Source organism: Nuphar pumila, chromosome 10, assembly GCF_984573655.1.
Source record: "Nuphar pumila chromosome 10, dmNupPumi1.hap1.1, whole genome shotgun sequence".
Lineage (NCBI taxonomy): Eukaryota > Viridiplantae > Streptophyta > Magnoliopsida > Nymphaeales > Nymphaeaceae > Nuphar > Nuphar pumila.
In genome coordinates, this window is record NC_143258.1 from 42216062 (window position 1) to 42288150 (window position 72089).

At 36.1% G+C, this 72089-nt stretch overlaps 1 protein-coding gene and 1 pseudogene across 2 annotated transcripts; both read left to right on the plus strand.

The window, feature by feature from the left end:
* Positions 1-7185: 7185 nt before the first annotated feature.
* Positions 7186-40181, plus strand: LOC149826744 (pectin acetylesterase 8-like; annotated as a pseudogene).
* A 12331-nt stretch (positions 40182-52512) lies between these two features.
* On the plus strand, positions 52513-59006 carry LOC149826745 (shaggy-related protein kinase alpha-like). 2 transcript variants are annotated; one of them, XM_090018957.1, is made up of 13 exons: positions 52513-52657; positions 54853-55042; positions 55148-55240; positions 55410-55469; positions 55607-55879; positions 56822-56896; positions 57422-57478; positions 57569-57709; positions 57835-57885; positions 58030-58125; positions 58210-58293; positions 58383-58485; positions 58581-59006. In XM_090018957.1, the coding sequence occupies exons 2-13, from the start codon at positions 54929-54931 to the stop codon at positions 58661-58663; spliced, it is 1230 nt and encodes a 409-aa protein (XP_089875083.1). In that variant the 5' UTR covers positions 52513-52657; positions 54853-54928; the 3' UTR covers positions 58664-59006. The 2 variants fall into 2 exon arrangements, with proteins under 2 accessions (XP_089875083.1, XP_089875084.1); XM_090018958.1 differs by lacking the exon at positions 52513-52657 and adding an exon at positions 53620-53742.
* The last annotated feature ends 13083 nt before the right edge of the window (positions 59007-72089 follow it).

A 72089-nucleotide genomic window follows, 5' to 3' on the forward strand; every position in this document is an offset into this window, starting at 1 on the left:
CCGAGTCCAGTGGGTTTACCGTGGGTTGGGTTATGATCAACTCAGTCTGAGTGGATACCTTTCGATGTTGCAGCATTAGTATAGTTCATGCAAATCTTATTTTATTTAGTTAGACGATTTCATATTCTACAGTAATTGATTTGGTCCATTGTGTTAAATTAGCTAGTCAGTATATTGTAAATCATAGTATTAGTTAGCTAGTTTATTTTGATCCTGTTATAGTTAGGTGTTGGTTCCATATCTCGTAGTCGATTAGCTTAGATGCACGTTTTCATTGTTTCAAAATACATTAGTTTGTTAATTAGTGAGTTATATGCTATTTTGCTTTAAGTTATTTCACGTGTTAGTTAGTGACTCATAAGTTCACATAATTTGGTTTTATTCAGCCATTAGTTAGTATAAAATTCATCATTAGAAAAGGTAGAATTATTTAGTAGCTTTAGTCTTCTTAATCATGTTGGTAGTTGTTTTTATGTAATCTAACGTCTTGCATAAGTGGGTTAGCTAGTTTGATCTAACTTGTTTCAAATTAGTTGCTTTGTTTCATAGGTAGCATTAGTTAATTAGAACCTATGTTAATTGTTGTAGTCACGTAGTTTAGACAGAATTTTTTTAGTTGCTTGATTGTTTAGAGTAGTTTATTAATTTACATTTTTGATGGTCTATAGTTGGTTAGTGAGTATAATCAAGTTTCGTGGTTGCTTACTCTGTTAATTAGTCGTTAAAGTGTAATTGCTTAATTCATATCATTAGGTAGCCAAATAGTTTATTTAGCTATTTATTTATTTAGTTAATTTGGATTGAAGATTTTTTTGTTTTTAGTGATGAGTTAGTCTCTTTCTTGTTTTAAAGTAGTTAAGTAGTTTCATAATTTGTTACATAGTTGTTAGTTAGTTTCACTATTTTATCTTTTAGTGTAGTGCATAGTTACATATAGTTAGTTTATTTCATGTTAGTTTAATTCATGTTTTTGTGATTTTTAGCTAAAACTAACATTGAATTTCTGTAACTTTTTGTATTGTCTTTTAATTTTTGCAGGAAAGCATTCAGACATGCGGTGATCCCTTAAAAATACACCTGAAAAGCCCTCTGAAGTCCCTAAAAGGTCCCTTCTAAAGGCCCTTCAGGCCCTCAAAGAGCCCCTCAGGAGGACCACAAAGTGATATGCAAATAAGAAAAGTAAAAGATCAAGAGGACTAATGACAATGCACTGAAGACTTTTCCTTATTTTTTTAGATTAGGTTTTTATTTTATTTCAATTCAATTCAATTCAATTCAATTCAATTTGGGTTTGTAATAAGGCACTTATAATTTTTATTTGTTTAAGCCCTCCGCAGAGGGCCGCACTCTCATTTATTTCATTAATTAATTTTTATTTTCATGGCAATAAAGAGTAGCTTAGTTTTCTGTGGAATACAAAGTATTTTTTTCCGTTCCCTGAGTTCGACTCGAACTTCACCACTAGTATGAACCGGTTTTTATTATTTGATGCATGGTTTGCACAAACATTTTTACTGAAAATATATTTTTAAAATACTTTATTGAAAAAGTTTCAACAGTAGAGGTATTAATTAGTGACCATTAGGCTCTTAAATAAGTTAGTCATTACCTGGCCATTGGCACTTAATTGAGATTGACAATTATCTTACAGTTGGCTACTAGCCACTATGATATGACTGTTATATATTTATTTGTGATTTTTGATTTTTTGTTCATAATCGTTAGACATTTATGCACCTAAGCCTATATATACTAGGAATCATTTGTGATATATATCCTCTTATTCTCTTCTCTTGTGTATCACCCCTCACTTTTTCTATCAAAAGCTACCCAAAGGTGATGGTCTCATGGTAGGCAGACTCCATAGTGCAAATTGGGGTCATATTTAATGTGAGAAGACATGGCTTGGTTGTATCTTGGAAGCAAAGTTGTAGTCAACCCCATTGCACAAAGAATTCAACCCTAGAGGGAAAACTGTTGCTTTAAAGAGAGAGCTCATTTGCGTGCCTCCAAACAATTATCCTTATTTGATTAAGTATATGTTTTCAGCTAATTTTCCAATAATTTTAAAGCAACACTTTGCTTAGAAAACCCGAACTCCAAAATATCTTGTTCCTCCTCTCCAATGCCTCTAAATACCCAGAAAGAGCAGTCATGCCGAGTCAGAGCCATGCAACCACCTAGTCAAGCATGCATCCCATGCCACATTCCATGAGCCCTCCTCTCTCACGCCTGATGATCGCCCGCTAGACATCCCCACAAAATATGGCAAGATGTGCCAAATTGAGGCATCACAGTCGACATCAGCGCTGAGTAGGCATGAGCTCGAGTGGTGGAGCCACCATTGGTCACCATTAGTGCTGAGGAATCCATCGAAGAAGGAGGGTTTTCTGGCGAGCATGTGGGCAGCATGAGGGAGGGAGGCAAGGAAGGTCTAGAAGAGGAGAGGTTTCGTGCAAGAATAGAGGATTCTAAGCATCAAAGTCATTGTATCCTTATCTCATTTTCAATATTAAGGATTTCACGATTGGAGCTCTTTGAGAAAATGGTAAAAAAAGGATGAAAGAGCAAAAAATTAGAGTTTTGCCACACGTGTGAAGGGAGAGAGAGAGAGAGGCGGGGCCAACACAATACAGTTATTAGATATATCTTTATAGACTCAGTTTAGATCAAGCCATACACAAAATTTTTGGATTCAGATAGTCTATATTGAGTTGTATCATACTTGAGTTGAGCTGGCTGGACCCAGTGGACACTTTTTGACACAATTGTACCATATGGGATAGAGTGGATTTGTACCAAAGCTACGAGTGGAACCTTTGAGCTGGTTTGCTTTCACATGCATAAGGTATGTCTTTAAATATTTTTTATTAGTTGGTTTGGATCTATCTAGAATCATATTCCATGCTTTGTAGGATAAATTCATGTGTTTTAAAGTTATTTTTTCTGGTTGCTCATGATAACTTGATATCAATTAGTACTTTGAGGTCTGATTGTAGAACCAGATTTGAGACAAAATTTATAGTATTTTTTTTGTTCAAGATGGTATCCAAATAGAAACTCCATCATGGTATATGTTGTTAAGATATCCTATCCCAAGCTATGGATAGGTGTTAATGATGAGTTTAGCTATTTGGCCATATTGTGTTGTGGATTGGATAGGCCAAATAATGAATTTATAGTTCTTATATATGATATTTAATTATAAGAGCCCAATTAAAAGAATCATAGAGATTAAATTCAAAATTATTTATCATTATGATATTTCATGAAGGATTGACTACACATTAATGATTGAAATAACATGCCACTTTTAGATGATATCATGTGAATTTCTTCTAAAGTATTGAACTTAGAAATTAAAAAAAAAACAGAACTTTGAATTGATATTTTTGAGTAGCATGATTGCAATATTCTTCAGTTAGAAAAATTTGAAGTGTTGATTATAATTGTCAAACTTGCACATAAGAATATTTATTCTTCAATTTGTTTAAGTGTTTCCATGTCATTCATTCTTAGAATTTTATAAAGTACCTATTAAGATTCTTCAGACATGACTATTTGATGAATAAATGCATCATGCTTTTCTACATGTCTAGATATCATTCATGTTTTATATATAATCACAAAAAGCTCATTTGATCATGGATCACCATTTAAGTGAGTAAGTCTTGATACTTGAAGGATCGTCTCTCTCAACATGTCTTCTACTATAATAATTTTAAATTATTTTTGAAAACTCATGATATGTATTTTTTGAAAAATATACCATGATCTTTCAAGGATAAAGAGGTAGATTTAGATTTTACTCTATAATAAAAAATTTACATTTTGTGTAATATGAAAATCTATTATTATTTAATGGTTGTTATATCCTCAAAGTTAAGGACATAGTGGGGGTATGCATTTAGTATTTTCATGATTATAAAATAGTGAGGTAAAATCTTATTAAAAAATATATTGTAAAAATTAAGTTATACATGATTTTTCTTGTATGATTAATTACCAATATTTGAATTGTTGGTGGTAAATTTCTTCTCATGGTCACTACAATTTATGCAATTACATGAATAAAATTATGAATAACCTTATACTTTTGTGCTTACCTTGGCTATAAAATTCATAGTATGAGTAGCCATTTATTGAACACTAACATGTTTGAGTGAAAGTGTAAATATATTCATATATTTGCATATGTGTGACATGTGGTAAGGTAAGTTACTATGTAATACTCATACTTTATTTAACTATATGGCTAGTGAATCCACTTAGATCTAAGTTGGGATCTAAATTGCTTATGCATGTGGATCTTAATCAAATTGACTCCAACTTGATATGTTTATGTTTTCTTTGAGAATTAGACATGTTTTCAATAGATTTAAATTGCTTAAGATTTTTGGTTCACTAGTTTTGACATAGTGAGATATTGTAGTTGGATTCAAATCCAAATCTATATCAAACTTGACTTAATTTTGACTATTTTGCTTAGAACCCTAATGTTTCTTTTATGCTTCATGTGAGTAGGCTGAGTATGACATATTTGAAGATATTACTTGATGTACTTCTATGATACAAGTGAATTCAATTTAATTTCTACAAGCAAGAGGGTATGCCAAATGACATGATAAGTATGAATACCCAAGGTTGGAATCTATCTACAACTTTGACAAAAATGATTATGAAAAAACACTTGTATGCATTGTCCAAGACAAAAGCGTGTTTCAAGTCTTGATGAAAAGTGATATTAAGAGAAGTCACTATTTTTAACAATGATGCAAATTGATGTAATATCCTATCAACACAGTATATAGTTGTTGATAGATGTTTGAAATTTATTTGACCATATATCTCAATGTTTTGAGAGAATGACATCAATATGGTCATTTAGAATTTGTGCCCCTTATAATTGTATATTCATACAACATAATGAGAAATATTTAGACAAATTTTTTGTCTAATGACAAAAATACTCGAAAAATACATTTCTAGAAAAATTGAATAATTAAATTTTTGCTTGTTAATGACACTTATTTAAAGGGCCCTTGAGAGATGATATATACATTAAAGGGAACGAAGCTAAAGCCTATTAAAAGCAATTACATGTGATGGAAACCCAACCACATGATATGGATCAAACCAAGTCTAATGATTCAATGAAAAGAACAAGTCACCAGAGTAATTGGATGATCATTTATATAAATATAAAGATAGAGAATATCTTAATCTCATTTCTGATGTCAAGTACTCAAAACCTGTGATTTTCTAGGATGAATTTATATCAAGCTTTTAATGAGATCCGTATGCTTTATAGCTAAGGTGTTTGAAAAAAGTTTATCACATTTGATAGACTCACCTATATAAGTGTAAAGGTAGGGTTGCCTTCTATGAGACTTAGTCTTGTCTTTAAAGCACTCATGAATCCGGGATACTACGTAAGACTTAATGATGCAACTTCATGTATGGTAGTCACATATATCACCTGAAGTGAATGATTGTGTTATGAAGTATAAAAAGCCAATTAAGATCTTTAGTTCAAAGCTAAGCTACTAATGATCCAGTCTTATAATGACAAAATAACACTAAGTGAAGGTTCAAACCCCAAAAAAACATTCATTTATGAGCATGAGCTTCATGATTAACTTTGTACCTTTCTTAATTTTGATTCAAGTGGGGGATTGTTGGAATTGTGTCTCAAAATTATGCATTTACCAAGCTTATACTCTTGATCATGTTTGACTTGTCTTTGACCTAGTTAGGCTAAGCTTATGGTCATGCTTGATTTGACTTTGACTTTTTAAATTAATTGGTAGAGGTATTGATTAGTGATTGTTAAGCTATCAAATGAGTTAGCCATTAATCATTGATACTTAATTGAGATTGGTTGTTATCTTACATTTAGCTACTAACCATTATGATATGACCATTATATACTTATTTGTGACCGTTGATACTTATTCATAACCATTAGACATTTATGCACCTAAGCCTATATATACTTAGTCATTATGATATGTACTAGGCATCCTTTATGACTCTCAATCTCTTCTCTTGTATCTCACCCTCACCTTTTCTCTCAAAAGCCACTCAAAGATGATGGCGTCATGGTAGGCAACCTCCATAGTGCAAATTGATGACGTGTTTAATGCGAGATGATATGTCTTTGTTGTATCCTGGAAGCAAAGTTACAAATTGCATGGAGGATTCGATCTTAGAGGGTAATTATTGCTTTAAAGAGAGCGCTCATTTGTGTGCCTCTGAGCAGTTTTTCCTATTTGATTGAATATATGTTTTCAAATAATTTTTTAACGCATCTCATTTCTTGAAGGGCATTTTCGTTAATTAGAGATGCACTTTTTGTGTGAAGAAACCCAATTTTTTGCATCATTTTAGTCAACTTATGATATGTAACCCTAATTTCTATGTACTTTTAGTCAACTTATGATACTTTGAACGGTATCATCTGCTTAATTTGCAACCAAAATGGTAAGCGCGTTCAGTTCATGCTTCCATCAGACGATCCTGTCCTTAATTAGCATGGGGTCAGTATGACGTTGATTAGCCACCATGCGGTGTGCTTTCCTATCCTGCACCCTTTATGTTTATCTGCATTTAATCTCTCTTTCCCTATTTTTTTCTATGTATCTCTTGCTCGCTCCCATTCCCACACCCATCAACTCCAGTTCTTAGAAATTACTCTGTTGCTTTCTCATCAAATTCCGATTCCATGGAGATAGAGAGGAACAACAACAATAGCAATGGCTAAAAGATCAAAGATGAGAAGACAAAAACTCAAACTGAAGAAGATATGAAAGGAGGAGGCTCGCCAGGTCTGCTTCATGTAGAGGCGGATTAGGGTTATAGAGAAAGCTGGTGAGCTGGACATCTTTACCGGCACTTAAACCAGGTCATGCTGAACATGAGCGTTTTTGCTCATGCCGACATCGTGGCCATCCGATTTGCATTTTAAAAAGCTCAAAAGTCAACAAAACCACGTGGCATTCATCTAAAATGCAAACAGACGGCCACTCGGCATGAGCAAAAATGCTCATGTTCAGTATGACCTGATCTGCCTCCCTCAGATCCTGATCATCATCTTCTCCCAAGTGGTTTCTAGGCCTGGCCTCTTACGTCCCTCTCCCGCCGGATGGCTGCCATGCTGCGATCATGGAGTAGCTCGTCCAATAGATGGAGGTGGAGGAGAATCACCACACCAACCTCAAGAAGAAGCTGCAGATTGAGAGGATGAGTAAGCTGGAGAGCTTGCAGGAGGCGGTTGGATAGTATGATGTACGGGCAACTGCTCGAGTTCATGGGCAGCGTGAGGAGGACCTCATGACAGGCATGGTCATCACGCACCACTGTTCACCACCATTGATCTTCTGCATCCTCTGGATCATCATCCTCCATGTAGGGTGGTTTTAGCAACCCCTTTCATCATAGTGACTGCCAACATAAGCAACAGTTCTACCGGAAGCTCTAATCTTCCCACTCTGGAGTGCCCTAGTGCTGATCATTATCTTAATGATAACAACAGTCTCTTCTATGCAATTGAATTTCCCAGTTTTGATCAGTGAATGGGTTGATGTCTAGTGTCTATGGTCCTTACATGTTTGTTCATATTTGTTTCTTCATGTGTGTTTGTGTACCATCTAGCATGGAGCTAGTTACTGGCATGTTTCAGTTCTCCAAGTTTGATCAATGAGTAAGGGGATATATCACATCTATGGTTGTCTATGTTTTATAACATTGCCATCACTGGCCATGGTAGTTAATTTCCATTCATCAGCACAACAGGTGGTGAAGATCCCAGAACACTTGAGTTGCTCTTGGAATTAAAACATGTTATTTTCTTGTTCTTAAATTTTCTTACTTTTCTCTTTGTACTTATTTACATCCTCAAGCATTTGGATGTGCTTAAGAAGATAATTTTTTATCTTGTGTACTTCCATATGGTGTTCATGGATCTCTTTGTCTTTTCCTTTCTAATGATCAGGTAGCTTGCTTTTATGTCTTGGCCTCACCTGCCATTTGTTTAAGCACCAAAACTAGTGAGTTAAGACACTACAAGAAAAATGTTAATAAGCGACGAAAATGATGCGGCGCAAATTTGCGATGGATTAACTAGAGAAAACTAACCATCTTTAAAATTGGAATTAGTTGCGAAATTAGCGATAGAAAAATTCTGTCTCAAAATTCATCATTAATTAGCGACGGATTAGCGATGAAAATATTTTGTCTCAAACTTTGTCGCAACTTCATGGCAGATGAGCGACAAAATTTTTTCGTCACTAATTAGCGATGAATTTTGAGCCAAAATTTTTTCATCGCTAAGCCGTCGCTACATTTTGATATAAAATGGCCCATCTAGGATGCGACATTCTCCCTTCCTCACTCTCTCTCTTTAATTACCCCCAAAGCAACCAGAGTCACGTCGCCACCGTATCTGTGAGCCCTCTCTCCCGCTCGCCGTATTTTGGCCACCCAACGTCGGCGACCCCCACTCCACTTATGTCCCTCTCAGGTGATCTTCCCCCCCCCCCCCCCCCCTCTTTGTTGTCTTCTTCTTTATCTTATTTTTTCTCGGCTCTCTCCTGTGACTGTTTTCCTTGCTGGAGACGCCAACAGAAGGTCGACAACCTCCTACCTCCCCTTTTCATTTTAAGGTAAGTGGACCAGAGCCAGCATCATTGGTGGCTTTGGGTCTTCCAGGAGGGAGGTTTCGAGCACCTCAACCCCTCGTTGTCTCCCTCTTCTTCGTCTTCTTCTACTTCCTTTTTGCTGGCAGGCAGGGCCTGCCGGCTCTCCATTTCGAATAGGCAGGGGCGAAGCCCTTGCCGCCTCTACCTTCCCAGCAAGGGGCTCCGACCCTGCCCTTTGTGTCTTTCCTGGCAGGCAGGGGCAAGGCCCCTACTGCCTTTGGCTCTGTCTCCCTCTTTTGTTTCGGTCGACAGAAGAGATGCCACTGCCACTATTGGGGTTCCTTCGGCAGGGTCTTTGCCCCTGTCCCTCTTTTTCCCCTCGACAGACAGGGGTTTGCCACCCTGTCTCTGCCCTTCCCCCTCTTCGGATGTGTCAGGCAAGGGCTTCGTCCTTGCCTCCTCATAGTTTGCTCAGGCAGGGGCCTTGCCCCTGCCATTTGAACCTTCTGTCAGGCAGAGCAGACGCCCTGCCTCTCGATCCTCGTCAGGCAATTGAGAAAGTTGAGTTGTGTTTTATTGCCCCTATATATTTATTGCATGTTTCCCTTCAAAAAAAATGTTATGTTTTCAATAAAAAATTGAGTTGTGTTATTAAAAAATTTAATTACTTATTAAAAGAATAAATTATATACACTTTTTAATATTAAAAGAATATAATGTTTAGATGAAATTGAGAAATTTATAATTTTAATGCAATTGCATATTTTTAATTCTTAATTCTATTTAAATCTATATAGCATTTAAATACTTTATATATGATATTTAATACTTTATTAAAAGTAAGTTAACCGTGCATTTAAATTTTAACTTTGAACTTGAATTTGAAATTCCAATTTGATTTTAAAGTTTAAATTTTAGTTAACATCAAACCTAAATTTTAATATTTAAGTTTAAGTTCAAAATTGAATCTAAATATCGGATTTGGCATAGTGTTCAAATATGAATTTTGATTTTTGAATTTAAATTCAAATTTGAATTCACTTCGAGATTGAATTGAAATTGGATGAAGTTCGAATTTGAATTTTAAATGGAATCCAAAAATGACTACTTTGAATTCAAATTATCTTGGATCACTGGGTTATATGATAGATTCTCAAAGTTAGTTTATACGTACACTGAATTCGCACCATGGGCACAACATAGAAATGTATTGTATTGTTTTGTATATTTGTACTTTGCAGATGCATAGCTAAGCTAATTGTGTGATTCTTAGTGTTAAGCATCACATACGGCTAAAAAATATCATGCAAAAAAAATAAGAAAAATGCAAAGGCAAAAGCATGCAAATCGGGTAAATACCCATGGTGAGTAAGTGATGCAAGCGCATCACAGGTTATTTACTTTCTTGGATGCAACACGTTCCTGCTCACACACTCAGTTGTGGATATCTAGAATTATTTTGTTGAAGTTTGGAGATTATGCTGAGCATGATTTGAATGTATGAGAATAGAAGTGCTCTTATTTTTGTAGTTCGGAGACCATGCTAGTCATGGTTGTAGTTAGCGGTATATTGAAGTGTGTTTGCTGCAAGTACATGTCTGACATTATTTTGATATGAATGATTAAATGTATTGCAATGCTTGACATGACTATTCATGCTTGCATGAAGTTATTTTTGATTTGATTATGCATTCCATGTGAAATTGTATCATGAAAATATGCTTAAAATGAATGTATCATGTTTGTGAATATGATTTTATCTTTCTAAATATCCTTACATCCACCATCAATGCATGATAAATTAGATATTTTCTTTATCATAGCATTATTATGATTCTCTTTTAACTGGTTAAGATAATATCCGTAATATCATAAAACAAAATGACTACAAACTGTGAATGGATGTACCATAGGATTATTAATAATGAAGTATCGCTTGAATATTGGATGGTGTTGACAGTTTTATTGAATTTGCAATGATAAGTATCAGTATAGTGGATCTCACCGATCGAATCAGGTGCCCTTGTACGATGTGTAAGAACAATCAATTTGTAGAACTTCATGGCATTAGACATCACCTATAGTGAAAGGTTTTTGTCAGTGGTTATCAGAATTGGACGCTTCATGTTGAAGAATTTTAGAACAATTTTGATACACGGGTGAATGTGGTGCACGATAATCCATATATGGATTTGATATTTGATGTCGCAGGACAAGAACTGGGTTCTGTTATGGGTCCTAGTAATACACCAACTAGGGTAGAAGAAGAAGCAACAAATGATGCAACTAGTAGATTTTATGACTTACTTAGCGATGCTGATGAGCCACTATAGAATGGTTGCGAGAGTCACACTATCTTGTCTGCAGTTCTTCAACTACTGAATTTGAAATTAGAGTATAATTTGAGTCAATCATGTTTTAATCGTCTATGCTCTATTGTGAAGAGTATGTTGCCCAAAGATGATAAATTGCCATAAAAATTCTACTGTGAAAAGGTTATGGTCAACGCTCTAGGTATGGGGTATCAAAAGATAGATGTTTGTCCAAATCAATACATATTGTATTTCAAAGATTAAGAAAATAGCAGATCATGTCCGTCATGTGGGCATCCTCGATTCAAGCCAAAGACAAGGGGCAATGCTAGCACGAGGTCAAAAGAAATGTCATACAAGTCACTTTGCTACTTCCTTCTCACCCCTAGATTGCAACGACTGTATATGTCTTCGAGGAAAGCTAAACACATGAGATGACATGCAAATAAAGTTCTATATGATGAAGACAAGATCACATATCCTATTGACGCGAAAGCTTAGAAGCGCTTTGATCGTACTTATCAGACATTCGTAATCGAAGTGAGAAATGTTAGGCTCGATTTATGTACAGATGGATTTAATCAATTTGAAGGTAGATCAACCCCATACTCGTGTTGGCCGGTATTTGTTACCCCATACAACCTTACTCTAAGCATGTGTATGAAGCGTTAAAATCTTTTCTTGTCTCTATTGATCCCTGATCTGACGTCTTCGGGCCAAAATCTTAATGTATATTTAAGGCCATTGATTGATGAATTGAAAATATTGTGGGATGACAGTGTTCTTACGTACGATGCTCACAAAAAATAAAACTTCAATATGAAGGTTATTGTTCTATGGACAATTAGTGACTTCCCTGCATATGGTATGTTATCTGGTTGGAGCACACATGGGAAGTTGGCATATCCGTACTGCATGAAGGATACAAAATCTTTTAGATTGATGCATAGAAGGAAGCCATATTGGTTTGATTGTCATCATCGATTTCTACCCAGCGACCATTTATTTCGACGATAAAAGAATACGTTACGAGCAAGCACAACTGAAATAGAAGGTCAACCTACATGGTTGTCTGGCATAGAGATTTTAAGACGATTACAATACTTTCTATATGGACTGACAGATGCCCATAGTGCGACGCCCTTCCTTGGATTTGGGAAGAATCACAATTAGACAAAAAAATCTATATTTTGAGAACTATTATATTGGTTGACCCTATTGATACGACATAATTTGGATGTAATGCATGTGGAAAAAAATGTGTTTGATAATGTGTTCAATATGGTAATGAATGTCAAAAGAAAAATGAAGGATAATCCGAAGGCCCGTTTAGATTTGAAAGTAATATGTAAAGATCAGAATTGGAACTCCAAGAGTACAATGGCAAAGTACTGAAACCAAAGGCAAGGTACATGCTTGGACTAGATCCAGTAAAGTAGGTATGTCAGTGGTTGAGACAGCTGAGATTTCCAGATGGATACGTCTCTAACATTGCTCGGGCTGTGAAGATAGACAAGGGACAATTATATGGATTGAAGAGCCATGATTGTCATGTCATCATGCAACAATTGATTCTCCTAGCATTCCATGATATGTTAGACAAGCCTATATGGGGGGTATTATACGAGTTGAGTCAGTTTTTTAGAATATTGTGTGCATCAGAAGTTGTAGTAACTAAGGTAAAGAATTTCGAGGATTCTATTGTCACTACTATTTGTCAGCTAGAGAAGATATTTCTGCCAGCACATTTTTCGACGTTATGGAACGTGTGATCATACACTTGCCATATGAACTTAGGGTTGGTGGTCCTGTGCAATATCGTTGGATGTATCCATTTGAAAGGTATATTTTTATTTATATTTTTCTCTCTAATGCTATTGAGAATTTATTGTATTACAAGATGCATATTGTTGACAGATGCATGTTTGCCTTAAAAAAAAAGATTCAGAATAAAGCAAAAGTGGAGGGTTCAATTTGTGAGGTGTACACTTTAGAAGATATTTCAAAATTCTCATCTATGTACTTTGAGCCTCACTTTCCAATATGTTACACTTGCCCACCTCATAATGATGATGGAGAACAACTTATTGTGGCTGGCAAACTATCGATATTTAAACCACTTGAGAATGCCTTTGGCAGTTGCCGGTCAAGACTCTTGGAAGATCGAGAGCAAGACGTAGCATAAATCTATATCCTTTTTAATTGCTCAAAGATCGACCCCTACATCAAGTAAGTATACATAATATGTTACACTAAGTTCTCTACGTACATGGTTCAGTAATATAATTATGAGTTAAGTACAAACAATTTAATCTGGAGTTGCAAAGAGAACTTTCACATCTCACTGATTCAGAAGTACAGAAAGAACATGAAAATAAGTTTGGGGCATGATTGAAAGAGTTGGTAAGGACGATGACATGCATTTTTTCCGCGTAAACAACAATATGTTACTTAATTGGTCGTGTTTACAGTCATTGTTTATACGTGTAGGTCCGCCATAATGATGTTAATGACCAAGGAGTATATGCTTTACAAAATGGTCTGACCAAAGTTGTTCAATGTTACAACGGGTACATCGTTAATGGTTATTGATTCCATACAAAAGACTACGATGTAAACAAGTCAACGATGAATAGTGGCATGTGTGTCATGGATAGCAGTTATGGTGAAAATGAACTTAACTACTACAATGTTATTGAAGAAATAATGGAGTTGACTTAGGCATAAATAATACAATAACTTTATGCAAATGTCATTGGTTTGATCACAAAACAACAATAGTTGACAAAGCCTTAGGCATTGTTGAGGTGAATCATAAATCAAGGTTTGGAACATATAAACCATTCATATTAGCATCACAGGCTCAACAAGTTTACTATATTTCATATCTAAATACAAGGAAGTCAGATATGAATGGTGGGTGGTTTGCAAGGTGAAGTCTAAACTATACCCCGAGTATGATCAGTTACAGGAAGACAAGATTGTTGAAGAGGGTGATTACTATCAATCACATGATATGTACGACTTCTCTTATGGTCACGATATCACACATGGTCTGCATGTCACATCTTCATTGTCTAATGGCACACGTATAGAAGAATGTGATTCAAATGATATACCAAGTGGATGGCCACCCAATGAAGAAGAAGACAAAGAGGAAGAGGAGGAAGAAGAAGAATATGATAGTCAAATAAGTGATAAGGAAGCATACTCGAGCTAGTGAAATACACCTTGTAATACATACCACATCACTTTCTCATATGCACCATCTACATACATTGTATATCTTGCATATCATGTTACATTCCATGCATACTTAACATGTGCATGCACAATTCATGCATAGTTATAAAACTGATTCATGTAGGACCTTTAAATCTTTATATTTCATGCATATGTCATATCCATGCTAAGATCAAAAGTTATATAATTGATCCAAATAACATTTTTATTTGTTAGAATATGGTTCATGGAGGTCACAGTGGTCGAGCACCCAGTGGTTGAAGACCAAGTGGAGGTCGTGGAACAACATTAGGTAGATGTCTTTGTGTTATATTTAAATATAGGCATCATTATGTTTTTACTTATATGTTGATATAAAACTTATTACTTGTTAATCGTCTTTATAGGATCTCAGCTCAATGACAGTCAGTCTCAGCCTTCGTCTTCATGTAATGTTTCGATAGGTATATTATTTAACTAATTATATACTTGCTTAGTTTAAATGTGCATTGTGTGAATTTCTAACTCATTTTTTTATAGATGATGTTTCGTATGCACATAACCCACCTACACCAGCTACTCATACACATCATGAGTCAGCGCCGGATGTTGGGTCTTCTTAGTTTGACACACAATGACTCATTCAAATAGTGTATATCGATAGTCTATCATAAGTATTTCATTCTCATTTGTTCAATACTTATCTTATAAATAGTGTATATCGATAGTCGATTGTTAATGTGTATCAATTCATATGCAGTGCGAGGTTCAAGCCACAAGAAGTGATTCGAGAAATTAGGAAGTCAATAGTTCAGCATCTTTCAGGACTGGTCACTCAAGGTAAAGAGTATCCGAATGAGGTGTTGGACAGATTATGGTTCTCATTCATGGTATACAATCATTTATCATAGCTAATGTGTTTAATATTTAATTTTTTGTTATAGTCATATGTACTAACTTTCTGAAATTATTTGTAGGCTTCGAATCGCTTCGCGACTGCAAAAGAGGAGAAGGATGTGAGGCTAGTGTGGCAGAAGGTGGCTGTCAGTCGATTTGCCGACATGCTTCATAATATGAAGACTGCAGCAATAAAAGCATCTGGTGGGATAGATGATCCAATATAATAGAAAGGTCATGACCCTTCTACTATCAAGTCAGATTATTGAGATACAATGTGCGACAAGTGGGCGAGCCATAAAATTCAAAACCACTCAGCAAAAGTTGCACAGAACTGAGCAAAGATGCTCGATGCCCATCTACACACAGGTGGTTCTAGGACTTTTGGGAGCCACCAGAAGATAATGGTAACTCATCAATATATATATATATAGTCAAATTTATAAGTATTTTTGCATACTTTTAATTCATTTTTTTATCATTTGACCTTGCAGGAAGCCAAAAAAGGAGGCTCTATGCCTTACAAGGATGTGTTTGTTGAAACACATAAATGTAAGAGCATGAAAGAGTTCATATCAAAGACGGCAAGAGCGACAATGATATGTATTTATTGTATTAATAAATATTATAATATGCAAGTTACCATGAATTACATTATCATAAATATTGTAACTCTTAATTATTAGTTCATACTATAATCATTACTTTGTAGGAGTCATATAAGCATCAGATAGTAGAGCGATATGGCGATGACTCCACTCAGCATCCACCTTTTGATTTTGCAGCATGGGTAACTGCAACCGGTAAACCCAAAAAAGGTTCTGTGTTCAGGTTTTGGAGTAATATGAACACCACAGCAGTCGTTGCCTCCTGCAGCCAAGACTCTCAAAGTTCTTCCGCCAGCATCAACTCCCAGCGTCTGATTGACCCTGCTATTTCTTGGGATGGTGTCTGCCAGCTTCTTCAAGATAAAATACGTGACTTTTTACATGAAGTCATTTCCAACCTTGTCCATAATGAGTTGTGCAACTTTTTTTGGGACATGGGAACTTTGTCTGCCTTCAACATGAGCTTTGGTGCCCGTCAGGTACGTATAACATTTATTTCAATACATATCTAAAGTTTCATGTCATTAGTTTCATGTCGTTAGATTTCAATACGTACATGCATGATTGAATCACTATGAAATTTTATTGATAGCATTAGAACACATGTATGCATGATTGAATTACTATAAAAAAAAATTGATAGCCTTAGAACACATATATGCATGATTGAATCACTATACAATTTTTATGACAGCCTTAGAACACATATATGCATGATTGAATCACTATGATTTTTTTTTGACAACCTTAGAACACATATATGCATGATTGAATCACTATGATTTTTTTTGACTGCCTTATAACACATATATGCATGATTGAATCACTATGAAAGTTTTTTGACAACCTTAGAACACATATAAGCATGATTTCATCACTATGATTTTTTTTGACAACCTTAGAACACATATATGCATGGTTGAATCACTCTAATTTTTTTTTACACCTTTTGAACACATATATGCATGATTGAATCACTATAAAATTTTATAACACCCTTAGAACACATATATGCAGGATTGAATCACTATAATTTTTTTTTGACAACCTTAGAACATATATATGCATGATTGAATCACTATGAAATTTTTTGATAACCTTAGAACACATATAAGCATGATTTCATCACTATAAATTTTTTTTGACAACTTTAGAATACATATATGTATGATTGAATCACTATAAATTTTTTTGACACCTTTTGAACACATATATGCATGATTGAATCACTATAAAATTTTTATGACACCCTTAGAACACATATATGCATGATTGAACCACTATGATTTTTTTTTTACAACCTTAGAACACATATATGCATGATTGAATCACTATAAAATTTTTATGACACCCTTAAAACACATATATGCATTATTTAATCCACTACAAGAAAACTACGTATTAGCGACGAATGTCAGTCGTCGCTAAGCCATCACAAATCCATCGTTAAAGATGTTAACGATAGATTTTATGATGGATTAGCGACGGATAACGTCCGTCGCATAACCTTAGTCGCTAAACTGTGGCAGAATTTATCTGTCGCCATTCTGTTGCTAAGTAGCGACAAATTAGTGGCGGATCATGTCTGTCGTTAATCTATCGCTAAATAGAGACTAATTTGGTTTTGCAACAAAATTTAATCCATCGCTAATCCGTCGCTACTATTTAATGAGGGATACATATCTGTTGCTAATGTCCGTCGCCAATTTGGCGACGAACATTAGCGACAAATTAAATTCTGTCATAAACCGATGACTGCTTCAAATTGGCGACGGAGTAGCAATGGTAATCCATCTCTAATTTTTAAAAAATAAAATTAAATTTTTTTTTTAAATTTTCTGAAACTCGAGAAAAATTTCTCATTATACAATTCATATAACCTGCTTATAAAAAACAAAATACATATAAAAAATACATATACAAGTGTAAATTTAACACAAGTTCTAAGTTAAGCAAACTTTAACAACCAAATACAGTATTTGCCAAGTTATAATTAGTTACAAGTATGTCAAACAAATTAAACAAATGAATCTAATCCTCGCCAAGAATTTGGGCATCATCCTCTTCATTTTGTCGATATGCCCTTCCCTCCATGCCTCTATCAGCTCCTCTACGCCGATCATCTCTAGCATCCTACAAGAGAACAAAAATGTTAGTATTTATAAACAAAATATAATGAAATAAGTTATATGCAATACACCTAATCTAATGCAACAAAGTAAATGGCTGAATGACATAGAGAATAGCAATAAACTGAAGGACATTAACAGAATTTAAAGATGTGTTCTAAGACTAGAAAAAAAATGTATAGTGACTCATTCATGCAGATATGTGTTTTAAGTTTATGAAAGAATTTCACAGTGATTCATGCATGCATATATAGTATATAAGGCTGTCATATAAATGTGTTATGTATCACAATCATGCATATATGTGTTACAAGATAGTCAAAAAACTTTCATAGTGATGAAATCATGCCTATATGTGTTCTAATGTTGTCAACAAACTTTCATAGTGATTCAATCATGCTCATATGTGTTCTACAACAGTAAAAAAACTTTCATTTCGATTCAATCATGGATAAATGTGTTCTAAGAAAATTTTTATAGTAATTCAATCATGCATATGTGTGTTCTATGGCAGTAAAACAATTTTATAGTGATGAAAGCATGCTTGTATGTGTTCTAAGGATGTCAGAAAACTTTCATAGTGATTCAATCATGCATATATGTGTTCTAAGGTTGTCAAAAAACTTTCATATTGATTCAATCATGCATATATGTGTTCTAAGGTTGTCAAACAACTTTCATATCGATTCAATCATGCATATATGTGTTCTAAGGTTGTCAAAAAACTTTCATATATGCTAATATCATGCTCATATGTGTTATAAGGCAGTCAAATTTTTTTTATAGTGATTCAATCATTATCATAATTGTTCTAAGACAGTAAAAAAACTTTATATGTGATTCAATCATGCGTATCATGTTCTAAGGTAGTCAAAAAAACTTATAGTGATTCAATCATGCTCATGTGTTCTAAGGCAGTCAAAAAACTTTATATGTGATTCAATCATGTGTATCTTGTTCTAAGGCACTCAAAAAACCTTATAGTGATTCAATCATGATCATATGTGTTCTAAGGCAGTAAAAAAACTTTATATGTGATTCAATCATGCGTAGCATGTTCTAAAGCAGTCAAAAAAATTTATAGTGATTCAATCATGTATATATGTGTTATAAGGCATTAAAAAACTATCATATATGCTAATATCAGTCTCATATGTGTTCTAAGGTTGTCAAAAAACTTTTATAGTGATTAAATCATGCATATATGTGTTATAAGGCACTAAGAAAATTTTATAGTGATGAATTCATGCATATATGTGTTGTAAGGTTGTAAAAAAACTTTCATAGTGGTTCAATCATGCATATATAAGTTATAAGGGTATTATAAAATTGTATAGTGAATCAATCATGCATATATGTGTTATAAGGTGTCAAAAAAATTCATAATGAAGCAATCATGCATATATAAGTTATAAGGGTACTATAAAAATTGTATAGTGAATCAATCATGCATATATGTGTTATAAGGTGTCAAAAAAATTCATAGTGAAGCAATTATGCATATATATATTCAATCATGCATATACTAGCTTGAAATCTAACGACATGAAACAAATGACATGAATCTTTATACCTGACAGGCACCGAAGCTCATGTTGAATGCAGACAAAATTCTCCTGTCCTAAAAAAAGTTGCACAACTCATTACAGACAATGTTGGGAATGACTTCATTTAAAAAGTGTTGCATTTTGTCCTCAAGACGTGACAGACACCATCCCAAGACATAGCAGGGTCAATCGGACGTTGGTAGTTGATGCTGGCGGGAGAACTCTGAGAGTCATGGTTGCAGGAGGCAACGATTGGTGTGATGTTTATGTTACTCCTGAACCCAAACACACGACCCTTTTTGGGTTCACCAGTTGCAGTCACCCATGCTGCAGGATCAAAAGGCGGATGTTGAGTGGAGTCATCGTCATATCGTTGTACCATTTGTTGCTCGTATGACTCCTATAAAGTAATGATTAGAATATGAATTAATAATTAAGAATTACAATGTTTATGATAACGTAATTCATAGTAACTTGTATATTACAATGTTTATTAATACAATAAATACATACCGATGTCAATCTTGCCTTTTCTGATACAAAATCTTCCGTGCTCTTACGTTTATGTGTTTCAACAAACATATCCTTGTAAGGCACAATGTCTCATTTTTTTGCTTTCTACAATGTTAAATGATAAAAAAAAATGATTAATAAGTATGCATAAAATACTTACAAATTTGACAATATATATTGATGAATTATCATTTTCTTCTGGTGGCTCCCAAAAGTCCTAGATCCACCTGTGTGTAGATGGGCATTAGACATCTTCGCTCAGTTTTGTGTACCCTTTGCTGAGCGGTTTCAAAATTCATTGCTCACCCACTTGTCGCACATGCCCTCTCAATAATCTCTCCTGATAGTAGAAGGCCCATGGCCCTTCCACTGCAGTGGATCATCTATCCCACCAGTTGCTTTTTTTGCTGCAGTCTTCATATTGTGCACCATGTCGGCAAATCGATTGACAACCACCTTCTGCCACACTACCCTCGCGTCTTTCTCCTCGTTTGCAGTTGTGAAGCGATGAGAAGCCTACAAATACTTTCAAAAAGTTAACACACATAAATATGAAACACATTAGTTATGATAAACGATTGCATACCATGAATACATACATTAATCTGTCCAATACCTCCGTCGGGTACTCTTTCCATTACGCTACCAGTCCTGAAAGATGCTGCAGTAGTGACTTCGTAATTTCTCATATTACTTCTTGTTGCTCAAACCTCGCACTGTGCATGAATTGATACACATTAACAATCGACTGTCAATATACACTATTTATAAGATAAGTATTGGACAAGTGATAATGAAATACTTACGGTCGACTATTGATATACACTATTTGAATTAGTCATCGTGTGTCACACTGAGAAGACCCTGCATCCGGCGTTGTCTCGTAATGTGTATGCGTATCTAGTGTAGGTGGGTCATGTGTAGGCGAAACATCACCTACAGAACAATGAGTTAGAAATTCACACAATGCACATTTAAACTAATCAAGTATACAATTATTTAAATGATATACCTATTGAAGCAGCCCATGAAGATAAAGGCTGAGATTGGCTACCACTGGGTGTTCGACGACTGTGACCTCCACGAACCATATTCTAATAAATAAAAAATGTCATGCAATATATTAAAACATTGCAATACCTTCAAATCATTCAAATCATTGCAATACATTTCAATACATTCACAACAAATATTGCAATACATTAAAACATAAGATATGAAATCACTTGCTAATCATGGATAACTTATCCTTAACTTGCAATACAATTGGATCAGTTACACAACTCTATATCTTCATGGATACATAATCAAATCGAAAAAAACTTCATGCAAGACATTCAAATATTGTAATACATTCAAATAATTCTAACACATTACAATACATTCAAATCATAACTCTATACCTATCAAAGATACATAATCAAATCGAAAATAAGTTCATACAATACATTCAAACATTGCAATACCTTCAAATCATTAAAATCATTGTAATACATTTCAATACATTCAAATCATTCTAATCATTTAGATCAAATACAAGTATGTATTACAAGATGTATCTCGTTAGCTCGAGAATGCTTCCTCATCACTTGTTTGACTTTCATATTCTTCTTCTTCCTCCTCCTCCTCTTCGTCATCTTTTTCTTCTTCTTCATTGAGCGCCCATCCACTTGGTATATCATTTGGATCACATTCTTCCATGCATATGCCATCAGACAATAGAGATATGATATGCATACCATGTACGACATCGTGACCATAAAAAAAGTCATACATATCATCTGATTGATAGTAATCACCCTCTTCAGCAATCTTGTCTTCTTGTAACTGATCATACTCAGGCTATAGTTTAGACTTCACCTTACAAACTGCCCGCCATTCATTTCTATCTGACTTCCTGGTACTCAGATATGAAGTATAGTAAACTTGTTGAGCTTGCGAGGCTAATATGAATGGTTCATATGTTCCAAACCTTGATTTATGATTCACCTCTATAATGCTTGAGGCTTTGTCGACTCTTGTTGTTGTGGGATCAAACCAATGACACTTGAATAAAGTTACACTATTATTTGTGCCTAAGTAAGTCAACTCCATTATTTCTTCTATAATACCACAGTAGTCATGTTCATTTTTATCGTAGCTGCTACCCTTGACGCACACACCATTATTCATCATTGACTTATTGACACTGTAGTCTTTTGTATAAAATTGATAAGCATTACGATGTACCCGTTGTAACATTGCACAACTTTGGTCGGATCATTTTATAAATCAGATATTCTTTGAACTTTAACATCACCGTGGCGGACCTACAAGCATAAATAATGATTGTGACCAATTAAGTATCTTATTGTTGTTTACAAAGAAAGAATGCATACCATCATCCTTACCAACTCTTTCAACTATGCCACAAACTTATTTTCACGTTCTTTATGTACTTCTGCATCAGTGAGATGTGGAAGTTTTCTTTGCAACTCCATATCAAATCGTCTGCACTTAACAAATACTTATATTACCGAACCATGTACACACGTATAGAACTTAGTGCTACATATTAAGTATACTTACTCGATGTATGGGTCAATTGTTGAGCAATTAAAAAGGATGTAGATTTGTGTTGCATCTTGCTCTCGATCTTCCAAGAGTCTTGACCGACAACTGCTAAATATATGCCCAAGTGGTTGAAATATGGATAATTTGTTAGTTACAGTAAATTGCTCTCCATCATCATTTCGAGGTGGGCATGTGTAACATGATAGAATGTGAGGTTCAAAGTACATAGATGAGAAATTTAAAATTTCTTTTAAAGTGTATGCCTCACAAATAGAGCCCTATACTCTTGCTTTATTCCAACCCTTTTTTTTAGGTCAAACATGCATCTATCAATAATATACATCTCGGATTACAATAAATTTCTCAATAGCATTGAAAAGAAAAATATAAAAAAACATATACCTTTCAAATAAGTACATCCACCGATATTACACAGGTCCACCAACCCTAAGTTTATATGGCAAATATATGATCACATGTTCCATAACATCGAAAAATGCTGGTGGAAAAAGCTTCTCTAGCTGACAAATAGTAGTGACGACAGAATCCTCAAGATTCTTTACCTCAGATACTACGACTTCTGATGCGCATAATGTTCTAAAAAATCTACTCAACTCGAACAATACCCCCCATATAGGTTTGTCTAACATATCATCGAATGACAGGGGTATCAACCGTTGCATAATGACATGACAATCATAGCTCTTCATCCCATATAACTGTCCATCGTCTATCGTCATAGCCCGAGCAATGTTAGAAACATATCCATCTGGAAATCTCAACTGTCTCAACCATTGACATACCAACTTTACTTGATTTGGTTCAAGCACGTACCTTGCTTTTGGTTTCAGTACTTTGCCATTGTACTCTTTGAGTTCCAATTCTGGTCTTTTACATATTACTTTTAAATCCATACAGGCCTTCGGATTATCCTTCATTTTTCCTTTCACATTCATTACCGTATTGAACACATTATCAAATATATTTTTCTCCACATGCATGACATCTAAATTATGTCATATCAATAAGGTCGGTTAATATGGTAGTTTCCAAAATATAGATTTCTTTGTTCAATTATGATCCTTCCCAAATCCAAGGAAGGGTGTTGGCCTACGGGCATCTGTCAGTCCACATGAAAAGTATCACAATCTTCTTAAAATCTCTATGCCAGACAACCTTGTGGGTGGGCCTTTCATTTCAGTTGTACCTGCTCGAAACACATTTCTTTGTCGCCAGAACGAATGATCGCTGGGTAGAAATCGACAGTGACAATCAAACCAGCATGGCTTCCTTCCATGCGTCAATCTAAAAAATTTTGTATCCTTCATGCAGTACGTACATGCCAATCTCCCATGTGTGCTCCAACCAGATAACATACCATATGCAGGAAAGTCACTGATTGTCCATAGAACATCAGCCTTCATATTGAAGTTTTATTTTTTATGGGCATCGTATGTGAGAACACTGTCATTCTACAGTATTTTCAGTTCATCAATCAATGGCCTTAAATATACATCAAGATTTTAGCCAAAAGAAGTCAGATCAGGGATCAATAGAGACAAGAAAAGATTTTGACGCTTCATACATAAGCTTGAAGGAAGGTTGTATGGGGTGATAAATACCGACCAACACGAGTATAAGGTTGATCTACCCCCAAATGGATTAAATCCATTTGTACATAAACCTAGCCTAACATTTCTCACTTCCATTGCGAAGTTCTGATGAGTATGATTAAAGTGCCTCCAAGCTTCTGTGTCAATAGGACGTGTGATCTTGTCTTCATCATATCGAACTTTATTTGCATGACATATCATTTGTTTAGCTGTCCTTAAAGACATATACAGTTGTTGCAATGTAGGGGTCAGAGGGAAGTAGTAGAGTGACTTATATGACACTTTTTTTAACCTTGTGCTACCATTTCCCCTTGTCTTTGACTTGAACCGAGGATATCCACATGATGGACATGATCTACTATTTTCTTGATCTTTGAAATACAACATGCAGTGATTTGGGCAAACATTTATATTTTGATACTCGATACCTAGTGTATTGACCATAACCTTCACACGGTAAAGATTTTATAGCAATTTCTCATCTTTGGGCAACATACTGTTCACAATAGAGCACAAATGATCAAAACATAATTGACTCAAATTATACTCTAACTTCAAATTCAGTAGTTGAAGAACTACAGACAAGATAGTATGACACAACCATTTCACAGTGGCTCATCAGCATCTCTAAGTAAGTCATAAAATCTACTAGTTGCATCGTTTGTTGCTTCTTCCTCTACCCCAGTTGGTGCATCACTATGTCTCATAACAGAACCTATTTCTAGTCCTATGACATTAAATATCAAATCCACATATGGATTATCGTGCATCATATCCACCCGCGTGTCAAAATTATTCCAAAATTCTTCACCATAAAGTGTTCAATTCTGATAACCACTAACAAAACCCTTCATGTATAGTGATGTCGAATGCCATGAGGTTCTACAAATTGATTGTTCTTACACATTGTGCAGGGACATCTGATCCGACCGGTGGGATCCACTGTACTGACACTTGTCATTGCGAATTCAATAAAATTGTCAATACTATCCATATATTCATGAAAAACCTTATTATCAACTATCCTATGGTACATCCATTCACAGTTTACAACCATTTTGTCCTATAATATTACAGATATTATCATCACCAGTTAAAAGATAATCTTAATAATGCTATGATAAAAAAATTATCTAATTTATCTATTAATTCTTGTTTGGTGATTATTTGTGAGTAATTTTTTGTTTCAATTAATGCATAAATTTTCGTGTGTAACACCATCACATCATATTTATACACATCATGAGGATATTTAGAAATATGAAATCACATTTCATAAAATGATACATTCATTTGAAGTATATTTTTATGATACAATTTCACATGGAAGGCATAATCAAATGAAAAATAACTTCATGCAAGTATGGATACAGACACATCAAACATTGCAATACATTCAAATTAAAATATATGTCAAACATGTACCTGCAGCAAACACACTCTAATATCCCGCTAACTACTACCATGCCGAGTATGGAATCCGTACTCTAAAAACAAGAAAACTTTTATTCTTATACATTAAAACCATGCTCAGCATGATCTCCAAACTCCATCAAAGCAGTCCTAGATATCCACAACTAAGTGAGTGTGTGAACAGAAAAGTGTTGCATCTAATAAATTAAATAATATGTGATGTGCTTGCATCACTTACTCACCACAAGTATTTACCCAATTTGAATTGCTTTTGAATTTGCATTTTTTTTATTTCTTTTTGCATTGTATTTTTAGAATGGTTTAGAATGCTTGGGAGAGAAAGGTTTAGAATGGTTGACAAATCTTTTTAACAAGATTTGGCGGACAAATAAGATGCCAAATGAGTGGAGGAAGAGTACTTTGGTGCCTCTATATAAGAATAAGGGTGATATACAAGATTGCACAAACTATCGTGGTATAAAACTCATGAGTCATACTATGAAAATTTGGGAGAGAGTAATTGAGTCTAGGTTGAGGAAGGTTGTTATGATATCGGAGAATCAATTTGGTTTTATATATGGAAGATCAACTATGGAAGCTATACATCTTCTTAGACAACTTATTGAGAGAAATAGAGAGAGGAACAAAGATTTGCATATGGTTTTTATTGATTTGGAGAAGGCATATGATAGAGTACCTAGGGATGTTCTTTGGTGGACAATGATGAAGAAAGGTGTTTCTCTCAAGTACATTAGTATAATTAAAGATATGTATGAAGGAGTAGTAACCAATGTCCGCACTTGTGGAGGGGTGACAACCAATTTTCCTATTACAGTTGGGTTACATCAAGGATCTGCTTTAAGCCCTTTCCTATTTGCTATAGTGATGGATGGGCTTACGAGATCAATTCAAGAAAATGTGTCGTGGTGTATGTTGTTTGATGATGATATTGTTTTGATTGATGAGTCTAGAGTTGGGGTTATTGCTAAGTTAGAATTATGGCGACAGACATTGGAAGCAAGAGGTTTTAAGTTGAGTAAGAGTAAGACAGAATACATGGAATGCCGGTTTAGTAAGCAATGAAGTAGTGATGGGAGTGTAGTGAAGCTTGGTGAGCAAGAAATACCGGTGGATGATTGTTTCGAATATTTGGGATCTATCATTCAAAAGTATGGAGAAATTGATGGAGATGTAAATCATAGGATAAAGGTTGGGTGGATGAAATGGAAGAGTGCAACTGGAGTGTTGTGCGATCGTAGAATGCCATTGCGGTTGAAGGGAAAGTTTTATAGGACAACTATTAGGCCCGCTTTACTATATGGTACGAAATGTTGGGCTGCCAAGAGACATCATATTCAAAAAATGAGTGTAGCTGAGATGCGTATGCTGAGATGGATGTGTGGAAATACAATAAAAGATAAGATTCGGAATGAGGAGATACGTAAGAAGTTAGGTGTTGCACCTATTGAAAATAAGATGAGAGAGAATCGTTTACGGTGGTTTGGACATATTCGACAAAGGCCTAATGATGCTCCAGTTAGAAGGATGGAGAAATGAGAAAATATATTAGTTAAAAGAGGTCGGGGTAGGCCTAGGAAGACATGGATGGAGGTGATATGAAAGGATATGAATGCTTTGAACCTCTCCGAGGACATGGCATTAGATAGAAATGATTGGAGGAGAAGGATTCATGTGGAAGACCCAGAATGATTTTCTTTGTTGGTTCATATCGTCGACCCCAATTGTTTTGGGATGAAGGCATAGTTGTTGTTGTTGTTGTATTGTATTTTTAGCCACATGTGATGCTTAGCACTAAGTATCGCGCAATTAGCTCAGCAACGTACCTGCAAAACACAAATATACAAAACAATACAGGAAGGAGGCTCGACCCCTACGTGACGACGAAGAAAACAGGGAGGGGTCAGAGTCCCTCCCTCGCATCTCGTAAGAAAGGGAGGGGGCTCTGCCCCTCCTTGGCGAAAAAAAAGGGAGGGGGCTCGGCCCCTCCCTCTCATCCCGTAAGACAGGGTTGAAAAAAAAATCATGGAGGGGGCTCAGCCCCTCCATGGCAAAAAAAAAAAAAATGGGGGAGGGGGCCGAGCCCCTCCCTCGCATCTCATAAGACAGGGAGACAGGGAGCGGGCTCAGCCCCTCCCCAACGAATAAAAAAAATAGGGAGAGGGCTCGGCCGCTCCCTGGTGAAAAAAAAAGGAAGGGGGTCGAGCCCCTCCCGTAAGATAGGGAGGGGGCCGAGCCCCTCCTTGGCGAAAAACAAAACAAGGAGGGGGCTCGGCCCCTCCCTGGCAAAAAAAGCATAGGGAGGAAGCCGAGCCCCTCCCTCGCATCTCGTAAGACAAGGAGACAAGGAGGCTCGACCCCTCTCTGCTGAAAAATGAAATTGTCGACAAAAAAAGGAAATAGACAGGGGAGTCAGGGGGTTACCTAGAGCCGAAGGGGGTCGGGTGACTGGTGTCAGGCGACTGTCATCGGGCGTCGATCGACAAGCGTCAGGCGACGAGCAACGGTCGAGCGGCGGCAGGCGGTGGGCCAGGAGGTGACGGGCGGCGGGCCGGGGGGTGACGAGCGGCAGACTGCGGGGCGACGAGCGGTGGACCGGGGGTGATGGGCGGCAGAGAAGAAACGCGGTGGGCAACAGGCGTCGGAGAAGAAACAAAAAAGAGAAAGAAAGGGGTTCAAATTAGGGATTTGTGGGAAAATTAGTGACAGATTAGTGACAGACAAATTTCATTGCTAGGTCATCGCTATTTGGCGATGGGGTAGCGACAGAATAGTTCTACCGTTGATCCATCGCTAAGTTGCCATGAATATCGAGATGGAACAAATTCCATTGCTAATCCATCGCTAATTAGCGAGAGATTACCGATAGAATATTTTCCATTGCTAATTTTGCAAATAAGCGATATTTTAGCGACAAATATATTTCTCTCGCTAATCTATCACAAATTTGCGACAGATTTTTTCTGTCGCTAATTAGCATTTTCTTGTAGTGATCACTATGATTTTTTTGACAACCTTAGAACACATATATGCATGATTGAATCACTATGTAATTTTTGTGACACATTTTGAACACATATATGCATGATTGAATCACTATAAATTTTTTATAACACTGTTAGAACACATATATGCATGATTGAATCACTATGAGTTTTTTTGACAACCTTAGAACATAAATATGCATGCTTGAATCACTATAACATTTTTTTGACAACCTTACAACACATATATACATGATTGAATAACTATGAAATTTTTTTGTCAGCCTTAGAACAAATATATAAATGATTGAATCAGTATAATTTTTTTTGACAACCTTAGAACACATATATGCATGATTGAATCAGTATAAAAAAAATTTGACAACCTTAGAACACATATGCATGATTGAATCCCAATGAAATTTTTTTGACTGCCTTATAACACATATATGCATGATTGAATCACTGTGAAAGTTTTTTTATTGCCTTAGAACACATATATGCATGATTTCATTACTATGAAATTTTTTTGACAACCTCTGAATTCTGTTAATGTCCTTCACTTTATTGCTAGTCTATGTGTCATTCAACCATGTTACTTTGATTGCCTTAGATTAGGTGCATTGCATATAATTTATTTCATTATATTTTGTTTATCAATACTAACATTTTGGTTCTCTTGTAGGATGCTGGAGATGATCAGCATAGAGGAGATGATGGAGGCATGGATGGTGGGGTAGATCGAGACAACAAAGAGGATGATGCTCCGAATCTTGGTGAGGATTAGCTTCATGTGTTGAATTTGTTTCACGTACTTGTTGTTTCAAACGAAACTCTTTGTATATGTTCACTTGTAACTAATTAGAACTTGGTAAGGATTATACTGGGTTGTTAAATTTGTTTCACTTATAACTTGTGTTAATTTTTTTTACCTACTTTGTATATGTGTTTTTTATGGGTACTTTATTTTTTATTCAAAGGATATATAAATTGTATAATGAGAAATGTTTTCTAGATATTTATATTTCAAACAAAATTATATGTTTTTTTTAAACTTTTGAGATAGATTAGCGACGGATATTATCCGTCATTAATATTTAGCGATGGATTTTCTGAAGAAATTCAGTCACAAAATGATGATGGTATTTGGCGATGAATAATATCCATCGCCAATTTAGTGACAAATTAGGGATGGATATTTATCTATCTCAAAAACTGAATCAGCCAATGTTTTGCGATGAAATGTAATTCATCGCTAAATTGGCAACGAATATTAGAGACGTATATGTATTCATTGTTAAATTTTAGCGACAGATTAGCGATGAATATGTATCTATCTCAAAACCAAATCAGTGCTTATTTAGCGACGGATCATGACATTTGCTAATCCATCGCTAATTAGTGATAGAAGTAGCGGCAGATCAATTATGTCGCTAATTAGCGACCAAGAAATTGTGATGGATGATATCCATCGCTAAGCCGTCACTAAACAATTTAGCGACAAATTAGCGTCGGATAGCGTCCATCGCTAATCCGCAAAATTCTTGTAGTGAGACTCACTGATGTCTTCATCGTCATCTCGATTGCATTAAGTAGACTCATCAGTTGTACTTTTTGGTACAAATTTAGTTTTGTGACCAACTTCGACAAAAATTTAAGGATGAACAATCCCAACTTGCACTTTATCATGTTCCACTAAACTTGGAAAGGTGTTGTGCTTGTGATTTAGAATTACGACGAGCTGGAAAATCTAAAAACCACATGGCACTACAAATGTTCATCATTACTTTCTGGTTTAACCTTGGGTATGTTGTACATATTAAGCATAATCTTTGACATCATCATATTAAGACTGGCCTAGTCTTATTAGAAAACATACTGAAAACCAAACTTTTAATATTGAAGTCAGGTCATTCAGAACAAATTAAACGCTTAGATTTTTACTGTGAGTGGCTTGATAAGTTTGATTCAAGTTTGCAAAATTTTAAGATGTAATTTGATTCCAGTAGAGAGTTAAAAAACCTACAACATATGATATTTTTGTTATTTGACAAAAAATGTTTCAAAAAATTACAGATTCTAGACCAACTTCTTTGAATTTTTGTTTCCAAACTATGAGGAATCAACCTTTAAAATTTTAACCTTGTATTCTTTTATATCTAGACTGATACCTTAAAATCTTATTCACACAACCTGAGTATATCGTGAGATATGATTTTTACAAAAATATGTTGTCTCCACAGACTCACTGTCAGGACATGATTCCTATACCGACTTGTAGAGGGCATATCTCTCAATTTATTACTCATCCGAGTTTGAGATTAGAACTAAGATTGGTTTTATATGTCTGAAACATTCTCATAATTTTTCATGATTTATGGGTTCACGGTTTGAAAGAAATTAATTTATTATCATGACTGGTCGAATCAAAATATACAAAACAAAATACAGTTTTTTAGAAATCTACCAAGAACTTCATGATTTTCAACAAAAATAATCAAGAAAAATATTTAAAAATTTTTAATTTATCAAAAACACATCATATTCATGCATGCATTCATGCATGCATCCATGCATGTAATCATATTATAAATACAAAAATACAATACATACATAAGTCTAACATCCAAAATCATACGCTTCTCAAAAGAAAACACATTTTCTCTACAAAATCGGTCTTCAAAAAAGATTTTGGGGTTTAAAACCTTCATGCACAAAACCATATCAGTACCTATGTGAATCTAGAATGATATGTGTGATGATACATCCATGGATCATCCTATGACATGCTTATATATCCTAACACTATACAAAGTTATTGTGTACCTACCTTAAAATCGATAAATCTATAAATAATCTTCTCGAATTGTCTTCATTGAACGACTTCTTCAACCATAATTACACCCTTTAATGGAGATGCAACCACCCTACACTAGCTCCTTTCTCTCAAAGAAGGACGTGAGGGAGGAAGAAGAGAAGGAGAGAGAGAAAGAAGAAAATAAGAAAGAGAGGAAAATAAGAAGAAAGCCAAAAATGTGTGGGAGGGAGAGAAATGCCTATATTTAAATAAACTTTCTCATGGGGTCCTTTAATTAATAAGAAAACTCTCAAAAGGTCTTAACTAATTGGGATTCCTATTAGACTAAAGAACTGCTTATGAATCCCAGCTAATTAAGATTCTTAATCAATCATGAAAACAATTAGGCAATTTAGCTAACTAGGTCATTTAATAAAATAAAGACACTTAAGAGTTCTAATTAACTAAAAGTCAACCTATCTAAGTAGGAAGGAATAGGAAAATAGGTGGGGATGTCCCACCTTATTTGGACCTTGATTGAGTCCATATCTTAGACTCTTATTCCAAGAAGATCTATGTCCAAAGGAGCGTCCCACCTCAAGGGTCTTAAATCCATATCCAGGATCCATATATTGAAATTTAAATTTTCTAAATTCAAATCCAATATTAGAATTATAATTATCCAGATCCAAATTAAAATTTAAACTAAATTTTATACCATGAATTTCATCTTTATTTCTCAGAAAATTATAGGTTGGGTTCATACCCTTAATTTTGGTCCTAATGCAACCCAATCTCCTAAATGACCCAAATACTATCCAAAACCCTCCCAACCTAAATTGCTCATTTGCCTACCCTTGTAAAATAATCGTGACTGCAGGACGAGATTCGATGGAGACAAAAATTGAGGATTTCGTGGCTCCAATGAGGAGATTCTAATAACAAATTCTTTCATTTATCTATTTCAGAGTGTGCTCATATAAATAAGATTCCTTCTATCTACATCGACGATCAGGTTCCTAGGGCTATCTCTGATTATTTCATGACATTGTACAACCAACCCTCTACGTATGGGGGATGATTATCATCATCCTTGTTCAACAGTCTTCTGAAGGAAGATGCATTCGTCTTGCAGAAGCCATTTTTTCTTGAAGAAATTTGTGATGCGGTTTGGGCATTGTCTACGCTTCGTGCCTCGGGGTTGATGGGATCCCCGTTGGGTTTTTCAATTAGTTTTCGTGCTCTATGGAGCAAGATCTACAGTAAATGTTTCATGAGTTCTTTCTCAATTGTCGTCTCTTGAGAGCCCTCAACAAGACCCTTATTATTCTTATCCCTAAGCCGATGACCTTATAGTTTTCTGTCATGCCAAACTAATCTTGAACAAATTTGATATCTAAATTAGCCAGGCAATTCCTTTGGAGTTGAGCTGAAGATGGGAAGAAGATGCCATTGATTAACTCCAAGCAGGTGTCATTGCCTTTGGACCGCAGTGGTCTGGGGATTCGATCTATTCGATTGATGAATACCGCTCTTCTTTGCAAATGGTGGTGGAGGCTTGCTAATTTAGATCAAGATAACAGCTTGACAATCATTATTAAAGCCAAATATAACCTTCTTGGCTGCCCTATTTCTTGGTGAGCATCTTTCTAAGTGGGGCAGGGGGATTGGTACTTGGAGCTTTACTATTCAATAAAGGGTTGGCCCACAATGGGTATGAACCCACTTAGAGCAGTCTGCTACCCTTCGTTGAAAAAAAAAATTCTTGAAACTAAAAGCTTATGCTAGTAGAAAGCCAAAAAATTCTAGGATGGTACAGACCCCTGATTTTCTACAATGAACACTGTGGCTGAGTTTTAGAAGAGACAAGGATGGCCGACTATTGATTAAGGCAGGGAATCCTATGATCATTTTCTAATAATGCGCATCTTTCTTTGTTGCTTTCATTCGATCTCGTAGTGTACGTAATAAACTTTAGATAATTTAATTTCATTAATTAATCGCAAACTGTGAAGCCAAGTCATTGTTAGACTTGAAGTTGGTGTTTTGCACATCACCAATTATTTAATTGCATTTCCGTGGGGCATACTGCTTAGTCTAATATTTGGTCTTATGAGAAACGGATCCTAATAAGGATCTAATCAGGATTAGATCCTTTTTGGTAAACAAAGCATGTAATGGAGGGTCTAAATGAAGCTAACCATGGGACTGAACCAGAATTTGGCATCCATTCCATGTACTTTGGCCTAGGTCCGGACCCAATTGGGTTCAATATGATAAGGCTGATCTTGATTGAGACATACCACACTTTGAACTTATTGAAATATGCTTAGTTAAATACACTAGCTTGAATTAAACAATTCCAATTACCAAGAAAAAACAGCAAAAAATAATTGTACTGTCCTTACAAAATGATGCGCTTTATGAAATGCCCAACAATTTGATGAAATCCATCGCATATCCAAAATATCTGATTCTTAGCTTTTTTAGAACATTTTTGCCTTTGCACATGTGAACCTGCTGAGGTTCACGCGATATATAGGTACGCCGTAAGAAGTTCACAACCTTCAATAAAAAGGAGATTGCCTTCACAAATATAGTATGACCTTCGTGAAGATTCCTTGCAAACCTCCCTTAAATATATACTCCTCATGGAGCTCCGAAAATGTGTGATGATGTTTGCGGTCACCTGTTGCGACTATTCTCAACATTTGCGCTTTGATTTGACCTTCACAAATATAGTATGATGTTTGCGAAGAAAACATACAAACCTCCTCTAACTAAATACTCCTCACGTACATTTGCAAATGTCTGTTGACATTTGCAAATACCTGTTGTGAATGTCAGTCACTCATTTGCGAACGTCCTCATTATGCTCACAAGATGATTCACAAAAATCCTCTATATATGTGGATCTTTTGACCTCATTTGCAAACTTTTCAAACATTCGTACATTGGACATGAAATTCACAAATTGTCTGAAGACTTTAATGCAATTTTTTTTATTTTTTTATGAATCACCATACGATCATTAAATGTGATACTTCATTTTTTCAAAAGTGATGATTTACATTTTGGGGCTATTTTCTAATAAACTAAGGTTTTTGTGGTCCCCAATCCATTTTTTCTCAATTATCTTTCCCTTGACAAATTTTTCTAATGATTTTTTGGCAACTATTTTCAACAAAATTCTTCGGTGTTATTACTTGATCTCTGTCGCACAACGACACTTAATTGGTGAATTTTTTAGTGTCTTGGACATCATCAGTAGCGAGATATTCCAGTAAGCACATATTTAACAATTGAATTAGTTATTTTTTTTAAATTTTTGGTATGAATCAATTATTCTTTCAAACATTTGCATGAATCAGTTATTTTGTAAAAGAATTGTATGGTTCTCAAGTTATGTTTGCATGTTCAATAACTTATTTTGTTTGTTTAATTCATTTTCATGTGAGTTTTGGTTTCTTGCTTGTTTTCTTAATTTGGTAAAATGTGCAATTTCATGTAGTTGTTTATTTGATGTGGTCATGAGCTTTACACTACAAAAAATTATATTTAGTGCATCCACTCTACTTAGACATTGTTATATTTTTTTCTTTTTCTGATGTATATGCTTGTGTCGGGTGCTTCTTATATTTTGATTTCTTAGATCTGATACTTAAGTAGTGATTGAGATAAATGATAATATAAAAAGCAGAGATTATGATGTTTAATATGATTTCATGAGAATCACTACAAAGAAGAGAGGAAAATGGGTTAATGTTATGGAGGGAAAAGGGTTAAAGTTCTAATGAAAATAAAAAAAATGAAGAAAAGGACCATAATGACTTTATATATGAATCAACAAGCATGCAAAGGTACGAACATTTGCAACTGGTATTTGTAAATGTCAGCTGACATTTGCGGATGTACGTGAGGAGTATTTAGTTAAAAGAGGTTTGCAAGTTTTCTTCGTGAACGTTGTACTGTATTTACAAAGGTCTTACCATATTTGCAGAGCTCTAATTAGAGTGTGAACATCTAGAACATTCAAAACAAGTATTTGGGAATGTCAACAAATATTTGCAAATGTAAGTGAGAAGTATTTAGTTAAAAGAGGTTTACATGTTTTCTTCGTGAATGTCGTATTATATTTGCGAAGATCGTACCGTATTTATGGAGGTTGAATCAAAGTGCAAACATCAGAGTCATTCATAACAGGTGACTGCGAATCTCAGCACACATTTGTGGAGCTCCTTGATGGGTATTTACTTAAAGGATGTTTGTGAAAAATCTTTGAAAATGTCGCATTATATTTGCATAGTATTATATTTGCGAAGCTCTACAGGTGATTTCCTTTTTATAAAAGGTTGCAAACTTCCTACATCGTACCTATATATTGCATGAACCTCATCAGGTTTGCAAGTGCATTAAAGGTTTCAAACTTCCTACATTGTACCTATATATCGCATGAACCTCATCAGGTTTGCAAGTGCCAAAGGCAAAAATATCTTACAAAAGTTGAGAATTGAAGATTTTGGATATGGCTAGGTGGGCGAGTTTAAGTCATTCAAGTTGAAGGACATCAAGAGTTTGATTTTTGGAGTGTGTGTCTGTTGCTACAAGGCCAAACACTATAAGAAAAACCTTAATTAGCGACAAAAATTTGTGATGGATTATTTCTGTCACAAATTTGCGACGGATTAGCTAGAGAAAATTAATTGTCCCTAAAATTGGAATTAGCAACAGAATTAGCGACAGAAAAATTCTGTCGCAAAATCCGTCGCTAATTAGCGAGGGCTTAGTGGCAGAACAAATCCGTCGCAACTTCATGACGGATGAGCAACAAAATTTTTCTATCACTAAGCCCTCGCTAATTAGCAACGGATTTTGCGACGGCATTTTTCCGTCGCTAATTCTGTCGTTAATTTTCGATATAAAACCGCCCATCTAGGGCACGAAATTCTCCCTCCCTCTTTTCGCTCTCTCTTTATCTTGTTTTCCACCTTGGTCGGACATCGTTTGAGGCCCAAGCCTAAGCTGAGCTCCGTCGGAGGAGCCAAGCACCGCTGGAGCCCCCAACCCTCGCAGGTATGCCTCTCTCTAGCTAGCCCTCTCTTTCCTTCTCTCTGCAACCCTCTTGTCACTCTCTCTCTGCAACCCTCTCTGCCGCTCTTCCCCACGTCTTTGTTGTGCGAAATAGGAAAACACGAACTCGGTGACTCATTTTCCATGATGGCAAGGGATCCGAGCTCCCCCGCCCAATTTTTGGCTTAGATGGAAGCCCACCTGCTTATCATATTGACAAATGTTCTGGATCAGAGATAAATAACTGGATTGTCCACATTGAGGTGAGCCATTTTTTTGTTTATGGGGCCTTTTAGAAGAGCCTTGGTCAAGGAATCCCTTTTTCCCGTTCCATTCATCTGTAGTATGTTTACTTGTAATTCCTAGATTATGATGAAGTTTGTGACAATGACCATGTATCACAAGACAATCTCCTATTAGTTTGTCCAGCTCACATCCCACCTTGCTTGGATTCATGCGGTAGTGCCATCTCATGCTACTCGACCATATTATGCTGGTGGTGCTCACTTGAGCTGGTGTAGACGGTTTGCTAAATATTGAGTGGAGAAATTTTATCCTGACCCTCTTTGCTATAAGTTCATTTTAGGTTGCTCAATGCACTGAATATTGTTTTCAATTGTTTTTTATTCTATTGACAGTTTAAAATAATCACAGGTTAAAATATGCATTCTATAGATGTTTTAGCTTAGTGATGTGAGCATATTTGAGGTTTTAGGAAGAAATGGTATCATGAAAGAAAAAATCATGTAGCATAAGTTGTTAAGAATCAGCAACCTACATGTTATATGTGGATCAAAGTTTTTCTTCTTTTCGTACCTAATTTGTAAACTATAAGGCACAAATTGTGATTTCCTTGAGAGGTCATGTATCTCTTTTGGCCTTTGAGCATGTTTCACTTTGGACTTCCTGTGAAGTTTGTTCTAGTGGTGCTTGTGACTACAAATTTGCTGATGTACATGTGGGCAAATGGCTTACACAAATTCTATATCTCATGCTTAGGATTTCTAGATATAGTTCTCATGCCATATTTAAAATTCATATCAAACAAAAGCTATATAGGACCATGTTTTGTGTTCAAATTCTAAACTAGTGCTATGTTTATGCCTGTGGAGAAAATTGATAGAATCTAAATGTCATGAGGTAGTACCCAATATTTACATCTAGTTCCCATTACTTGCCCTAACATGAGAAATGTCGCTTGCCTAGGTTCTTTACCCTTACTGGTTCACATGATTATGGCTCACATTGTGAGATCTAGGTTTTTAGGTTGTCAATTACTTTTCTGTGTTAATTCTATGACTAAGATGCTACTCCCAGTTATGTCAAAAGCTTATGAAAATTGCTAAGCGACCTCTCCTGAGGCTTTATGGTTGTTATCCTTCACTTAGAAATTTGAATTGTTTCTGTCATCTTCTGATGTAGCCATAGGTCATATCTGGTATTTTACATAATCTAATGTGATCTGTATCTTAGAGTGGAGGGTGGTGCAACAACATTATAAGTTTTCTTGCATGCAAAAATAATCATTTGGGCTCTTCAAAGCAAATGGCCGAGGAAATTGCATTTTCAGGCATTTTGGGGAATAAAGCATCACTTAATCCAGGTAATGTACTTTGCTCTAGTCCTAAGTTTCCACAAGCAGCATGAAGTATTGTGAGCACGCATGTTTTTCGTGAAGCAACTCTGTGAACTATATACTAGAAACCAATTAATTTATTTTTTCTCATCTCATTATGCCTTTTCTTTTTATTTGAAATCTTCATTCAAACTTCGATATCAATATTTTTCCAAGTGCTATGTTTATATTGCTCTCCAGATTTTTACAACTAGAATAGGGTCAAGGTGCGTTATTGTGATGGAGCATCATTCACTAGAGATATAGAAGAAGTAGATCCTGTAAGTATTTAGTATTTGCCATTTCCCAGTAGTCTCTTGACTTTAATTTCATATGCACATCAATCTGTTAATTGTGAGTGCATCATGACATTGAATCTTGAATGTAGTTTAATTATTCTCACAATGCTTTTGATCATGGAATTTAACCATTGTGTTTTCTACATTAGGCCTTGAATCTTCATTTTAGAGGAGCCAGGATATTTCTTGTTGTAATTGAAGATTTATTGGCCAAGGGAATGAATAAAGCAGAAAATGTATGCTTCAAATGCACTTATTTATTTTTATAATTTATTGCTACTGCTTTCCATAATTGTAACCTAGGAACACAATACGTGCTCTATTGTCAGGTTGTTCTGCTGGTGGGTTGACATCAATACTTCATTGTGATAGTTTTTGTGCCCTTCTACCAATGGGTACCAAAGTAAAGTGTCTTGCTGATGCTGGTTATTTTATCAATATGTAAGCTCCCAATTGCCATTTTAGATATCAAATGAAATGTTATATGTATTATTATAAGGATATATGTAACTTGATTAGTTGCAAAATTGGTTCTCTAGTAACACTTAATACTTCAATGATGCAGATTGGATGTTTCAGAAGCCACTCATATAGAAAATTACTACAATGAAGTTGTAACTTTGCAGGTATATCTCTAATCTATGCTTCTTCTGAACTCATGACTGTGTCCAATGATTTCTCAATCTTCCTAGAACCTGCAACCACTGTTTATGGAAAGTAGCACCTCAAGTGACAACTTCCAAGTCTTCGAAAAAGGATCTTGTTTATAAATAATGTTGATTTTTAATTAGAATGCTTCCTATGATTTTTGGTTCTCAGCAATGTTTATGTCTCTTACAGGGATCTGCAAAGATGGTCAGCTATTTTTGTCACAGGTTCATGGAGGATCAAGCGGAATTGGAACATTTGCCATTCAAATAGCTAAACATATTGGAGCAAGAGTTTTTGTCACTGTGCATTGTTAATTAAACCTTGAATATGATGTGACATGTCTGTGATATTAAAAAAATTTATTCAGGAAATGACGAGAAGCTCAGATTTTGCAAGGATCTTAGGGCAGATGTGTGCATAAACTACAAAATTGAAGATTTTGTTGCTCGCGTTAAGGAAGAAACAAAAGGGAAAGGTTGGTTCCATTACATGAAGAAATGCTTTATAAAATTGCTTATATCAAGGATGCACCTGGTGAGGCCCAAAGACATGCTTTCTCTTTTTTTTCCATAAAAACTTCCCAAGAACATTAGAAGCTCTTATTTTGCACATGATTTCTCCTACTGGAGCAGAAATTCTGACTCAAAAGTTTGAGGAGATGGATAAGAAAACTACAAAAGAGGAACAATATATAAATTGCCTTTTGCAGAGCATCAGATCTTTGCGTTGATCTTGTTATATTTGCACTAGTTTCTTCCTTTTGTTTCTCCATTCAGGATCCCTAACACTGTTGTTTCACTTTTTCCTAATCATTTCAGAATTTCAAAATTCTAACAGAACTCTAAAGAAAAAATGTTAATGCTATGTTATTATTTTTATTTATTTAATGCTGGTTCTTTTTCAGGATTGAGTTTTATGGCCTTTTCTATGGCATTTTTTATGATCAGTGTGTTGTAATGGATGCTATCTTTAATGGGAAAGAAGCATTTGGCTTTCAAGTAGTTTCATTGTCTAATGGAACCACTGAAGATTGCATATATAAACATTTTAGAATATAATAAGTTTTATTTGATTGAAATCCACAGAATATTGATGATCACTGTACTGTAATGGATACTATCTTGAATGGGAAAAAGCATTTGGCTTTCAGGTAGTTGCTTGGTCTAATGAAACAACTAAAGATTGCATGTGTAAACATTTTAGGTAGAACCAATTTATTAGATTGAAATTCATGTAAGCTCTGTGCTACTTTCTATTCATGGCATCATAGACCAGGAGAACTTTTAGATGTTCCCGTGTGACAAGAAATTCTCCTAGAAATGGCTATGCTGGTGGCTGTAATGAAATTGTTTAATTTTTATAAATTTCAAGTATTAGTTGATTGTTGTGATTTGGATATGTAGCATGTGTGCCAGTGAGGATAATACCAGTATGGAATTTTGGGTTCTTATATTTCCAATGGACTTGGGACTATAGTTCTTTAAGATAAACCATCTCCCAAACTGTTATGACATATTGTAGAACATGAGATGACCATTAATCATGTGTTTCTGTAATTAAAGCAGAAAGATTGCAACCAGATTCTGTGACTTTAATCTCCTAAACTGTTAATGTCGAGTTGAACACTGGTTTATGTTTGCTTTAGGGTTTATCCAAGTACTATCAAACACGATTCTTTAAATTTAAAGGTTTTCTCCTTGTGCACTTTCATGGACTTAAAAATGTGTTGGATCAACATCTTGGGGTTACATGTGATAGACCTAAAGAGTTATCTCAAAGGCGGCATACATAGCACAATAACTTTTTCATCAGACTACTAATCTTTCATTTACAGTCTTCTAAATGCTTCTTTCAACACATGCATCATCGGATCTCATTGATGTGACAACAACATAGAGAAAAAACTGGATGGTTCAAATCCCAACATGTGGCATTTCATGTGGTTCATGTTATATTCTTTATGAAAGCAAAGCTGGTCCTGGCAACATAGTGTTCCACCAAGGTAATAGTTTCTTTTGATCCTCTGCATTGTTAAAAGGCTAGAGAGAGTGAAAATCTTGTATTGTGTAGTGCCTCTTGTGATGTTAGCGGGAATACTGTAAATTGTTGAGCCATGGTTCTTCTTGTCAGCATGCATGCAATACAGTGTATGCCAAGGATGATTACCTTGAATACTTAATTAGCATAATACTTTTTGAGTTGTTTTAGGATTCTGTGTGTGTTGTAAAAGAAAAAGCTTTAACCAGTAGAGGAAGCGGACCAATGAGTTTTACATAGCTCATGCCAAACTCTTTATTTTCCATTCATATTTGATATCTCATTTTCTAATGTCAACTTGCTTTAGTCATCATCATTTTGGATGTGTCCCATTTGAGTCTTTCTGGCATCATAAACTACAACCTAGTTGACTTCTGAACCAAAATGATTGGTAGAACCTGAATTGTCTACATGGCATCCCGGCATGATCACCATTGAATGAATGTTTTATGATGGGTAGTGGCACTCAATACCATCTACCCAGAAAATGAAAACACATATAGTTGCAAATGCATGTATCTGTGCACTAATGATGTTTTAACTATCAAAAGGTTTATTTTGTTTTAGAATGATTCATGGGTTTACCATGTTTAGTGACATCGTTTTTCACTTGTTAAAAACCATAATTTTTTCAACTGTATCCTTTCTATCTGCTATTATGCTTATGGTTTTGTGCATTAATGCCCTTTTACATTGATCAGAGAGAGAGAGAGAGAGAGAGTCCCTCGGCATGGGGGAGAAAATAGGCCTGAGCTCGGTCAAGGCCAATTTGCAGTGCCTAAGCTCTGTGGCTGTCCTGAAATAGGCTGGACTTTGTTGCATCTAGTTGGACCTATGTAGCAATTGATTGGGCCCATGATCTTGTTCTATCTCATTAAGGCACACATGTGTACTTTGTCTTTTATACAGTATAACGAGATTTTTCTTTCTCGATATTTATATTTCAAACAATTTTTTTTTAATTTTTTTTTAGATTTTGTGACTGATTAGCGATGGATATTATCTGTCGCTAATATTTGGTTTTGTGACAAAATGTAATCCATCGCTAATTCATCGCTAAAATAGCGATGGATTACATTTCATCGCAAAACCAAATTCGTACTTGTTTAGGGACGGATTATATCTATCGCTAAATAGCGACAAATTAGCGATATATCAATTTTGTCGCTATTTAGCGACCAGGATTATGAGACGAACGCTATTCATCGCTAAGTCGTCGCCAATCCATCGCTAAACGGATTTGCGATGGATTGCATCCGTCGCTAATCCACATTTTTCTTGTAGTGAAAGAAGTAGACACTCTGGTGGGCGAGGGGAGTGGGCCGGGTGTCCTCAGAACCTCTCAATCCACATTTCAAGCCAAGTCCATCCATACTAGAGCCAGATCTGGGTTTGGTTGATAACCCGATCCATTGGCAACTCTCGTCTGCATTTCACACCAACTGTCAGGTAAAGTCAACATGGCTAACATGGCAGAACTGCTTTGTGCGAACACAATCAGTACAGTCCTTTTCTTTGTGGGACACCTCAATAATGCAAAATGAAGCCCATGATGTGGAATATATATTGATTTGCTGCATGCTAATAATGGTAAACAAAAATACAAATCTATGCAGGTTTTATTAGCTTTTCGTACCAAAATTGCAAGAAGTTCTTAATTTAGGGAGACATTGAAATGTACATATCACCAGAAAAATAGGAAATTATGCACATTTCAGGAATTTTAGTTCGGACCATCCTCCACATTTCAGAAATTTCAGGAATTTCGTACCAGGTTTTATTAGCTTTCAGGAAATTATGCACATTTCAAGAAAAAGGCATTTCAAAACTGGAAAAGCACAAAAGTTGGGACCATCCTCCAAATTTAGTTGTTTCTCAATTACTCACAAAAAGTGGGGTCTTATTCATTAAAACAAAGTGAATGTAGGCTCTATGCTAACTTTAGAGACCTGTAAAAAGAAATGCAGCAATGACCATTTAAATATAAAACAAGGCAAAAACGGTGATACTTTTTAGCACGGTTAGCGAAACTTTCTTTGCAAACCATTTAAACTTTAATAGGAAAAACCAAATGAGGCCAACTTTAGTTTTACCAGATCTCAAATTTGGATCATAGTTTTTTCATGCCCTAACTTAATTTTCAAGTAAAAATCTTATATATATATTGACATTCATATTATGTTCTGTTTTAATGCATTTTTTGTTTTGTTTTGTTTTGTTTTTTTTTTTTGCACTTTTAAGTGCAAAACCTTTTTTATTGTGTATAATTTTTTAATAATTTCCGTCATTCTGCATTTTTTTAAAAATTTTACATGGAGAAACCACTGCTATTGTTTGGATAGAGAAACCACTACTATGGTTTGGATGTCCTGTTATGGGCAGGCAGAAAGGTATCCAATTAACCATAGGCTCGACTGATTGTCTACAATGTAAAACTTCACCAATACTCCCTCCTTAACCACTGAAGATAGTTTTTCTATTGGCTTTAGCTCTACAACAAAGGACTCATACCTCATGTATCAAACTCTCTCACACGTTATATATTGTATGTGGTTCAAGCCCAGTTTACGTGATCTTATCAGGTTGGGTCATATGATATCTCATATGGTATGGTTCTATTATGGGAAGAGACTTGTTTTGTCTGCCTTCAACTTTATGATGGGCTGAATTAGTGACAGACTCTCAGTTGGATTCAAATTCGGGTATGGTCCCCAAACCTTATATAATGGTCTTCTCTTTAAACTCTCTATTATCAGCAAGCGAATTGAGACCCTCTCATAAGGTTTAGAGAAAAGAATAGGGCTACATATACAGATTCTGGAATATCATACCTGCCAACAATCTACCAGAGCGCCAATGGATTCAGGTACGCTTCTGCATCAAGATTTGGTTTCAGTTTTGATTTCAACGATTTAGCATGAACATGTATATCGATTCTTTTAGTTTTTTTGGTAGATTTCAATTCCAACAATTGGTATCAGAGCTTCTTGTTCTCATTGAATCCTTGAAACATACAATCTTATTATGTATTTCCAGTTTTTTCGTTTACGGTGACAATCCATTATGATCGGTATTGGGACGGAGGAGGGCCGATCAGCTCTTCTCACACCGTTCGGTTGTACCTAAACGTAGGGAGGGTTGATCGACTCTCCCTTTAAGGGTTTTCAGATAGGGTTTCCCCGTCCTTCTTCTAAACGCTAAATCATCGTCGGGCGGCAAAGGGGCTTACCCCTGTTCAGGTTGCCGGACGGGAAGGGTCGTCAGGCCCTTCCCCTTTTTCTGTCGATCGAACGGAAGGGCCATTCGGCCCTTCCCCAATTTTTTTGTTGGTTGGACAGTAAAATGGATTATCACCTGTTCTGATCACCAGACGGCGAGGACCGATACTTATCGCCCATTCTGATCGCTGGACAACGAGGGTGAATACCATTCAGACTCTCTAGATGGGTGATCGCTCGGTCCGATTGTCGGACGGGCGCTTTCCTGCTCAGTCTGTTAGATGGTGGGCGAGTGCGGTTTTCCTATTGGCCAGATGAAAGAGGGTTTCCCCTTCCTTTTGGATTGCTGGTCAAAAAAATATGGGCCGCCATTCGAATCGTCAACTGACAGTGCCTGTCGTATTCTGTTCGCTGGATGGATAGTGTCCCAACTGACTAGTCGGTGACCGACGGTGACCTAGGGCATACGGCTCACCCCAAGCCACCGCGGGTGACCTTACAGGGCTGGCAGTGTCCGACAACGGTGCGGGAAAGGGGTCCGGCTCACCCCTGTCACCATCGTCAGAAGTACCCAGGTTGGTAGCAGAAGGCAACCTCTTCATTTTAGGTGACCGACTGTCGAGGCCGGTTCGGCACACAGGACGGTTCGGCATACAGACCGATCCTGCGACCCAGGTCAAGTCATTCAGTTTGCTATTGTTTTGTTTGGCCAATTTGGCCCTCGACCCAAGATGAGTCAGACCAAGTGAAATGGTTTTCAGGCCGGTTTGGTGTCTGTTGGCTGACTCAGACAGGCCGGGCGATTCGGCAGCCGAGCCAGGGCCGATTCGGCGCCCTCTTCAGCCGACTCAATTGGGCCAGGGTCAATTCGGTGCCCTCTTCAGTCGGCTTGGCCGAGCCAGGGCAGTTCGACATCCTCTTCAACCTGCCCAGACAGGCTAGTGTCGATTTGGCATATGTACACAGAACCAGTTCAATCCTATGTATTATTGAGTACGGGCCTCTCAGGTGACCCAAACCGGGTTTGGCAACTAGTCGGGGTCGAACCGGTTTAGGTCCCATTCGGACATGGGGGCTACTGACTGGTTCAGTCCCCATTAGGTTTTAGGGACGGAATTGAGTCAAGCCGCACCGTTGTGCGGGTCAGGCCTGGTTGGACTTGACCCGATGATGCAGGCCTATACTTGTGTTTGGTGATGACCCATGCCAGGTCAGACCTCATGTGACCCGTAGGTGGGTCTGGCCCGATCCGATGGGCCGGACCCGTGCACAAGCCCTAATATATATATATATATATATATATATATATATATATATATATATATATATATATATATATATATATATATATATATATATATATATATATATATATATATATATATATATATATATATATTATAAGGACTTTATTTAGAAGGATATTTGGTGTGCATTGAGGGTTCCTTTGGAGGGCCATTTTCAGTTATACTTTTTCGGTCCTATACAGATTATGATCATGTTTTCTTTTTTGTTTATATGCATGTATTGACATATTTGAACCATGATATTCGTTTTAGAATTTAGAGTCTGATATTCTAAATTGAATTGTTTGAAACAATATGTTGCCAAAGTAACCTCTATTCTGTAGATTAGCTCATTTTGGAATATTGTGGTGTTTATGTATTTAAGGTTCATGCGAATAGTGATCAGCCCAAAGGAAGATTACTATTTGGCCAAACCCAAATACATATTTTCAATAATAAATATGAGACAATTATATAGTTTTTTATGTGAATAACGAGTCAAGCTTGTTGTTTGACAAGATTAATTATCCATGTTTGATTACTGTATTGAGAGTACCCCTTACAAGTTAACATTTCTTTCCAAAGACTAAATATCAATGTTGTGATGGGGTTCACCATAGTTTAAATATGTTATTTTATATTAATGCATATGAAAATGTATGTTAATCGTAAGCTTATTTGTTCTTAATTCAGTTAATATCTCTTCTTTTATGATATCTGCAAATATTAATTATATCCCTATTTTGAGAAATTCTAATCTCAAAAACTGAAAAGAGAACATTATGATTGTTCTTAGATGCATAGACTTGGATCTTGCACTACGAGAAGATCAACCACTTGCTCTTACAGATAGGAGTTCAGCTGAGGATAAAAGAAACTCTGAGCGGTGGGATCGATCTAATTGCATGAATCTTATGATCATGAAACATGCAATTTTTGAATCCTTCAGAGGTACTATGTCTGAAGAGGTTAATGCCAAAGGTTTTCTTGAAAAAATCAAACAACATTTTGCGAAAAACGAAAAGGCTGAGACAAGTACTCTTCTTTCGAGTCTTGTCTCAATGTGGTATAAAGGAAAAAAGAACATTATAGAGTATATTATGGAAATGTCCCATCTTTTTTCTAAACTAAAGACACTAAAGTTAGAGATGTCTGAGGACTTACTCGTGCACTTGGTTTTGATATCCCTTCCTACACAATACAACCAGTTTAAGGTCAGTTATAACTGTTAGAAAAAAATTGACTCTTAATGAGCTCATTTTTCACCGTGTGCAAGAAGCGGACATGATGAAGCAAGAGAAGATTGAAAGTGCTCATTTGGCAATATTCTCTAAGGACAAGTTTAAGAAAAATAAAATGACTAAGAAAGCTGCAGTTGATCCTCAATCGCAGAAGAAACAGAAAAGACATTAGGACCTAAAGTCTAGTTTGTTTTTTGCAAAGGGGAGGGTCACATGAAGAATGATTGTACCAAGTATCATAACTGGTATGAGAAGAAAGGTATGCTCCTTACTTTGGTTTGTTTTGAAGTTAATTTAACTTTTGTGCTCGAACACACTTGGTGGATGGATTATGGTGTTACCACTCACATAAGTGTGTTTATGCAGGATTACCTAAGTTGTCGACGACCAATTGATGTTGAAAGATTCATCTATGTGAGCGATGGCAAATCAGTTCAAGTTGAGGCAATAGAGATATTTAGGTTACTTTTAAAGACTGTGAATTATTTAGATTTAAAAGAAACATTTATTGTGTTGTCTTTTAGGCAAAATTTGGTTTCTATTTCCACTTTAGACAAATATGGTTATTCTTGTTTATTTAAAAATAATGAATTTAAATTATTTCTTGATTCAAATCTTATTGGGACCGATTTTTTATCTATGGTTGATAACCTTTATTTGCTTATCAATGTTGCTTTGTATAATAAAACCTTGCATTTAAGTTCTCGTATTACAAAATAAAAATTAACAAATGAGAATTCTACTCTATTATGACATAAGCGCTTAGGTCACATCTCCAAACAAAGAATTGAAAGGCTTGTGTCAAGTGAGATTCTTGATTCTCTTGATTTCACCGACTTTCAGGTTTGTGTTGAGTGTATAAAAAGGAAACGAACAAACATAAGAAAATTAGGTGCCCAAAAGAAAATATATGTCTTATAACTAATTCATACAGATATTTGTGGGCCCTTCCTTACAGCTTCTTGAAAATGTCAACAATATTCTATTACGTTCATAGACGACTATTCTCGTTATGGGTACCTATATTTAATTCATGGAAAGTCTCAGTCCTTGAATGTGTTTAAATCTTTTAAGGCTGAAGTTGAAAACCAACTTGGCAAAAGAATTGAGGTCGTCAAATTTGATCATGGTGGTGATTATTATAGTAGATATGATGGATCAGGTAAATAACGTTCAAAGCCCTTTACTAAATTCTTAGAGGAATATGAGATCGTCCCTCAGTATACCATGTCAGACACTTCTAGCATGAATGGTGTTGCTGAGAGACTAAACATGACCCTTAAGGATATGGTAAGGAGTATGATTTCTTATTCTACCTTATCAGAGTCCCTCTAAGGAGAGGCATTAAAGACTGTATCTTATATTTTGAACAGGGTACCCTCTAAAGCAGTAACCAAGATACCATATGAATTGTGGATAGGCAAAAAGCTTAGTATAAAATATTTTTATATTTAAGGATGTCCAGCTGAGGCTAGGCCCTACAGGACACATGAAAAGAAATTGAATTATAGAACGGTTAACTGCTATTTTGTTGGGTATTCTGAAAGGTCCAGGGGATATAAGTTTTATGACCTTATGAATAAGTCCTTTTTTGAAACGAGAAACACTTATTTCTTTGAGGGTGTTGAGTTTGGGAGGAGTGATAAAGTAAAAGATATTGCTTATGAAGAAGAGTCTTTTTCTCTTCCTACAGTTGTAGTTGACAATGATCAGATTTTCATTCCTGACATTGTCCCCACAAATCGGATCAATGCAATGTTTTAGATCTCTCTATCCAAAATCAAGTTTTTACTCTTTGGAGTACAAACTTAACAATCTCAAGAACCAGTGCCATTAAGGAAATCCACTAGAGAGAGAAGAAGGGCAATTTTAAATGATTATATTATCTTTCTACAAGAATATGAGGGTGATACTGGCTTAAGAGAAGATGATTCAATCAACTTCCATCAAGCCATACAAAGTTCTAACTCTCAAAAGTGGATTGATGCAATACATGAGGAGATTAAATTCATGAGGGACAATGACGTGTGGGATCTTGTCCCATTACCTAAAGGTATGAAACCCATTGGTTGTAAATAGATATTTAAAACCAAAAGGGATTCAAAGGGTAATGTGAAAAGATATAAGGTTTGTCTTGTTGCAAAAGAGTTTACTTAAAGGGAATGCATTGACTATACAAAGACTTTCTCTTTGGTTTCTACGAAAGTCTCTTTTAGGATTAGGATGGCACTTGTGACTCATTATGATTTAGAGCTGCATCAAATGGATATAAAGATTGCATTCCTTAATGGTGACATTGATGAGACAATATATATGGTTCAACCAGAACATTTTATCTCATGCAATGCCAAGAAAGTAGTTTGCAAATTAAAGAACTATGGATTGAAGTAGGCTTCTCGTCAGTGGTATTATAAATTTCATCAAGCTGTTCTCTCATTTGGTTTTGAAACGAATGTGATTGATGAATGCATATACCATAAGTTCAGTGGGAGTAAATATATTTTCCTGGTTTTATATGTTGATGACATATTGCTTGGTAGTAATGATATAGGCATACTGCACAAAACCAAGAGATTTCTGACAAAAAAAATTTAAAATAAAAGATCTTGGTGATGCCTCTTTTATATTAGAGATCTAAATACATCAAGACCATTCTTGGGGTATTCTTGAATTATCGCAAAAGAGCTATATCAAAAGGATTTTGGATAGATTTGGCATGAAGGATTGCAAACCAGGTGATACTCATGTTGCTAAGGAAGACAAGTTTAGTCCCGCTCAGTGCCCCAAACACCAGTCTGAAATTAAGGATATGGAGCAGATTCTCTATGCTTCTACTGTGGGGAGTCTTATGTGTGCTCAGGTATGTACGCATCCGGATTTAGCGTACATTGTTGGGATGTTAGGCATATATCTTAGTAACCCAGGTATGGATATTGAAAAGTAGCCAAACAGGTTATGCGGTATTTGCAGAGAACAAAAGGTTACATGCTCACATACAGGATGTCAGATCAGTTAAAGATCATTGGGTATTTTGATTCTGACTTTGTTGGATTCCAAGACAGTCGCAGATCCATGTCATGTTATATTTTTTTGTTGATCGGGAGAGTTATTTCTTAGAGGAGTGCCAAGCAGACACTCATTGCTTCTTCCACCATGGCAGCAGAATTCGTAGCTTATTATGAGGCATTCAATCATGGAATACGGCTACACAATTTTATCACAGGGCTGCAGATTTTGGATAATATTGAAAGATCGCTAAAGTTATTTTGTGACAATAATTCAGCAGTGCTATATTTTAATAACAACAGGACTTCCTCAAAGTCAAAGCATATTGATATTAAGTTTCTTATTGTTAAAAAAAGAGTGCAGAATGGTCAAATATCGATAAAACATATTGACACAAACTCCATGATTGTGGATCTACTTACTAAAGGTTTGCCACTCAAGGTCTTTCATGAGCATACTGCTCGAATGGGTGTTTTATCATTATATGATATGTTGGTTTAGTGGGAGTTTGTTTTTAGATGTTCTATGATATAATAAAGTTTTTCAAAATAAAATTAATGTTTCGGTTTCATTCTGAACTCATTTTGTTGTGATCTCACTAAAGTTTAAGGTAGAATCAATTGGAAATAGGCATGTTTGATCACATTACATATAATTTTCATACTTTACATTCATATTTGATCAATGTCATTTGGTTATATCGATATACGTGATCATTGATGAGTCCAATTATGTTATTTGTAATGAAAACTGCTTTGGTTTTATATTGACATGCTCAATACACTAGATTGATAGATATATCAATTGATAAGACAGTGTTTTCGAGCTCATAAGGATATAATGTGTGATTATAAGGTAACATATGTGGCCCAAGTGAGAGATTGTTGAGAAAAATCATGTGGGCCTACGTATATATGCAATGACACGTTATAGGTTGTTTGTGGTTCAGACCCAGTTTATGTGATCTGATCAGGTTGGGTCATATGATATCTTATATAGTATGATTCTATTATGTGAAACGACCTATTATGGCTGCCTCCAACTCTATGATGGGTTGAATTAGAGACAGACTCTTAGTTGGATTCAAATTAGGTTATGGTCCACAAACCTTATATAGTGACCTCTTTAGACTCCCCATTATCAACAAGAGAATTGAGTCCCTCTCATAAGGTTTAGAGAAAATAATAGGGCCAAGTATGTAGGTTCTAGAAGATCATACCCGTCAATGATCTACCTGAGCGCCAATGGATTCATGTACGCTTCCATATCAAGATTTGGTTTCAGATTTGATTTCAACGATTTAGCATGAACATGCATATCGATCATTTTAGTTTTTTCGGTGGATTTCAATTTCAACAGTCAGAGCTCTTGTGAGCATGTTTTGTAAGTAGAGTACCAACGGGGGCTTTGCTTGTTTGGTAGGAGTTGTTAGTGCATGTCTTGCAAGTTCAAAACTCAATGGTATGTTGTGTAACTGGTGGATCTGCCTAACCCCAGCTCGCCTTTAAAAAAAAAAGTTTCACAAGTAGAGTTGTGAAAAAAATTCCTAAAGAGCAAATTGTCTAGTAAGGGACATTGGCTTTCTTTGTTGGACATGAACTTTGATAGGATCATAGTCACAAATATCTCTGATATTTTGAAAATATCATATTGAAAAACTGATATTATAACAAAAATGTGATGCCAAAATCACTTGCGGACCTGTTTGGAAACTAGTAGCTGGGATGAGAAGTGGCAGCCATGTCCTAGAGGTGGTAGCTGTCAATTCCGTGTAAACACAATGCCACTTCTCATCCCAACTACATTAACTCCCAACTCAATTGCCAGTTTCCAAACAGCCACCAGGTGGTAGTTTGACCAATTTTTTGCCAAATGCATTAACTCCCATTTCCTAGATTCCAAAGAGGCCATTAATTACTGTGTGTGTGTGTGTGAGAGAGAGAGAGAGAGGTTAAATATTTTGTTCTTTTTGAAGGAAAGAGACATTGATTGTTTTAGTATGTCTGACAATCCCTACCACTAGAATATTGAAATCTTGTGGACAACTCGCACCTCACATGAGAAACAACATGGCCCAACCATAAGAGAAGGGTGTGAAAAGTGGTCCTTCTCTGTATCTCCTCCAACACCACATGGTCTGTAGCATGCTCAATTACTCAAACCTGAAACAAACAAAACAATTCCCGACTGAGATTGCGTTTGGTTAATTTACTTGAGAATTCCAGTTTTTCAAAATGTTTCTTAAGCCCCTGCTTCAGTTGTTTGGGTGGAACATGCAAAAGTATAGAATTATGCCCACAAAGGCATGCCAGAATAACTTTGCAAGTTTGGCGTTTGGGACAAATTCCAGGAGTTACATTTCCCATTTGTTTTTTCCCACACGAAATCCCCGGATTTTACTACGCCGGTGACGACGCAACTGCTGAACCGCGCTAATGCTCTCTGGTGAGAGACTCTTAATCGTTGATCTTTCAGATGGACGGCCACCATGACGCTATCCCTAACATGCCCTTTAACCTTGTGGTAAGAGAGGTGACTCATGGGGTTTTGAACTTGTGATGTCCCGTCAACTTGGTAATATTCACAAGTCACTTCTACCAGATGAGCGGAGCCTTATGGGCGGTTAAGCTTTACTTTGTAGAATTTAACAGTGTGCATTTTCGTTTTTTCTTTTTTATGAAAAGGTTTTTCACTGGATCGGGTTTTCTCCTAAAATTTTGTATTGTGGTTTGGTTAAGTAATATATTGTGGATCCTCATACATAAATTAAAAGTCGTCACTTCACAACGTTACTCTCAGATATAGTTCTTAGGGTGTGTTTTGAATCTCTCAAATCTAAGATCCAAGGGAGAAGAGGAGCAGACGAAGAAGGAAGCGTTTGGTTTCTTCGATTTTCCCCGTTTCACTGAATCCTCTTAATACGTCGTCTGTTCTTCCATGTTGAGAATTCCTCTCATTTTCTGGTGTTAGCGATTTGTTTTCCTAAGGGGTATTCTCATTATCTGGATATTAGTTTTCTTTTGCAGAAGAGATTTTCTGGTTTTGAATCTTTTTCTACATTGTGCTTCTTTTTTAGTGCTTTCTTTATGTGAATCTTATGCGTTGAATCTATCCTTTCTTCTGCTTTGGCAAAGAAAGATTTTCGGTTTCTTCTTTTGTTTGTATGATTAGTGCTGTTATGTTGTTGTCTTGAAATTACTATTTCTTATGTTGATTTGTTAGTTATTAGTGCGGTTATTATCTCTCTATGTAAGACATTTGGGAGTTTTTCTTTTCTTTTTTTGTTCCTTTCATAATGAAATCTGCAAAATTTTCCCTTCCTTTTATTAGTATAAATTGTTTTTCTTTCTTGATAAAATCTTTGTTGGGTGTATTTTATGTTCCTAAAATCCTATTTTTGGGAAGTTTTAGGTCGTTGGTGTTTGTGGGATTCTGTATTTTTCTATTTATTGCTTAAATCTTGAGTTTTTTTTCCTTTTATTAGTATAAATTGTTTTTCTTTCTTGATAAAATCTTTGTTGGGTGTATTGTATGTTCCTAAAATCCTATTTTTGGGAAGTTTTAGGTCGTTGGTGTTTGTGGGATTCTGTATTTTTCTATTTATTGCTTAAATCTTGAGTTTTTTTTTTTTGCCTTAATGTTGTATTTTTGGTTGGAAGAAAAACAAAAGAAAGGGAGGAGGAAGGAACGGTTGTTTAGGGTTGGTTGGTACCTGATTAGGTGTATGGATCATGCTATTTCGGTGTCAAGATTTTCAGGGATATGATGGTCATTTGTGGTATTGTTTGTTCTTCTTGTTGGTTGTTCTCTCTCATCTTTGGTCGTGCGATTTGAACGTGGGTGTGCAGTTTTAACGACTTAAACTACCGTAGCAAATATGAGGCGATTAACTGTTTTTTTTTCTTGGCTTTCACCTTTGTTTTATGTGCCGGTTGTTTTAATCTTTTGTATGTACATGATTGAGAAAGAAGAAAAGCAGGAAGGGAGGGAGGGAGAAGAAACGATCGATTAAACGATGTCAAAATACCCTTCAAGCTCAACACCGTTCCTGTTCTTTCCATTGGCTTCCTTAAGGTTGTCTGTTGAAATATGGGCATGAAAGGCTCTGAGGGTTCCTTTTACAAGGATCTAGTAGTGGCTATTGTTCTGTGGATAAACGTTTAGTATCTAACATTTGTTTTTTCTCATTTCGGGATTCTCGTCTTCTCTTGTTCGATTGCAATTTTTCAATGGGTGTAGATGGGGATTCTTCGAGAACCATCTTATGAATTTGTTAATTGGGGTTGAGTATACCATGCTATATCTGTTGTGTATTTCTGCAATTTTATCGGATGTGCTGTGTTTATTAATTTGTGAGTTGAGTTTTACAATTCTATGTGCGTTTTATTTTTCTGCAAATTCTGGCACTTATGTGCTGTTGTAGCTCTAATCCATGACATGAGTGATGTTTCATAGGTTTGCAAACATGCCCTTGGCATGAATTTCCCCACCTTTAGAAAAAAAATCCCATCTAGGGGGTGGAGGTAGGTAAAACTTTCACATCCTTATTTTAATACTCTTCATCTCCTTCTCATTAATTTTAGTTAGGACCCCCTGAAAGTTTTGGAATAAAACAAAAAAATACTTTTGTTTGTAATTACATTCTCTAACAATGATCTTTTCTTATTCTAAATTGCTTTTCTCAAATGCTTTTGAACCCTTTCCCGTGTCAGTTTGGAACTTCCATCATTAATTTATTTTCAAGCATTCTACCACACTAATATATTTTTGCAATCTATTTCCATCATAAACTAATGCTAGATATTATACATGGAAATTAATAAGCATATGTTAGAGAGTGACATGATATCATATTGCATAGGAGCACCTTGGTAATTTTGATTTGTGCCTATTATGCTTGTATCATTGATTCTGTTACATTTATTTCTTTAGTCTCACTTGCTATTGTCTTAGCATGTTGTTCTCACTTCCAAATTTAAATCATGTTAGCCATTAGGGACTAGGATGCGTTCTTGGGGATTTCTTTTGAAGACAGTTTTTATTTATTTTTAATTATTTTTATTGAATACATTGGTCTTGATAGCTTTTTCAGTGCATGGAGGTTGCTTGAATTTGTTCACCATCAAGTAAATTTCTTTTGCACCATGAAGTTTGTGTTGAGGTGTTCCCCTTTTTTTTTCTCAGGTAAAGGCTGGATGTTGCTGAGTTCGACACCAAAAAATTTGGGAGCTTGACTTGCACGAGGCTCAGTTTGCTGCATATGACTTCAGTTGGTGTGGTTCCTACCTCAGGATTGAGAGATTCCAATGGCAATGCAATTAGTGTTGATAAATTGCCAGAGGAAATGAATGATATGAAGATAAGGGATGACAAGGTAAGTGATGTTTTTCCTGAGAATTTAAGATTGCGTGTGCTGATGCTATTTGCTGCTGTTAGTGTCTTAGTTTCTGATTTCTTGATCATTGGTTTCATCTTTTAGGAAATGGAAGCAACTATGGTGGATGGTAATGGCACTGAGACAGGTCATATAATTGTTACCACCATTGGTGGTAGAAGTGCCCAGCCAAAGCAGGTAATTGCGTGAATATTTAATGTAATTGAAGCACCAGCTGTCTGTTGGCTGAGTTAGTTTTTCACTGTTCTACAGGAAAGAGTACCAAGTGTTTTAACATTTAATTTACTGCATTCAATGTGCGCATTATAAGTAATTTCATAGCTTGTCTTGTGTTTTCTTCTTACAGACAATAAGCTATATGGCTGAGCGTATTGTAGGAAATGGATCGTTTGGAATTGTATTCCAAGTAAGTTAAAGGCCATATTTATGATTTTTATCTTTATTTTACTTTACAGAATGTAATTTGTTTGGGCTGTTTGGCATCCATGAAGAAAGAGGGGCAAGGATAATGTTCTGAAGCTATTATTTTTTGTTATGTTACAGGCTAAATGCCTAGAGACAGGTGAAACTGTAGCAATAAAAAAAGTTCTTCAGGACAAGAGGTACAAGAATCGTGAGCTACAGACCATGCGCCTATTGGATCATCCAAATGTTGTTTCCCTGAATCATTGTTTCTTTTCAACAACGGAGAAGGATGAGCTTTACCTAAACTTGGTTCTTGAATATGTACCTGAGACTGTTCATCGAGTAGTGAAACATTACAACAGGATGAACCAGCGAATGCCTCTGATATACGTGAAACTTTACACATACCAGGTATAAGTTAATTCATCTATATATTTTTTTTATAGTGAACATACCTGAATGATTCCATAATTTCTATGCTCCATCTAACCTATGCAGCAGTTGTTTCATCTTGTAATGGTGGATAGTATGAAAGTTTTTTGTCTTGTATCTCTAATAGCAAAATAGAATCAATTCTTTATAAATATGTTATAAATGTAGTTAGAAACATATTCAGTGTTATTTCTTATATTTATCGTGTTTGTCATTACCCTTAATTTTTTTCCACCTAATTCTCATCTTATATAAGCTGTTTCCACTTTCCAATGCTTGTTGGATAAGTGAATTTTCTGGATGGGTTTTGGTTTACGGGGTATTTCATCCTTAGTGGTCAATTATGTTTTCTCTCTCTTGATCGCTTTTGGTTTGCGAGGTATTTCATTCTTGGTGGTCAATGTTTTGCTCTCTCTCTCTCTCTCTCTCTCTCTCTCTTGCTTGCTTGCTAAAAGATAGAATCTTTGTGAAATAAAGAGTAGGTAACTGTAATGCAAAATGAATATAATTCTCTTTTTCTTTTCCTCTTTTATATCCTCTTTCTCCATTGTGTTTCTCATTTGATTATACTTGATTGTGATTAAAACCTCAAGTTCTGAATGCATTATAAATAAGAACAAATTAGAAAAGTAAAAGATGACTACTTTCTTAAAAATGTCATATGATATTCTGGTAAGATAGTAAAAATATTTATATCTTGCATGACTTTTGTGTTTTCTTACTTTTAATGATATGACACCTTGAAAAGCTGTTGGACATACACAATATTTTGTGCTTCTTATATGATATGTGACAAACAAAAACCTTACCGAGACAAACACTTGGATTGCAACTTATTCAGTCTTTCTTTTCATTTTTTTTAAATTTTAGCAGAGAAGCTAAATATAAACTGATGATGGTTTTGTGTTGATCATGGAGCAGATCTGTCGGGCGCTGGCCTATATTCATGGCAGCCTTGGAGTGTGCCATAGAGACATTAAGCCACAAAATCTTTTGGTACGTGTTTCTGCAACTGTAGTTAGGTGAATGCTGATACTCGCTCTTGATGATTTAAGCACCTCCATATTTTTTCTCTTTATTTGTTCAAAATAAGAGTGGTTAAGTGGATTAGCTAAAAAAAAGATGCTGTATATTAGCCCTGGGGTCTATGGTTTGACCTCACTGCTTTGCTAGCTTGACATAAAAAATATGAAAAGTATTCCGACTTGAGGTACATGAAAAATCAACACTCAAGAAGGATCAGATCATCTCACTTATAATTTATATTCTTGAAGAATAAGATATATGTTAGCGTCCAAGATTTTTGCACTCCTTGAAATTTGGAGTCTTCATTTGGTCTCTGTTTAGCCAGGGATAAAAGTCTACAGTTTGAAGAATGTTTTTCATTCAAAAGTTTTATGATTGCAGTTTTTATTTTATTTTATTTTTTGATTCTTGGGACATTTTGCCTTTAAAATGTTCCTACTTTCAATCTCAAGTTGTTCCAGATACTAATCTTTTCCTTACGGTTTCATTTAACAGGTAAATCCGCACACTCACCAACTTAAATTATGTGATTTTGGAAGTGCAAAAGTATTGGTGAGTCATTTACTTTTTGGCTCAGCTTTCCTGCAATAATGGGTCTTGGAAATGTTGATTGATAATTTTCGTTGTTTATGCTATCTATAGGTGAAAGGTGAGCCAAATATATCATACATCTGTTCTAGATATTACCGGGCTCCTGAACTCATATTTGGAGCAACCGAGTATACTACAGCTATTGACATTTGGTCCACTGGCTGTGTGCTTGCTGAACTGCTTCTTGGGCAGGTAACTATGTTTTGCCAGTCTAGAAGAATTTGAATTTTTGAATTTCACTTGTGAAGAATACCTGTTATTGCGTTTTACAAAACTCATCATTAACTGATTGTTGAGCTGGTTTGCTTTTACCTCAGCCTCTCTTTCCTGGTGAGAGTGCAGTCGATCAGCTTGTGGAAATAATTAAGGTGATTAATTTGTCTGCTCTAGTGTTTAAGGCATTTCCTGAAAGTTTTCAGAGGATGAAATTTTAAAAACAAACTGTCTCGGTGTTAAATTTCCTCCTATTTATTCTTTTTAGAGTATCTTACATGATTAGTCACAACGTAAAGGTACTAGGCACACCTACTAGGGAGGAGAGTAAATGCATGAATCCCAACTACACAGAATTCAAATTCCCACAAATTAAGGCTCATCCGTGGCACAAGGTAGTATGCTACTACTTCTCAATAGTTCTATTCATTCTAATGTCTTTGTTCAGTCATTTGAGTGTTTGCATTTTCTGTTGTTAGATATTCCGCAAGCGCATGCCACCTGAGGCTGTGGATCTTGTCTCCAGACTCCTTCAGTACTCTCCGAATCTTCGTTGCACTGCTGTAAGTTATTTATAGCACCAATCTGAGAACTACTTTTATCATGCCTTTCAGAGTTCATATTTTTCAAGCTGATTTATGACTAAATGCAGTTGGAGGCACTTATTCATCCGTTCTTCGATGATCTACGGGATCCAAATACTCGTCTTCCAAATGGGCGACCACTGCCTCCACTTTTCAACTTCAAGCCTCAAGGTATTCTTGTCTTGGACATGATAATGATGATCACGATGATATTGTTTCTGTTCTTATTTGACGTGTTAATTACTCTGATGATGATGATGTGGCAGAACTGAAAGGGGTGACATTGGAGATGTTAGTAAAGCTGATCCCTGAACATGCTAAAAAGCAATGCCCATTCCTTGGGTTGTGATTTGGGCTGTGACTGCTGGTGGATGCTCCAAGGTTGACCTAGTGAGATTCTCAGGCAGCCCCTTCTTGCAGGATGGGGCGCCCAGCCAGTGAACTGCCATTATATGTAAACATCTTTCTCTTGGTTTTCTCTTTCTTGTCAAGGAAGAGCAAAATTGGCTGGCTAACCCGTGTTAAGGAAACTAGAATGTGGGTCTAATCACCCTTGTTTAACAGACAACAGCCTGTAACAGTACATGAAACACGAAATTAGCTTTTTTCTAGGTAATTTATTTTATGGAAAAGGCTTTCATCTTGTAGAGGTTAAGCTGTAAGGTAATGTGATTACCTTTTTCTGTAGTACTAATCTTTTTCCTGTGTTTGCACTTTGCAGAGAGAGAGAGAGAGAGAGAGAGAGAGAGAGAGAAGTGGATCCAAAATGTTGCGTATACAACGTTTACTTCTGATTAATTGAATGGCTCTAAATTATGATCAGGTATCTATAATCGAAAAACAGTAGTAAGATTGAGAATAATTCAATTGGATTTCATGTTAGGGGTTGATAAAGTTGATCTCTGATCATGTATGATTTGAAAATGGAGTGAGTCACTTTCATGAACATTAATATGCATTTAAGTTGCACCGTTTACCAAATTCGACAAGCCACAGGCCTTTTTGCTTTTGAGATAAATGAAGTCATGATTTAGTGTGTTGGTTTAGTGGTGCTCTAACTTTATGGTCCCTTGCGTTTTGTTGGTTGTCTGTACGTTACCGTGTGATGGCCAGCCCCTACAACTCCATTGGAAATCATACCTGTTGATTACGTTGGTAGATTATACATGGATTAGACTTATAATTTGTCTTTGGTACTGTCATTTTACTATGTATCTACTGAAGCTGGATCTTATTCACATTTTGCAACGCATCCTGTCAAATTTTATAATTGGTGGTGCTTTTTAATTGGAATATGTTGAGAACTTTGTTAAGGAGCTTTGGAGTTGAAACAATAACGAGTTCTAGCTTGAAACCGTCACCTTGTGAGAATGTTTACCTGTATTGCTGTTGTTGTTGTCAAAGTTTGTGTAAGAAGTGATGTGTAAACCCCCTCCGGCAACTTCGCCGGAGGGGATAAACATTGAAAAAAGGGGAGGGGGAGGAAGGCGGTTTCCCAAAAATTGGGGAACCCCCTTTCCCCGATCTGAGACGGGGGGAAGGGGGTGAGGGTTATCCTCACCCCACCGTGAGGGCTACACGTGCGCCTTTCCCCTCACTCGAGCAAGAGGAAGCTGAGAGAGGGCGACAACGAGTGAAAGAGGAGCACTTACCGGTGACGACGACGGTGGCAGTTCGGTGAGTACCTCCTCCCCTTCTGCTTTTTCATCTTCTTCTTTCCTTTTTTCGGTGAGTGAGGGTCGGCAGCCATGGCTGCTGGCGATTTATAGAGGAAACAGAAAAAAAAAACAGACAAAGATGGGAGAGAGGGAGGGTCGGTTGGCCGACGTCGGTGGCTGATCCCTTTGTCGCAAGAGGGGTCGGCCGACGCCGGATGCCGACTCGTACCCTCTTGGGTACGGAGGAGAGGGTCGGTCGGTGGTCGCCCCCCTCTCTGTAAACGAAAGGGGTTTTGCCCCTTTCGTTTTTTTTTAAAGACAGACCGAGGGTCGGTTTGGGTCGCGCCCAGACCGCACCCAAGGTCGGGTCAACAAAAAAAAAGGGACTGAGTTGGTCTGGGTCGCACCCAGACTGAGACGGACCAGGTTTAAAAAAAAATATGTTGGTTGAATTGGTTCGGGTTGAACTGGTTCATACCAAACCGAGTCTAGCCGAACTGGTTTATATGGGTCGATTCAGATCGGACCGATCTGAACTGAATCGGTTCAGACCAAACTTGTTCAAGTGGAATCGGTTCAGACCGAATCGGGTCTGAGCTGAATCGGTTTGGATAAACCTGAGTCAGGCCGAACCGGTTCGATCTAACTGGATCTAGGTTCTCATTTTGGATCCAATTTGATAATTGAAAATTACTGAACACCACTAGGAGTGTTCTGAAACAAACAGGTGACAATGGAATCATGTTAGACCGAAACTTATCAGTACTTTTCAAGAGTGCAAAAAGTTGATTCATGTAATAGCCTCAACTACAAAGTTGTAGACGATCGTCTTAGCTTTTCGGGAAGCTAAAGAATGCTAGAAACCGATCAGTATCGAGGCCGATATGACCGTTTCTTTGGAGTTGTCCCTGAACTCATAACAGAAAACCTCGTTTCTTAGTAGAAACCGATTTCTGAACTTATGAAAATGCAAGAAATACTTTGAGTAACACAGTCAATTCATAACATAAAAACCTCTAAACATGTATTTGAAATCAACAAGTGACTTGTCACAACTTACAAGCAATATGTAACGAAGGAAACAAAACACATGATAAAAATAACACAAATGAAAGACAAGTAAACCAGGGAATATGATTTCTGGATGAAGATGACAATGGATGTCGCTGGGAAGTAGCTGACACCGGGAAGAATACTCTCAAACTGTAGCTTGAATCAACAACCAACACGAACCATAAATGTTGCTCAACCCACAAGGTCGATCTTGGCAAGATCACCTTCACGCCCAAGAAGAAACAACTTTTCTTCACTCACAAAATTTCTCCACCGAATTTTCAGCCACACAAAAATATTTTTTTTGTCAAAGAGAAACAGCCCCACTCCCTTGGTCGACCTCCCTTCATTAATAGCCTTGGAGCATGGGGAAGAGTCACCGTAAAGGAGGTGTGGCCTTCCCAAGCCTTGCTCCAAAAACGAGTTTGACTTGGGCTAATTTTAGCCCTGGGCAATAAGTACCCAACAACCATATTGACTTGGACTAGTCAAGGCTGAAATTTTGAATAAAGGCTATATTGGTCCACTCCAAATGGTGCCAACTAGGGCTCTATTGAAATTGATCGAGATCCGGATCTAGATTATGTGGCGAATTGGATTCTACATAAAACGCATTAGAAAAAAATGTAATTACGAAAAAATAAAAAACTACCCGCGTTCTCCATACACCCTCTAGTGCCACAAAAGAATCCTATAGGGCACCAGAACTATCCAGATTCGTAGAATCTGGTTCCTAAAAAAAATATAAAAAAAGATTACAAATAAAAAACATATTTAACGTGATTCCTCATATGCCAAAATAGAATCGAATAATAAAAATATAATCTCTGAGAAAGATGCAAAATATCTCAGATATTGTAGCGCGATAATCAAAATGGGTCTGGGTTGGCAGATATCCAATTGGACCTTGATAGTCCTGCACAATTGGATCTGCCCTGGATCGCATCCTGGATTGAATCTTGGGAATTGGATTTGGATCCAATTCGTCTTCAAAGCTCGGATCTTCAGGATGCTCTGCATCATTCTCCCTTGGGTTGAAAGGCTTCATCCTCGGAGCCTGGTTCTTCTCAAGTGACACTTCATAATCTCTGAAAAAAATCAGAATGCAATCAATGCAGAATCTGTTCAAGGCAATAAGAATAGACTTAAACAGTACAGGAAATTCTCTATAAGAATGACAATAATATTTGATGCAGTGTAATGCAATATGTTCTATAAAATGTAATTCAGATAAATTTAAAGCAGAATAATGAAATTGAATCTCAAAAGCATCTAAGACATTATATTTAATAATATTACCTTGCATCAACACACTACAGATAATAACAAAATTTGGGTCAACAATGGATAACAATTGACTATTTATCATGCAATTCAAAATGTCAAATTTTGAACTAAGATTTTGATAATCACAAGATAAGTTACAAACAATACAATGTAACAATAGACCAAACTTACTATCGGGATTTGTCAAAGAGACAAAATCAACATTATTTACTAAACCCTGACGGTCATAAACAAGATTTGGGGCTTTAATGCCAACTAGACCTATAGCGTCACGACTAAAATGAAACTCTAAATTCAACTCCGCAGATGGAGTTTCAACATCTAAGCGCTCATTGACACACATGTCTTGTTGATTCTCATCAATAAAATCCACATTTTTGACAGTTGACTCGATAATGGATATACTAATGAGACTTGTCGGAACAATGTCGACAATCATGTCAGACATAACGCGGCGGTAAACCGTAACATCCATGGGTTCACTACGAGAGTTTTCAAAAATGTTGGGTTCATTGACAAGGATGTCCACAGATTCACTAACGCTTGGATTGAGCTTTTCAATTTCGACATCAGCCTCGAAAATAGAGGTATAATTGACATGCGTGAAGTCATCAACAACATCTTCACATGCAAGCGTCTCTTCATCTTTGATGCTTTCACCAACTTCTTCGAAGAGCAGATTTTCAAAGATGAAGTTGTCCTCGACCAAGCTTAGACAACCTTCGAGGTTCTCCATGAATAAAGGGTTGTCAAAAATGATGTGAGATTGTTCTTCACGATCTTCTATGTTAGAAACTGAAGAAAGGTCAGAAAATTCTTCGGACTCTCTAACAAGGATGGGTTCTTCATTCATCTGTTCAAAAATTGGATCAGGAATGACTGCACTGATAGGAACATCCTCAAATACAGGTGAGGACTCCTTCACGATTTCCTCATTAACTTCAATGATAGGATCACTACCGACTTCGAGAGAAGGATCCGCTAGGAAATCCTTTGCAACAGCATGAGATCTCAATAAATCTTGAGGTTCATGCTTGATGATGAACACACTGGGTCCCTTGATTTGAGATGCAACAATCTTAAGCGACTCATGAGGAGAAATGAGGATGACAGAAGAAGATAGAGGAACGATAGTGGATTGGACAATGGATGATGAGGCGGAAGACAAATGAGGCAGATCTTTTGACGGAAGTAGCTTGATTTTTCTGCCTTCAAAAGTGAAGGAATAGGCATTGGTCTTACCATTATGCATGACATTTCTGTCATATTGCCAAGGTCTTCTTAAAATCAAGTGACTCGTGTCCAAAGGAAGCACATCACACCAAACTTGATCAAAGTAGGTGTTGCCTATCGAGAAATTGACCAAACACTGCTGGTCGATACGAACATTGATGCTCTTCTGGAGCCACGACATCTGATAGAGACGGGGATGAGTCTTATAACTCAAACCTAACTTGGTCATGGTTTCGATCAAAATCATGTTCTCACAACAACCAGAGTCAATGATAAATCGACGTACTTTCCCATTGATGGTACATGCAGACTCAAATATGTGAGTTCGAAGCCAACAGTCATTCACTTCTTGATACGGGGTTAAACAAATCTACCTAGAAATGAGTGTTTCGCCTCTATCAGGCAGTACCACTTCTTCCACATACTCTTCTTCGGGATTTTCCTCAAAATCTTCTTATTCTTCATCATCCTCAATTTATGATCCTTCGATGAAGATGGCCTTGTCACGACACTCTGTGGACTTATGACCGGGTTTCTCACAAGTATAGTACTTGATGGGGTTATTGGAACTCGAAGTTCGAGCTTTGGGTTCTTACCTGAGCATTCTGACTCGTAACCCTAGACGGGTTATTCGCATTGGGGTGTCGGTAGGGTGGGTCAACTTTTTCACTTGGGACTACTGGGGCCCGCATTGGGGGGTCTAGTAGTCTCACTAGATTTTGTCAAGGTCTTTCGCTGATTAGACCTTTCTCATTGATGCGCTTTCTGATGAGCCTCGAACATAGTTCAACACTCAACGAAGTTAAGCATATCCTGTAATTGGAAGTTCAGACCTCCAATATATTTCGATATTAACTGTTATTCGCTTTCACGGATGTCATTTTGAGCAATGAGATCATGAAAATCTTTGGTGTATTGAAGCACCGAACGGGTTCCTTGTTTTAGACTTTGATATTTTTGATATAGTTCACGATGATAGTTTAACGAAAGGAATTAAGCACAAAGTTTATGCTCCATGTGCTCCCAACGCTCAATCGGGGCACGACCCTGATGTCTGCGTGTTTGCTTGAGCTGACGCCACCAGGCTGCAACTCGACCCTTCAATTTGAGGGAGATTAATTCTACACGTCGATCCTTCAGGACTTCCTTAAATTCAAGAATTTCACAAACTTCGCTAATCCAATCTAAAAATTCTTCAGGAGTTTCAGTCCCCTTGAATTCTGAGATATCAAATTGCAAGCCCGAATCCAAATGGGATCTCCTATGCTGTAGGTTATCTCTTCTCTCTGGACTTCATTGGTGTGACTCGAAGTCATCATCAGAATCATATAAATGAGTCTCATGAGTTCCTCGAGAACTGTGTGGACTTCGCTCAGCTCGTCGTTCGTTAACTCTAGCATTTTTGGTCATTTAACGAGTTAAATCTTCAACTCATCCATTAGCCTTGGCAAGTTATCTTTGCAAATCTTGCACCTCATATTGATGATCACGTTCATCATTTCCTCTATTAAAATTATTTTGACCTCGACTGTCCATTCGACCTGCCATGGTGAATGGTATTTAAAAAAAAAAATGACCTCCCACTGCATCGGGAATCATGTTGGATTAAAAAATCTGGCAACCTGGCTCTGATACCAAAAAATGTAATAACACGATGTGGATTCAGTACGCACTCATCCACGATCCAAGATCCAAACAGATCTTGACACGCGCAGAAGCTTATACGATAATGAGTCTGAACAGGACTATGGGAAAATGAAATTTTGGGACCTGAACACTCTACTTCGATAGATGCGGTCCAAATAAAAGTTGTACGCGACTCACACAGCTTTCAAACGAATCTGAAAACATGGGATTCAGATTAGAGGTGTCCGTTCCACGGACTCGGGATCGAGACAGACAAGAAAGTCTATAACAGACTTTCGGATTCCACGGATAGTCTGTTCGCAGGGGTTTTTGACCCCTCAGACAGTAGATTTTGTGAAAACCACCAACTAAGAAAATGTAGGTCAGATACAGACCTTTTCAACGAACTAAGGATTGAAATTTTTTAAGCTCTCTATGAGTCACTACGGATTTTTTAACGACTGAAAATAGTAGGTGTTTTAGTTGTAAAATGTGCTTAAGTTGCGAAACACACATTCACTTTCACAAGAACTTTTGACATGCAATTATAGGAATTAAGAGAAACTTAGTAAAAAACTAATATTAATCAGGATCTCAACTAATAATCACAAGTTTCAGAATCACAAAACATGCAAGAAAATTCCAAAAATCAGGAAAACTTGATAAATTAAAATCAAGATATTAAACACACGATTTCAAATCATGATTTCAGTAATAGTAAATTGATTGCAAATTTTGACACACTTAGACAATGATTCAACCAAGACTTTGAACATGAAAGTTCTAGAGCTATGTTCTAGCCTTTCACAGAATCAAACAAAACAAATTTTTATGCAAGGAATCTCCAGATAATAGAAAATTATCGAACACCACTAGGAGTGTTCTGAAACAAACAGGTGACAGTGGAATCTTGTCATACCGAAACTTATCAGCACTTTTCAAGGGTGTATAAGGCCGATTCATGAAATGGCCTCAACTACAACGTTGTAGATAATCGTCTTAGCTTTCCAGAAAGCTAAAGAATGCCAGAAACCGATCAGTATCGAGGCCGATACAATCATTTCTTTGGAGTCATTCTTGACAACTCATAACAAAAAACCTCATTTCTTAGTAGAAACTGAATTCCGAACTTTCACGAAAATGCAAGAAATACTTTGAGTAACACAGTCAATTCAGAACATAAAAACCTTTAAACATGCATTTAAAATCAACAAGTGACTTGTCACAACTTACAAGCAATATGTAACGAAGGAAACAAAACACATGATAAAAATAACACAAGTGAACCAGGGAATATGATTTCCGGATGAAGATGACAATGGATGTCGCTGGGAAGCAGTCGACACCAAAAAGAATACTCTCGAACTGTAGCTTGAATTAGCAGCCAACACGAACCACGAATGTTGCTCAACCCACAAGGTCGATCTTGGCAAGATCACCTTCACGCCCAAGAAGAAACAACTTTTCTCTACTCACAAGATTTCTCCATCGAATTTTCAGCCACACCAAAATATTTTTTTTTGTTAAAGAGAAGCAGCCCCCCCTCCCTTGGTCGACCTCCCTTCATTAATAGCCTTGGAGTATGGGGAAGAGTCACCATAAAGGAGGTGTGGCCTTTCCAAACCTTACTCCAAAAATGAGTTTGACTTGGACTAATTTTGGCCATGGGCAATAAGTGTCCAACAACCATATTGACTTGGACTAGTCAAGGCTGAAATTTTGAATGAAGGCTAAATTGGTCCACTCCAAATGGCGCCAATTAGGGCTCTATTGAAATGGGTTGAGATCCAGATCCAGATTATGTGGCAAATTGGATCCTGCAGAAAACGCATTAGAAAAAATATAATTATGAAAAAAATAAAAAACTACTTGCGTTCTCCATACACCCTCTAGTGCCACAAAAGAATCTTACAGAGCACCTGAACTATCCCGGTCTGTAGTATCCAGCTTCTAAAAAAACTAAAAGATTACAAATAAAAAACATATTTAACGTGATTCCTCACATGCAAAAATGGAAACGAAAAATAAAAATACAATCTCTGAAAAAGATGCAAAATATCTCAGATATTGTAGCACAATAATCAAAATGGGTCTCGGTTGGCAGAGATCCAATTGAATTGTGATAGTCTTGCATGATTGGATCTGCCTTGAATCACATCTTGGATTGGATCTTGGGAATTAGATTTGCATCCAATTCGTCTTCAAAGCTCAGATCTTCAGGATGCTCTGCATCAGTCCCTATGATCCATCCATAAAGAAGTCAAACTGACTTTCTCTAAGAAGTGAAGGCAGGGTTGGGATTCATTTTAATGACTCTATATGCATCAATATATTTCATAGAGGAGGACGATATCAAATATTCATTATCGATGAATCTAACCATATCTCGATTCTCGACCAACCTCAATAGTTGTGTCTTTTATAGCAAAAATTTTGAGTAGGACCGGTTTGTCATAATGAAGTTAACCACGTTCAAATTGAATGGATGTATACAAACTTGTAGACAATGAGTCGATGGGTTGAGATGATGCAAATACGATTGTGCTTGATGGAAATATCTCTGATATAGAATCTCCCAAGAAGGAGTTCTGATACCATGCAAATAACTACGCTCAAGAGGAGAAACACAACACACACTCTCTCAAACAATGAGCAAAAAGATTTACGTGGTTCAGTGAATAACACACCTACGTCCACGGTTAGGTTCTCACACACTCAGATACACATGGAGTTTCCACTAAGAGATAAATGCAGAACCTTAAAATATTTTGGAGATTAGATTTTACCAATAGTTATCTGTCTAATCTTTAAACATTAGCACAACCTTAGGGAGGTAGCTCATCTTCAGATTTGTATGGCTCTTCCATGAGCTGTTTATATATCTTCATGTATTCTCTTTTAATGTCATTAGGATCTTCAATGATATGATTGGAACTTTTGTTGGTGCCATTGTGGATATACAGATTGTTTACCAAAAATGGGCTTTAAAATGATAAAAATTATTTTTAAAATAAGTTTTTGCAAAAATATGGGTGCTTAATCTATAAGTTGATGACCTTTCCTCCCAAAGTGGTGGAGGATCTGTTCCAACAGGATCGTAGCTCCTTGGATCAGACCTGACATATTCAAGATGTGCATATCTCTTTTCGACTTCCTGAAAATGAGAAAACAAGACCTTGATGGTGTTAAACACAACACCACCGAAGCTTGGGGAAAACACGAAAAATGAGGCAAATACAAAGAGATAGACAAACTGATTTAAAAATAATAAACCTAAATAAAATGAAAAATATGGAAAAATGATGGAAGAGGGACTCACCATGCGCTTAGGTAGCCCTCATTAACAATCTGACGAGCGCATGGTAAATCCGATAGAGCCACGGTAGGGTTAAGGCTTTATGGGCTCAGGTTCGACGTAGTAGACCCAATAGGCTAAGTAGGTTGACCTAGAACTAGTTTGACTGGACTGGATGGTTCAATAGAGCAGGATCGACTGGGCTAAGGTTGGCTCTCAGTGATGTAGGGTCCCCTTACTTTTGTTCTAGATGGCTAGAATGAGAGGCAAAGACCCTATTTATAGAGTATAGGGTAGATTTGGACTTCATAACTCATATTTGAGGTTCAGTCATAATGGATTTTGGAACTAATAATCTATATCCAACGGTTGCACAATGATTGTGATTTGATTGGTTGGATAAACTGGGTGTCAAGCTCTGGTTGGCCCAAGTTCTGTGGCTTATCATAAAGGGCATTTTTGGTAATTAGGTAAAAATAGTTTTTGATAGGATGGGTGGGCTTGGTTTGGTCTAAGGAAGGCTTAAAATATGAATTTTGAAGGTTTTAATAAGTGGGATAAGACTTATCCTTGTTTTCACATGTGTCCCAAGCCAAAAGAGGCAACTCCTTGTCTAATGATAGACTCTGTCTAATGACAGTCTAGCCTAGTCTGACAACAAACCAGGGTTTTGAGACCATCTCTGATGACAATTCATCTTATCTAACGACAATTCAAGTGTGTCTAATGACAAGTATAACAGTATACAATGAAAAATCCATTTTTCTGACTTATTACACAAAGGTGGACAATTGCCTGAATAGATAGATTTGTTTTGTCTATAACTCCCTAGCCCTGTATACTTTTGAGGTGTGGTTTGGTGAGTTGGGAAGCTAACATCATCTACTTTGATTCATCTTTTTGGTGTAAAGCCAAATCAATTTGAGAGTTAAAACCAAACTTAAAATATATTGTATGTAACACCCCAATTTTTATAACACGAAAATGGTGGATTTTTTTTAAACACCCTCAAATATTTTAACATATAACAACGGAAAAACTCATTGGATCTAAAAGTTGGCATGCTACTTTTCGTATTCATGCATAACCATACGATTGTGGGAACTTAAAAGAAATAGATCTCGTCATGCATAAAATGAATCAAGGTCCACAATCATTCAAAATATTAATTACTTTTGTCCATTGACATAATAATCAAATAATAAATCAGAGTCTAGAAATCTTGTAAATGCAAAGGAAAGGTAGGCTCAGTCCCCATTGCAACCTCTCACCTTCGCATGTAATCTACTCCTCATTACCTGAAAAATATTAAACCATATAGGGTCAGACAATGCATGTCTCAATTGAGTGAGATTTGCTAAACTTGTAAGATAGAAATACAAAGCAGGAATTTTAGTAGAAATTTCATAGTTTAGCATTTGAAATTAACTGAAATAATTACACAACTAATCATGCTTATTAAATCAACCAAATTAAACAAGAGAGTATCAATTCATACATTTCAAAAAGTTAAAATGCATAAGCAGTTAATATGCATGGCTTACCATATGTTGAAGCCCTTCAATGCGTGCATAAATTCTTATCTTATATTAAATTTTCTTTCTTAAATAATGCATGTGATGCCTGACTAATGCACATACATCTTAAGTTATCACTTCTCAGCCATGCTGATGCGACACAGGCTTAGATTCCCAGATCAAGACTATGGCTCAGGCAGTGTTTTACATACACGGGTGGTTTTAGTCTGGCTAGGCCCATTCACCAGGATGAGGTGAGGGATGTTAATACGAGAGAGATTCCCAACACCTTTCAACATGATGCACCAGTTTTTCTCATGAGTACCTTATCATCTGCGCTATAGTTTAATGCAGAGGTTTTCCCATAAAATCGTGGGAGGGGAGGAGTAACCTTATGTGCTTGAAACATACTTGCCCCACAAAGTTTTGTACCACCTGTCACTCTCACAAGAAGTATCTTGAGTTTTAATGTCACATGATTACTTGATTACATATATATTTTTTATGCAACATAAAAACTTGAGCCACTTTATAGGCAATAAATGCATTATTATAAAGCATTAAAATATTCACTTAATCATACTTATAACATAAACTTGAGCATATACGTAGATAAAAATCTTATTCATTTTCATGCTTCAGTTAGCACATATGCATGTACATGGCCAATGCAATAAATAACATAATTTTGAGCACCCACATCATTGAAACATCCATATCATCATCATCATAACATGAGCATACATGCAACCAACACAATATTTGAAATGTAAACATAAACTTGCACTCATTGGACCCTTTGATCCTTCATCTTAATGTGTAGGCTTTATTAGGCATCATGCCTAACCATTTATTAATAATTCATGTTTTAGGCATACTTATATATAACATCAAATCTGCATACATATCCACATAATGCATGATGTTTGAAATGAAGGAATTTGCATGAAAAATATGCGGACAATGCATGTGTCGACCCTCGGTCTAAAGATCAGTCTTGACTAGCAAAATCTTTAACTCTGTTCAACTGATATAGAGTTCAAAGAAAAAATTACGTTTAGTGAACAAAGTTGATATTTTCACAGTATGTAGAAAATTTTCTCAGATTTTCGTAGCCACAAACTGTCCATGAAAATTCCTTCGTATGAGAGAGTTATGAACGTTTTACTGCAGATATACCATATTCTGTTCTGACTATTACAGGGTCGTACTCAGTCTATAAACAGAACCCAAAATTTCATAGTAGATGCAAAATTTTGTTAGATTTCCAACGCAATAAATTGTTCATCAAAAATCCTCTTGATGAGAGAGCTATGAACGTTTTACTGGTCGGAGGTCTGGCCAAAAAATTATAATTCTGGGTCTATGCATTCGGGTCGGGCCAAACAGAGCCACCTAAATCTATATACCTGTGATTTTTCTTGCATAATTTTAAAATAAAAACTATGATAAAATATACAGGTAGATCTGACATATTCTATCTGAGATAAATTATATTTTTCCTCAGCCTTTTGGCAGAAAAAATATGCCCATCTCGCATATGCTTTATTTTCTCAAAAATAATTTCGGCAAAATACACAATAAGTTAACTAAAACATGTAATATACATGAAATAAAAATTCAGAAAAATTACAGAATATCTACCTAATCATAATCTATAAAAAACCATCAAATATTGCATGAATCTAACCATGAAATCCACATTCTTTCTAAATTTACCGATTTTTTCTGAAAAACCTGATATTACTAAAATCGCAATATCTCAATATTTCAACCATAGAAATTCACAAAAAATTCATAAAAGGTCTACAACAACATATCATACCAATAAAAGTTGATACTTGCAAGAAAATCATAGCACAATTCAAGTATTTACAAATTTTACAGATTTCTTTTTTGAGAAATCAATTTTTATAAAAATCTTGATTTCAAAGAGGGGTTTCTTTTGAGAAAAACATTCTTTTTCTATGAATCTTTAGATCTGAGTCAAACCCACGGTTAGGAGGGTCTAATCATGGTCTAAACTCATGAAAAGTCATTAAAATCCATGCCAAGAACCCCGTTCTTGCAAGAAAAGCAAAAATCGCCTACCTCTCGTCGTAAAAA

What these genes read in the sequence shown, in the direction of transcription:
- LOC149826745 (XM_090018957.1), top strand. Translation starts at nt 54,929, where the DNA reads ATGACTTCAGTTGGTGTGGTTCCTACCTCAGGATTGAGAGATTCCAAT. An exon ending in TTAAGCCACAAAATCTTTTG is followed by an intron (nt 56,897 to 57,421) that starts GTACGTGTTTCT and finishes TTCATTTAACAG; the next exon opens with GTAAATCCGCACACTCACCA. An exon ending in CGAATCTTCGTTGCACTGCT is followed by an intron (nt 58,294 to 58,382) that starts GTAAGTTATTTA and finishes GACTAAATGCAG; the next exon opens with TTGGAGGCACTTATTCATCC.